At 40.6% G+C, this 72,089-nt stretch overlaps 1 protein-coding gene, 1 long non-coding RNA gene and 1 pseudogene across 2 annotated transcripts; all 3 read right to left on the bottom strand.

The window, feature by feature from the left end:
* Nucleotides 1-30,399: 30,399 nt before the first annotated feature.
* On the bottom strand, nucleotides 30,400-41,787 carry LOC147432488 (uncharacterized; annotated as a pseudogene).
* On the bottom strand, nucleotides 40,255-40,626 carry LOC147432489 (uncharacterized). The gene is made up of 2 exons (XR_015185560.1): nucleotides 40,453-40,626; nucleotides 40,255-40,383 (listed from the first exon to the last, which is right to left on the bottom strand). It is a non-coding gene; the product is annotated as an uncharacterized LOC147432489 (long non-coding RNA).
* A 2,748-nt stretch (nucleotides 41,788-44,535) lies between the features above and the next one.
* LOC147432487 (alpha-xylosidase 1-like) lies at nucleotides 44,536-49,449 on the bottom strand. The gene is made up of 4 exons (XM_086492414.1): nucleotides 49,126-49,449; nucleotides 47,627-48,261; nucleotides 46,595-46,825; nucleotides 44,536-46,229 (listed from the first exon to the last, which is right to left on the bottom strand). Exons 1-4 carry the CDS (start codon nucleotides 49,314-49,316, stop codon nucleotides 44,635-44,637), a joined length of 2,652 nt encoding a protein of 883 aa, XP_086348540.1. The 5' UTR covers nucleotides 49,317-49,449; the 3' UTR covers nucleotides 44,536-44,634.
* Nucleotides 49,450-72,089: the final 22,640 nt, after the last annotated feature.

The following is a 72,089-nucleotide window of genomic DNA, read 5'->3' as shown; positions in this document are numbered from 1 at the left end:
AAGTCACTTAGGAAAAAAGCTCAAATAAAGTTAAATGCATTTTATGTAGATGGCTAATTCAGCTTTACGATCAAACTTTGTTGGAGAAGTTGCCAATTGCTGTTGGAAGTTGGAGGGACCTCTCTTGTGAGGAGTGTATGTATCCACTATGGATGAGAGATTATGGTTTGATTGCTTGGGAAATTGAGTATTGCCCTTGGTGGCTAGATTACACTCGAGGCACCTACCCACGTGATGAAGGGAACTTATATAAAGGTTATTTTTGGCATTTATAAAAACTACAAAATTGTTAAAGTGCTCATACTATTTAGATAATGTTTGTGAGAAATATATTTTTGTTTGCTTTAGAGCACGTTCTTGAAAGAAATGAAAATGGTATTGAGGAGATTGGCTCAGCTTCCAAGAAAGCCACCTCTTCGAAAAGAGTAAACAATAGTACAATCTCCTCTATAAAGAAACGATTGGATTTTGTAAGATCCAAGAAGCCCAAGAAGTCTCCCAAAAAGAACCAAAAAGGCGCTCAAGGCTCCACAGGTAAACTTGCTTGTATAGATATCTAGCTGTCACTTTCTTTCTACTCAACAATTCTTGATGAAATATTTTATTTTTTGATTATGCAATGCCTTCCATAGATTGTGATGTGACCGTTATTGGGAACATGCTAGATGTTTACAAAATTTCTCTCGATGATGAGAAATAGTAAACACATGTGAAAAGAAAGACTAACTATGTGTGGTGTTTTTTGTGAATATTTGAAATACATGTATTTGATCGTATGCAGGATCTTGGATTTTCTTCATTCAGCCCATGTTGATGGGGAAAAGAGCAATGAAGTGACCTCTCTTTTGTTTGCAGATTTTCCAACAAACTTTAAAGTTGAATTTTTTTTGGAGAACGAGGTATGCATCCTTCAAAACCACAATGGACGGTCTATGATAGTTTTGGAACTTTAATTAAATTAACAATGCATATTATGCAGGTCCCTACATGGAATCAATTCTCTCGAAAATTAAGTAAGAAAGTGGCCGTAATAGCTTCAAAGTATGTGGCAGACAATGGGTGGTACATCACCCTAAGCTCCACTGATCACTTTGGCATTGTGTCTAGCCATGCCATCGAGATGGGATTCAAAATGATGCACACCATCCTTATTTTGATCCCCGATGGTTATGTGCGAAAGACCATTGAGATTGAGAGAGTAAGTAAATTTATTTGTTGATTGAAAAGCATGCTTGTAGTTTTCTTCAATTAGATCACATTCTAATTGTAATTTGTAGGTGGAAACACTATTGCTAGGATTGTTTTATCATAAGGGTCAACGTCCTATCTACGATCGACGAGATGGAGAGAGCGTGGACAACAACTCTTTCGATGCCAAGTCCGGAATACTGGTGGAGCGCACCGACGGAGAGTACATTGGAGGGCACGCTCTTAGAGGTGCCGCCGAGCGTAGCCTTGACTTATTTCGGTAAGAATATATGCTTCCTACTATGCGTTATTGGACTATGTTACATAAAGTAAAAATGCGCATATTTTTTGCCTTTTTTAGCTGGCTTGTGCGGACATTTATTGCGGAGCACACCTACATTGTTGATATTTTTTCTGGATGTGGTGGCTTAGGCAATGTTTGCGTTGAGTTGTCTAGACATTGTCTCTGCATAGATAGTGATCCAGAGGTCTTCCATCAACATCTTTCACGCTTCAAGGCTCCATGTGTACGTGCTATTTCAGCAGTTGATGTAGATAGCGATGAGGAGACTGATTGGCAACAATATGAGCCCGGATCACATTGCCCTTGATTGACATCAACATTGGTATTATCTATCGTTTTTTCTAGTTTGTGATTTTTATGGAACGACGTGTGACCATGGTGTTTGGGTGCCACTTTTTTGGTATTACTGAAGACATGTTGTTGGTGTTGATCGTCCTTATCAATTCAGCCATGATTTCATATTTATTATGCTAGATAGAAGTTTGTTGAGAGCTTTGGATTTACCAAAGTAATATACCAACACAAGTTTTTTTTCTTATGTAATTTCTTCTTCCTGTGAGCATTCGCTGCTGCACGGAAGCAAGTATGGAATGGGAATTTTTTTAGTTTGAATTTTCATGCCGTTATGCTGTTGAAATTTTGATTGCTTGTCAATATAATCATGCTTTTTGTTCATGTTTGAAAACATAATCATGGTTTCATGTATATAGAAAAGTTAGTCAAGCTTCACAGAAGCAAGTATGGAATGGGATTTTTTTTTTTGTATTTTTGCACCGTTATGCTGCCGAAATTTTGATTGCTTGTGAATATAATCATGCTTTTTGTTCATGTTTAGAAACATAAGCATGGTTTCAAGTATACACAAAAGTTAGGCAAGCTTCACGGAAGCAAGTATAGAATAGGAAAGCTTAACGAAAGTTAGGCAAGCTTTCACAGAAGCAAGTATAGAATGGTTTTTTTTTTATTTTTCACGTTGTTATGCTGTCAAAATTTCATTTGCTTGTCAGTATTTCTTTACACTGTCGGTCTAAGAATATATATAGTTTTATATATAATATTTATATTATATATATATATAATATTTATATTATATATATATATAATATTTATATTATATATATATATAATATTTATATTATATATATATAATATCTTTTTATTTATTTATTTATATGTGTGTGTTTATGTACGTAAGCAGTTCTTCAACTCGGTAAAGTGTTTTTAAGTACTTGTTTATACAATATATATAGTTATTTATATGTGTGTGTTTATGTACGTATGCATTTCTTCAACTCAGTAAAGTGTTCTTAATTACTATTTTATATGCAAGAGTCTATGCGTGTATCATTACTTTGAGGTCTTCGCCCAAACAAGTACAACCATCAATATTTTTTAGATTCCTAGTTTGAAATTGGCTTATTAGGCATTCATCCTTGTTTGCAACAACACCTACATGGACAGGAAAGTATATTCTACTAAAAGTAGGGTATATACTAAAGACATGCTCATCTTTTTCTTGCATTATATAAAAAACTCACATAGATTTTCTTTACGTTTGGCTTTCAAACAGCTTGTAGTTACATTTGACGGTTCAGTTTAGCTACAAGATATCAACAATACCCTAAATTATGACAGATCTTGAAGATGTGTTAGTAGACCAGGCCGATTAAAAGTATCACAGCTACTTCAATAATAATAAGTCAGACAGAGACATATGAATTATTCTCGCCAAGGCACTGAAGAGTGGAACACCATCATATAGTTAAAATAAGCATCATATAATTAAAATAATTTGTTTACATGATTAGGTATGGAATCAAACCTGCACACACACACAGTACAACTTGCATCACACTAGTACAATTTATCATGTGCTAGTGCATATTTATTTAACTATATATATTTAGTGCATAATTATTTAAATCTTGCCTCAATCTTCTACCACATTAGAGCCAGAGATGTCGACCAGGTTGATTGTGTGTTTGCAGACAAGCAAATGGTAAATCTCCGCCTGTAAAGCGGTCCTTCGAGAGCTGTCTATGTACCCCCATGTCTCTCACTTGCCCAGAGCTTCTCGCATTGTCTCAAAGCCATCATTGAGTTCCTGATCTCCAGTGTTGCGAGCGTGATTAAGGTGGTTGAACATCCGGATCACCTTGTTTGTGTCACGCTCTCTATGTGTAAACGTCTTCTTTTCTTCAAGGGGTGCGTTGGGGGAGAGTTTGTGAAGCTCTTCATGGATTTTTGCAACTACCTCATTACCAGTAGTTGCATATCCTATAGGCATTGTATAAGTACAGGGAAAATGAAAAAATCTCTCTTGATTAGCACCTCCGATTCACTTGTGCAGCATATGTTGCTTGCCTTGTAACATTTATATAGGCTAAAGCAGCATGCTCTCAAAAAGCATTGATAGTGATGGAAGAGTGGCATGTGTTAGTGACATGAGGGGTCCCACGCAGCATATGTTAACTGCTAATTTGGAGCGTGCAATAATATATGCATGATTTGTCAATATGAATATTATAATCGTCTACTACTCCACCACTAACTTTTAAAGTGGGGTGTGCAATAAAATATGCAAGATTTGTCACTACGATTATTATTCCCCTATAAGATTTATAAGCATCTAATAGTGCAATGAGTAGACACCACTAACTGCCTCTCTAAGGGCTCGGGAAACACTATGATTATTATTCTTCTATGAATACTATAGGCATATAATAGTCCAATGAGTAATCACCACTAACTGCCTCTCTAAGGGCTCGGAAAACATTATTTGTGGACCCGGCTTTGGAACCTTTTCACACGCATATGAACAGGCAAACTCTCTCTCTCTCTCTCTCTCTCTCTCTCTCTCTCTCTCTCTCTCTCTCTCTCTCTCTCTCTCTCACACACACACACACACACACACACGCACACACACACGTGAGTAGAAAACGTGCACACAACCTCCTTCACAACAAAACTACACTTTCATCTCAATTAAAATGTGGGATATTTATAAAATAAACCAACACATAAACAATTCTATACCAAGATACTAAATGAAATAATTTGAACCGGATTGAGAACCTTCTTGCCCAAACTTGAGCCGGACTTTTTTCATTTTGAACCTATCTTTCCTCTCTCCCCCTCATCTCCCACTCTCTCTCTCTCTCTCTCTCTCTCTCTCACACACACACACACACACACACACACACGTGAGTAGAAAACGTGCACACAACCTCCTTCTTCACAACAAAACTCCACTTTTACTTAACTCCACTTTCATCTCAATTAAAATGTGGGATATTTATAATACATCAAACCAACACATAAACAATTCTATACCAAGTTACTAAATGAAATAATTTGAATCGGCTTGAGAACCTTCTTGCCCAAACTTTAGCCGAACTTTTTTCATTTTGAACTTATCTTTCCTCTCTCCCCCTCATCTCCCACTCTTAGGCTCTCTCTCTCTCTCTCTCTCTCTCTCTCTCTCTCTCTCTCTCGTTGTCGGTACTCTCAGACCCCGATCCTATCTCTATTTCACAAGTATGTTTTTGTCTCTCCGTCTAATCCTTCTTCTCTCTCCTTCCCTCGGTACTTATTTAACATACCACAATGCCACCTTAGAGAGCATACATATGAGTGGAATCCATGCTTCTATAAACTCGAAAAAGCATCACCTGTAGCAAAAAAACACGAATTGATTAACTCGCAAATAAAATTAACCCCTTCTCCTTTATAGTGTGTATGCACTATAACTATGTAGGTAGTGAATATATATTTTTTGAAGGCATTAGGTTAAGGAAAAAAAAAAGTTAAGGAATACCATTAGGGAGAATCATAACTACTATAAGAATAAGGATGTCCAAAAAGCATATTAACATAGGTCAAACTTCCATCTCACTTTTCTTTGAATTGTCTCAATAGAGTTGAACTTTGTCTTACTAGTGAGGATGTTTGGCATGCCTTGATGTGATTTACACAGAGGAATCAGTCACCCCACTTCACCACTCATCCTATTTGGCATGTTCCATCAGCTCGAGTGCCTCGAGGCCAATCGTTGAGTCCCAAAGTCAAGTTTGAATCCATTGTAGGACCACTCCTCAACATGAGGCGTTGGAATTGATTTAGTCATGTGGAGTCCCCTCCCAATCATGTGGAGCCCCTTCCCACGCAAAAATCTTAAAAAAAAGTATCAATCTTTCCCTCCTTAAGGGGAGAGGTATGGTGTATCTGGATGCTTGGAACGATAGGCCATAGTGTAAACTTCAATGTTGCCACCCAATGATACTATAAAGAGCTGCTCTAGTAGCACCGCTTCAGTAGCAAGGGGGCACACTCATCTTGGATCCACTTGTGTGTACATCATCGGATTCACTCTACTAGCCAACCAAGCAAGACTAGGAAAATGGTTTTTTCCTTTTTGGCGAATAATAATGTTTTTTCTACTTCATATTGTCATTTTATACATCGAAACGAAAGACCGACGCAGGGGGGAGGGAGGATGGGCTTCAAAAATACACTTTCCCTAACTGGTCAAAATAAGGGAAAACTTGAACTTCTCTCGATTTTTAGGTCAAATTTTGAAGCTTTTGCTGATAATTACACTAAAACTTGTGTAAATTTCTCAGTCTTCTTCAAGGCAAGCTCAAAATCTAACCGGGATTATACAATTTTAGTTTGTTAAAAACACTAGACCCGCCCCACGGGGGGGGGGGAGGGCAAAGTTGAGTATAATGAACGCATGCCATGAAAGTAGCATGCCCGCCCCTTTGAAACCTTCGACTCTGCCTCGTCTGAACCTAGCTCCACGTGGCATTTATAATTTTGTTACATCGTTTGATTTGCAAACGTTAGCTTTTTAATGCTTTTCTTACGAGGGAGTTGATTTCTACCGTATCCACAAGCAACGCTTTGCAGTGGAGAGTCATGTTCTGCTATTGCCCCCATGGACGGAAGATTTGCAGGGATCAGGCCGCAAGTGATTCAGCAGTTTGGTATGAGTGTAACGATGTGCTGCACCTCGTCTTCCTCTTCTTGAGCCTCTCTGTTGTGCTGCAATGCCGTCTTTTCTGCAAAAGCTGGTACTTCTCTCTTCTCAACGTCGATCATTTGCCTTGCACTCTCGGCTGCGGCACTCATCATCCCATTGATGATGACATCTTTTGGCTATGCCCTGAAATCAACGAACCGTATGTGTGTCCTCTGTCCGATGTCAACACAAGTGCAGGTACTTGTTGGAAGGTCACCATATATGTGGAATTATGGGGAGGATTCTTATATTTGAAGACAAAACATTTGAGAAGATGCAAAATAGCGGCTTCTATGGATGGTCTTCTCTGTTTGCAAGTTGATAATACCTACCTTCCTTGGCTCACTTTGGTGGTGTGCAATCCGGTTACGGGTGCTCAAAAAGTTTTTCCAAAGCTCAAGCGGATCAATGTGGTGGAGATTGTTGGCATGCACTTCAATTTTATCTCCAAGACTTATATTGTATTTGTGATTGGCATGGAAATGGGAACCTATGATCAGTGTAGCCCTGTACATCTTCATTTCGACCCTGTCAATTTAAATTTACCTTTATACTATGTGGACAAACATTGAGGTAAAAACATCTTTTTGAATGCATGCCAGGTACCTGGTCTTTTACCATGCTGTTTGGTGGTGTTCCAAAACAATGTAACGCTACTGGTGAGATGATTTGATGCACACTTTTCCATTTCACATTTGAGAAAGTCTTCATCATGAAAATAGTCATCTAATTGACTAACCCATGCTAGCGTCTTTAGTGCCATCAAAATCCTTGAAAGTGAAGGCTTTTCTGCTAATTTTGTTTTTCTTGGGTGCCGGATGTTTTCGGCAGCCATGTCGAATACGAGCGTCAAAACATTTAGATTTGGAAAGCTTGCTTCAAAAATCTAAACGGATAATTGAAAACGGGTTTTTAACTTTTTGAAAACCGAGTCGAATTCACCAAATCTCTCAAAGCTCTTCAAAAACACTTCATTCTCAGTTGCTCGCCCGCATGTCTTCATAAATTTGTCAGCTTTAGCAATTTATCTCAAATTAAGCTTTGCACATAAGTTACTGATTAGGAAAATTTATGGAAGAAATTGCCGATTAATCTGCCAATTCAAGGATTCTCTCAAAATTGAAAATTCTGTGCCAATAACTCGAACCAAAGCTCTGGTACCACTGTTAAGAAGGGAGATGGGGAGAACGGTTTCTTGCTTCCAATTTCCAATCTTGTTGGCACCTTTGCTTGTCAACCTTTCGCCATCCCTTCCAATTACCAAGTAGTCACACACACCTAGACTATGAACACACACACACACACACACACACACACACACACACACACACAGAGAATAAATTGACAAGGGAAGAGTGTAAGAGAGTGTAAGAGATGTAGACATAATCATGGAGTACATAGAGTGACACATCATAGCATAAGAGAGAGGAAAGGAAAAATTAAGAGCATCTACACAAGAAAGGCTTAAAGATTACAAGCCCAAACTCCTGGGCACCTCTTGTGGAGTTTGGCATTTGATATTATTGTAGGTGCAAAAACTTGGAGGCCCCTCTTTTACACTTTAGTCCCACTTTAATTATAAGTGGAACACATTACTCATTTCATGACCAATTTATGGTGAGTTTTCAATTTCCTATTTACAAAGCAACTATAGTGGCTTATTGATAAAATATCTAAAATATTGTGCTAAAATAAAATGACTAAGATGATTATTATTTGCCAGTGCCTCCTCGTCAACTCCCAGAATTTCAATCTACAAATCATCATGCACTCATTATTATTAAAATCAAATAAACATCACATAATTACCCATTAAGCCAGCTATTTGTAAGCAAAATTACAAACAAACTTTGTGTAACAACTACAAAGAACATAGCTTATGCAAATTTTTAAATTTAGGTCTTGATTGAATAGCTAATATTCTTTGGGTCAACATGAATTCTCTTTCCCAAAACAACATGACACAATTATTAAGATAAGCTTTTCTCGGGATTCAAATTCAACTGGTTCTGTTTAAGTGAGTTAAGCATATGTGTTAAGCATTCTTTATGCTCTTTTTCAAAATTACTGAACACCAAAATATCGTCAAAGAAGACAATGAAATAATCATGGTGATTAATAAAAATCATGTTCAGCATGTCTGTAAACATGGTTATACATTTGTAAAACCAAAAGTCATAACAAGAAACTCGTAATGTGCATTTTTTGTTTTTAATGTAGATTTTTAGACATTTTTTAAAAAATTGACTTCATGATACCTAGACTTCAAAGCAACTATAGTGGCTTATTGATAAAATATCTAAAATATTGTGCTAAAATAAAATGACTAAGATGATTATTATTTGCCAGTGCCTCCTCGTCAACTCCCAGAATTTCAATCTACAAATCATCATGCACTCATTATTATTAAAATCAAGTAAACATCACATAATTACCCATTAAGCCAGCTATTTGTAAGCAAAATTACAAACAAACTTTGTGTAACAACTACAAAGAACATAGCTTATGCAAATTTTTAAATTTAGGTCTTGATTGAATAGCTAATATTCTTTGGGTCAACATGAATTCTCTTTCCCAAAACAACATGACACAATTATTAAGATAACCTTTTCTCGGGATTCAAATTCAACTGGTTCTGTTTAAGTGAGTTAAGCATATGTGTTAAGCATTCTTTATGCTCTTTTTCAAAATTACTGAACACCAAAATATCGTCAAAGAAGACAATGAAATAATCATGGTGATTAATAAAAATCATGTTCAGCATGTCTGTAAACATGGTTATACATTTGTAAAACCAAAAGTCATAACAAGAAACTCGTAATGTGCATTTTTTGTTTTTAATGTAGATTTTTAGACATTTTTTAAAAAATTGACTTCATGATACCTAGACTTCAAAGCAACTATAGTGGCTTATCGATAAAATATCTAAAATATTGTGCTAAAATAAAATGACTAAGATGATTATTATTTGCCAGTGCCTCCTCGTCAACTCCCAGAATTTCAATCTACAAATCATCATGCACTCATTATTATTAAAATCAAATAAACATCACATAATTACCCATTAAGCCAGCTATTTGTAAGCAAAATTACAAACAAACTTTGTGTAACAACTACAAAGAACATAGCTTATGCAAATTTTTAAATTTAGGTCTTGATTGAATAGCTAATATTCTTTGGGTCAACATGAATTCTCTTTCCCAAAACAACATGACACAATTATTAAGATAACCTTTTCTCGGGATTCAAATTCAACTGGTTCTATTTAAGTGAGTTAAGCATATGTGTTAAGCATTCTTTATGCTCTTTTTCAAAATTACTGAACGCCAAAATATCGTCAAAGAAGACAATGAAATAATCATGGTGATTAATAAAAATCATGTTCAGCATGTCTGTAAACATGGTTATACATTTGTAAAACCAAAAGTCATAACAAGAAACTCGTAATGTGCATTTTTTGTTTTTAATGTAGATTTTTAGACATTTTTTAAAAAATTGACTTCATGATACCTAGACTTCAAAGCAACTATAGTGGCTTATTGATAAAATATCTAAAATATTGTGCTAAAATAAAATGACTAAGATGATTATTATTTGCCAGTGCCTCCTCGTCAACTCCCAGAATTTCAATCTACAAATCATCATGCACTCATTATTATTAAAATCAAATAAACATCACATAATTACCCATTAAGCCAGCTATTTGTAAGCAAAATTACAAACAAACTTTGTGTAACAACTACAAAGAACATAGCTTATGCAAATTTTTAAATTTAGGTCTTGATTGAATAGCTAATATTCTTTGGGTCAACATGAATTCTCTTTCCCAAAACAACATGACACAATTATTAAGATAACCTTTTCTCGGGATTCAAATTCAACTGGTTCTATTTAAGTGAGTTAAGCATATGTGTTAAGCATTCTTTATGCTCTTTTTCAAAATTACTGAACGCCAAAATATCGTCAAAGAAGACAATGAAATAATCATGGTGATTAATAAAAATCATGTTCAGCATGTCTGTAAACATGGTTATACATTTGTAAAACCAAAAGTCATAACAAGAAACTCGTAATGTGCATTTTTTGTTTTTAATGTAGATTTTTAGACATTTTTTAAAGAATTGACTTCATGATACCTAGACTTCAAAGCAACTATAGTGGATTATTGATAAAATATCTAAAATATTGTGCTAAAATAAAATGACTAAGATGATTATTATTTGCCAGTGCCTCCTCGTCAACTCCCACAATTTCAATCTACAAATCATCATGCACTCATTATTATTAAAATCAAGTAAACATCACATAATTACCCATTAAGCCAGCTATTTGTAAGCAAAATTACAAACAAACTTTGTGTAACAACTACAAAGAACATAGCTTATGCAAATTTTTAAATTTAGGTCTTGATTGAATAGCTAATATTCTTTGGGTCAACATGAATTCTCTTTCCCAAAACAACATGACACAATTATTAAGATAACCTTTTCTCGGGATTCAAATTCAACTGGTTCTGTTTAAGTGAGTTAAGCATATGTGTTAAGCATTCTTTATGCTCTTTTTCAAAATTACTGAACACCAAAATATCGTCAAAGAAGACAATGAAATAATCATGGTGATTAATAAAAATCATGTTCAACATGTCTGTAAACATGGTTATACATTTGTAAAACCAAAAGTCATAACAAGAAACTCGTAATGTGCATTTTTTGTTTTTAATGTAGATTTTTAGACATTTTTTAAAAAATTGACTTCATGATACCTAGACTTCAAAGCAACTATAGTGGCTTATTGATAAAATATCTAAAATGTTGTGCTAAAATAAAATGACTAAGATGATTATTATTTGCCAGTGCCCCTCGTCAACTCCCAGAATTTCAATCTACAAATCATCATGCACTCATTATTATTAAAATCAAATAAACATCACATAATTACCCATTAAGCCAGCTATTTGTAAGCAAAATTACAAACAAACTTTGTGTAACAACTACAAAGAACATAGCTTATGCAAATTTTTAAATTTAGGTCTTGATTGAATAGCTAATATTCTTTGGGTCAACATGAATTCTCTTTCCCAAAACAACATGACACAATTATTAAGATAAGCTTTTCTCGGGATTCAAATTCAACTGGTTCTGTTTAAGTGAGTTAAGCATATGTGTTAAGCATTCTTTATGCTCTTTTTCAAAATTACTGAACACCAAAATATCGTCAAAGAAGACAATGAAATAATCATGGTGATTAATAAAAATCATGTTCAGCATGTCTCTAAACATGGTTATACATTTGTAAAACCAAAAGTCATAACAACAAACTCGTAATGTGCATTTTTTGTTTTTAATGTAGATTTTTAGACATTTTTTAAAAAATTGACTTCATGATACCTAGACTTCAAAGCAACTATAGTGGCTTATCGATAAAATATCTAAAATATTGTGCTAAAATAAAATGACTAAGATGATTATTATTTGCCAGTGCCTCCTCGTCAACTCCCAGAATTTCAATCTACAAATCATCATGCACTCATTATTATTAAAATCAAATAAACATCACATAATTTCCCATTAAGCCAGCTATTTGTAAGCAAAATTACAAACAAACTTTGTGTAACAACTACAAAGAACATAGCTTATGCAAATTTTTAAATTTAGGTCTTGATTGAATAGCTAATATTCTTTGGGTCAACATGAATTCTCTTTCCCAAAACAACATGACACAATTATTAAGATAAGCTTTTCTCGGGATTCAAATTCAACTGGTTCTGTTTAAGTGAGTTAAGCATATGTGTTAAGCATTCTTTATGCTCTTTTTCAAAATTACTGAACGCCAAAATATCGTCAAAGTAGACAATGAAATAATCATGGTGATTAATAAAAATCATGTTCAGCATGTCTGTAAACATGGTTATACATTTGTAAAACCAAAAGTCATAACAAGAAACTCGTAATGTGCATTTTTTGTTTTTAATGTAGATTTTTAGACATTTTTTTAAAAATTGACTTCATGATACCTAGACTTCAAAGCAACTATAGTGGCTTATTGATAAAATATCTAAAATATTGTGCTAAAATAAAATGACTAAGATGATTATTATTTGCCAGTGCCCCTCGTCAACTCCCAGAATTTCAATCTACAAATCATCATGCACTCATTATTATTAAAATCAAATAAACATCACATAATTACCCATTAAGCCAGCTATTTGTAAGCAAAATTACAAACAAACTTTGTGTAACAACTACAAAGAACATAGCTTATGCAAATTTTTAAATTTAGGTCTTGATTGAATAGCTAATATTCTTTGGGTCAACATGAATTCTCTTTCCCAAAACAACATGACACAATTATTAAGATAAGCTTTTCTCTGGATTCAAATTCAACTGGTTCTGTTTAAGTGAGTTAAGCATATGTGTTAAGCATTCTTTATGCTCTTTTTCAAAATTACTAAACGCCAAAATATCGTCAAAGAAGACAATGAAATAATCATGGTGATTAATAAAAATCATGTTCAGCATGTCTGTAAACATGGTTATACATTTGTAAAACCAAAAGTCATAACAAGAAACTCGTAATGTGCATTTTTTGTTTTTAATGTAGATTTTTAGACATTTTTTAAAAAATTGACTTCATGATACCTAGACTTAAGATCAATTATACTAAAAATATTTAACCCTTTTAATTTGTTTAGTATACCATATACTTTAACCATTTTGACTTAACGATATTTAAACATAAGATCGATTTTACTAAAAATGTTTTCCCTTTTCAGTTTGTTTAGCATATCACCTACTCTAGGAATAAGAAACCTATTCTTAATATTGATCTTGTTTAAAGCCGTATAGACTATACGCATACAAAAGATTCCATGTTTCTCCTTGACTAGAAGTACTGGAGATCCGACTACTAGGTTTTATGAGTCCCCATTCGAGCAAGTCTTTAATTTGATGGTTTCGTATTTCTTTTGGTTTTACTCAATAAGGTGATTGACAAGGAGGTTCACTACTTGGGCTTAAGTCTATCTTATGGTCTTTTGGGTGTGAAGGTGAAATTCCAAGATTCAAGTCGTGGGAAAATGGTGTATAAAATAGTCCTTCAAGTGTATGATAAATGCATCGTGTGAAGATTGGGGTGAAACTTTAGACTCAATAGACAATTCATTTACAAGCACTACATAAGTTCTACCATGTTTTTTCATAGCTCTTTTCCCTTATGTGTGAGAAATAAGTGAATTTCTTTTACGCTCAAGCGAGGGTTGAATTTAGAAAGTTGAGTCGTTATGTCTAAGAGTCAATATGTGTGTTTTGATGGGAGAATTGGTAGAACAATCGTCAAGTATGTCTCTCAAACGATATTTTTTTCATTTCTTTTTATAAGAATCAGCGAAGATGCTTTTGCAAAAGTTTGGATGGAAGCTACAAGGCACCGCTCAGGGAATATCTGTCTCAGTTTAATTTCATGCCGTTTTCAATTTCAAATATACCGATTGAGGCCAAGCGGAAAAGGAGAGATTCCGTCTCAAAATAGAGAAAAATAGTGTAAAAACCCAAAAACTAAACCTAATTTCATACAATTTCCTCTTCGCCTATTCGAGGAAAGGAATTTTGTGGATGCAAGATTTTCCTGTGGCGCAGGCGACGGTGGTGATGCCTGGAGAGAGTGAAGAAAAGACAGATGAGGCGAGGGCCTTACTGACGCTTGGAGTGAGAGGAAAAAAAGGATCTTTTTCTTTTGCAGGTCTGCGTTTGTGGCGCGCTGATTGAGCAGGTGGGAAGAGGCGGTAGGCAAGCCAATCAGGGGAGGAGGTGGAAGCGCCTGGATGACGTTCGTAAGGACAGCAGGTGCACAACTGCAAGCAACGGTGGTGCAGATGATTTTCCCAGAAGCAGGACATTGTGAGGCAGAAGAAGATGCACAAGAGCAGAGCATCGCGAGGGAGGGCAGGATACGCTGTTTCAAAATGCACGACGAGCAAAAATTTTGTGTGTGTGTGTGTGTGTGTGTGAGAAAGCGAGAGAGCGATGGACAAACACAGAGATGCAACGCGGCAATAATTTGTCTGAGCGGTGTCTGTGAGACGAACGAAGGGAGATGGCGATGGCGATGGCAACAAGCACGAGGGGAGGTTGATGGCGATAGGCCAATTCGATTTTCATTTAGAATTGCAAGATTCTCTTGGCATCACAATGAGTAATTAATTAATGCCAACAAAATGACCCAATAGGATATGCGTGCCCAATTTTGGAAGCAGGTCAAGCAAGGGGAATCTTGGGAGATCCCTTCGAAAGGTTTTGGTGAAAAAGCGGGTAGGAGGCGCGAGATAAAGCGGACAGGACACGTGTGTTGGGCGGTATATTAAGATTTCATTTCTCTCTCTCCTCTCTCTGTGTGTCGGTACAGGGGATGCAGGTGCGGGGAGGTTAGCTACAGAGGCATCAGGAAATTGACTGTGTTGGAGAGTCGGGCAAAAGCAAAGAAGATTGAAGCATAAGTAGCCTTTGAAGGCTTGCAATTGAAGGAAATCAACAGTCTTGGTCGACAGCACCTTGGCAGTGGGTTTGAGCTGGAAAGCTAGGGAAATTGAAGAGCTTTTGCAAGGTCGCAGCACATCCGGGGCCAGGCTCGAATGCAAGCCAAGCAAGCTAGGCTTTGAGAGCAATTGGGGCAGGGGACATGGGATGCCAGAGCGAAACGAAGAGAACCTGCAAGCGGGGGAACATCGGGTGCAGAACGGGAGGAAGAGACTCGGGTTCTCTTTCTCTCTCGATAGAACGGATGCAGGCGGGGGGAGGCTGAGTCCGCAGGGGATAAAAGAGATGGGATGCCAGAGACAGTGCAACGAAGGACGAGCAAGCTTGTACGTGCATCGATGGCGCTGTCCTGAACAAGATACGTGGACTTTAGGAGCATCTCAGTAGATTCCGATTAATTGCCACGTAGAACGAGTACATTAGCAAGTAATAGGATGGGACCCAATATGTCCCTTAATTGCAAGATCCTAAGTTCTCTCCATGCACACAACTATCACACATCTCTTCACCAGACAAAGACAACACGATCTATACACACACACACACACACACACAAAAACCTAATCAAGCTTGTAAAAGAAAAAGAAGAGAAGATTATGGTACACATAATAGCACAAGAGAAGAAGAGCAAGAATTTTACAAATAGATGGCCAAAGTTCTAGACCCGAAACTCCATGGCACACCATTTGGGATCGGGCTTTTAGTTTGTTTATTAAAACTATAATGCTAAAAATTAGAGGTCCTTTACGCTTTGAGTTTATTGCCTCCTACTGGCTCTACGTCCCATTTAAATGGAATCTATCGAGATGCCTCCGTGCCTCTCTCTCCTCTCTCTTCCATCTCTCTCGGCGAGATGGTGTGCCCTATGCCCTACCTGTGCAACGATGGCTATACGCTCTTACACTCGCCTCCTCTGCAAGTCAGACGAGCTCAAACGTTGTCTCTCTCACTCTACCGTCTGCAACAGTTGCGCAACTATGGCCACACCCTCTTGCAGCTCCAGACATCGCATCATCCGCATGCACGTTCTCTCACAGGAGCTCTCCCCCTGTCTCTGTCGCTCTGCCCTCTGCTGCACCCGCGCAGCCATGGCCACACGCTCCGTAACCACTGACAACTCGCTCTGGAGTCTGGACGCGCGAAATCAGATCTCTCTCTCTCTCTCTCTCTCTCTCTCTCTCTCTCTCTTTCCACGTGTCTGCCCCATTCCCTACTGCAGCTCCCCCTTTCTCTTTCCACGTGTTTGCTTGCGCTTTTTCACTTCAAAATTATGCAAAGCATCTCCCAAGATACTGCTTAATCCAGTTGCTTCCAAAATTGTGCACACCTACTGTGTGGTTCTCACCAATTATTGCATGAACCCCGGGCGGGGGGGGGGGGGGGGGGTTTAGGTTCTCCCTAGCTATGTAAAATTGAGCTATGTAGACTTAATGGAAAAATATCTAAAAACACGTGCTAAAATAAACAACCGAGAGGTTTTATTGGTTTTATTTATGAGTCATTCTCTTCAATTTCTAGTGTTCCAATCTACGCAACATCACTCACCCCACTAGAGAAAAATAAAGATAGCACAATAATTTCCGCTTAAGATCAAATCCATTGCATCAGCAAGCTTCGAGAGTGTCAAGGGAGCGTTGCCTCCGCTGCGAAGAGAGAGAGAGAGAGAGAGAGCTCCATCTCTCCAAAGCGGCCCTTCATCGCCCTTGTGAAATCTTCACACCCCCCCTGGCGAACCAAGGCACACGAGCGAGAGAGAGAGAGAGAGAGAGAGAGAGAGAAAAGAAAGAACTGCCAATTCTCATGCAGTGTGAGATTTCTCTCATCTTGTAATATGAGTGTCGTAGTTTAGAGACATGAGAGAGAACCGGTGTAGAATCTTCTCAAATTTTTTTTCAAAATGTGCAGAACATACTAGATAAAATCGTTGTTGTATTTTGTAGACTAGGGATTAAAGAGAGCCCCCCCCCCCCCCCCCCCCCAAAAAAAACAAAAAACCCAAAAACCAATCTCCAGGAAAAAAGGAAAAAGAAAAATTATGTCAAAACATCTTAAGTGAAGGGTGAATTTAAAAAATGAAAAGCACCCTAAGATAGAAAGTCAAAAGACTTTATATGGCCATATAAAAGAGAGGTGGTAGAGTGCATGTTAGTGAATTTATGCTTCTCTTCTCCTTCTCCTTTAGAGTGTTTTTGCACTATGTAGGTATAGGTAGTGAATATATATTTTATGAAGCCATTAGGTTAGAAAAAAAAAAGTTTAGGAATACAATTAGGAGTAGGCCCTGCCAATTTTTGATTTGAGGTTGATTAGTAAGAATCTAAAGGAGATGCTCCTCTGTCTTTGAAGAAAAAAAAGAGGTGAGAAAAGGTCGCTATAGGTGGATTAAAAAAATCTCTCTCTCTCTCTCTCTCTCTCTCACTCATTCATTTGTCTCGAGCAGTAGGAAACACATGAATGTCTGGAGTAGTAGCAAAGACGATGCCTTTGAGGGTGGAAAAGGGAGGCATGCCATGAGAAGGAGAGATAGAGGGAGAAATATTGTGTGTTAGCAGCTTAGGGGAGGAAGGAATTTTTTTTGCTTCTCAGGCGACACGTGAGGCCAACTCTCTCTCTTTCCACACTGAGGGACTTTCAAGCGAGCGACTCGACGCAAAGTTCTTTGACTATGGCGAAGCCACCGAAGGAGGTGGGATGATCGCTAGGGAGGAGCAGAAGTGCCAATGTAGATATTTCGTGTGGATAGCGCAGAAGATGCGTTCTCTCTCACAGGCGATCTGTAGTAACGGAGAGAGCAAAAGAGGATGGACACGCACGAACAAGGGTTACAATCCTTTTGCTTTGAAATTTGGCAAATTTTCTCGAATATTCATGGGAAATTAATAGAGTTTTAGAAACTTCCACCGAATAGGGAGTAGGTGACTTTTTGAGAAACCATTAATTAGTTTAGAGGGGGAAAAGAAAGGAAAGGGTAGGGGGAAAAAAAGGGAAAGGAGAATGGGGGGAGGGGGGGGGGGCCTGGGGTGTTATTGTTTTTCTTGAGTACTTAAGGGCACCTCCAAGGGTACCGTAGGCTTGTAGCCTAGTGGTTAAGGTTGAGCCTTTGTCCTCCTATGTGCTCACGTCAAATCCTACCCATTATGATTGATTTTAAATTGTGAGTTGAATGGAGATGCTAAATCTTTCCAAGATGCTAAAGCATCTTGGGAAGATTCTATGTAAGGGAAACTAAAAGTAGAGTTTTAGAAACTTCGATTGAGTAGGGAGTATTAGGGAGAATCATAACTAGTCTTCCAGAATAAGACTCGTAGGGATGTCCAAAAAGCGTATTAACATATCTCAATCATCCATCTCAATTTTCTTTGGATTGTCTCATTAGAGTTGAACTATCTTACTAGTGAGGATGTTTGGCATGCCTTGGCGTGATTTACAAGCTAGAATCGGTCACCCCACTTCACTACTCATCCTATTTGGCATGTTCCATCGGCTCGAGTCCCTCGAGGCTAGTCGTTGGGCCCCAAAGTCAAGTTTGAAGCCATTGTAGGACCACTCCTCAACATGAAGCGTTGGAATTGATTTGGTCATGTAGAGTCCCCTCCCAATCATGTGGAGCCCCTTCCCACCCAAAAATATTTTTAAAAAATGTCTTCTTCGCCCCCTTAAGGGGAGAGGTATGGTGTATCTAGATGCTTGGCACAACATGCCATAATGTAAACTTCAATGTTGCCACCCAATGATACTATAAAGAGGTGCTCTAGTAGCATGGCTTAAGTAGCAAGACTAGACCCGCCCCGCCGCGGGGGGGGGGGGGGGGACTCGTCACTATATGGCACGGTTCTAGGCCAGAGGGGATCTAGGGCCCAAATTCGGGGGCGCGAGGCGGCTTTAATCTCAGCCCGTCGAATCAAGCAGGGAACTGGGGGTGAACTCGGGGTGAACTAGTGGTGCACTCGGGGCAAAAATGATGCCCCGAGGTCACTCCTAGTTCACCCCCTTAGTTCACCCGCCTCGCGGGGTGTGTAGGTCGAATCTGGGACATCTCGGTTGTCACACGAATGCCCTACCACCACGCTAGCGCGCGTCGCTGTCCATGTTGGCATGGCACATGATCATACCCTAGTTTAGGCGCCCCTAGTTCACCCTTAGTTTACCCACCCCTAGCTTACCCGCCCCTAGTTCACCGTTAGTTCACCCTTAGTTCACCCCCAGTTCACCCACCCCTAGTTCATTGCGTGATCCGACAACCGAGATTAAAGCCGTCTCGCGCCCCCAAATTTGGGCCCTAGATCCCCCCTGGCCAGAGCCGTGCCATATAGTGAGAGGGGGGGGCGGGGGGAGATGAGTCTATTGAACGCATGCCATGAAAGTAGCACGCCCCTTTGAAACCTTTGACTCTGCCTTGTTTGAACCTAGCTCCATGTGGCATTTATAATTTTGTTACATCGTTTGATTCGCAAGTGATTTCTACCTCTTTGAGCAACGCTTTGCAGTGGAGAGTCATGTTTTGTTGGCCCCCATGGACGAAGGATCGGCCTGCAGGTGATTTAGCAGTTTGGTATGAGTGTAACGATGTGCTGCACCTCGTCTTTCGCTTCTTGAGCCTCTCTGCTGTGCTGCAATGTCGTCTTGTATGTAACCTATTACGTGAGTTCAACAGAAGGGTATATAAATCCCTTAAAACTTACAAAAATAAATTTACGAAAGGATATGTTTTTTATTCCCCTATTGGATAGAAATGGCCATGAATGTGAATAATAAGGGGCTCATTCACCTAGAGCAATCCTAGGATGGCAACAGTAAGTGCTGGAAAACTGTTGACTCTTTAGCCATCCAATTTCAACTGAATGGCTTTGAGATCTTACTTGTCTACAAGGTGATGAACGAGCTTGATAAGGTGGTGATGCATTTGTGAATCCAACTTTGAATGGGACGCTTGGAGATGGCCCGGGAGTAGCCTCTTTTGGAAACCACATTCTAAAGGAATTTACCATGCATTAATGCACAAGGCCAATTGGTGTAGCCCCCTCAACAAATTATGGAAGAGGCATTGGATGGAAAAACGGTGGAAGGGAGTCATGGAGAACATCTGGAAGCCAAGGTGGCCTCTCAGTATATGAATATATTTTTTTGGAAAGTGATGTGGGCTGCTCTACCGACGGGCGTAAAGATTCAAGAAAGAGGAATCAGGTCCGATCGTTGCTCGAGGTGCAGAATAGCTAGTGAAGACCTGGCCAACCTTTTCATGGGATTCCAGGCAATCAGTGGCATGGCTGGGAAAATATGCAAGTGGATTCAGAGGACATGGCAAATTAAGTTCTTCCAGACTGATCTGTTCTTTGGTAGTAACAGGTTGGGAAGTCCTGCTCTTCTTGTCTACTCTCAAATAATCAGTACTACTTCTGTCACCATATTTGGCAAGTAAGGAACCGCCACGTGTTTGAGGGGGATCTGGTTGTGGCAAGCTTTTGTGAAATTATACAAGAGAGCAGAGTGACGATCCACATGATCGGAGGCAAACAAGCATCAGAGGACTGGTCTAGAACAATATATGTCATGATTATATCTTGTAATAAGTAAAGCCTAGGAGTAGTTGTGGTTTCTCTGTCAAGCCAAAAACTTGTAATCCTTTGACCCTCAAGGCTCGGTATGAGCTCGAGGTTGGTGTATATTTCTGATGTTCTTAATACTATCCACTCACAATTGTGAGTTTTGCACACAAAAAAAGATTTATTAAAAAAATGGGGATGTCCAAAAAGCATATTAACATAGGTCAATCATCCATCTCACTTTTCTTTGGATTGTCTTATTAGAAGTTGAACTTTGTCTTACTAATGAGGATGTTTGGCATGCCTTGACGTGATTTACATTGTGGGATCGGTCACCCCACTTCACCACTCATCCTATCTGGTGAGGCGGTCTGGGGCGGGCAACAAGAAGAGCAACCTCTAGACACCCTTCAAGGCTCCCGTGCTGCTCAATGGGGCTGGGGCACAACACAACACAAACCAAAACAACAAACCCACAGCCAAATCCCAACTACACAAGGGGCACCACCTAGTTTAAGAGCGAACTAGGACGCAAAAGAGGAGAATCGTTAGAGCAACCAACAAACAAGCAAGGAATTTACACTAACCCTAACACCAATGGAACACTCTCACACACTAAAACACGAGAGAGAGAGAGAGACAGAGAGAGAGAGAGAGAGAGAGAGAGAGAGAGAGAGAGAGAGAGAGAGAGAGAGATAGTGCTCGGGTTGCTTTGAAACGTATCGGCAATGATCAAGCAAACACAACTATATATTTAAGAAAGAGAGAGAAAGGGGAGAGGGGGTGCTTGTTGCATTAATACCTTCTTACAAATCTGTCATGACAAATCAAAGTGAGATTAGTATTTGTTCAACATAGCTTGCGTAAATTTCACCACAACACATCACAAGAAAAGCCACCCCAATCACTGTCTTAAAGCCAGGGGAGTCCTCTCCACCCTGTCGCCCTCTTACAGTATGTGGGATTTATGGCTAGATTGATGACAACACCAGAGACAAGCTATCAAGAACTTAACAAAAAACGCCAAGACACTTACGCATCATTGTTGTCCATTACTTCACGTTGGAAGGGAGACAAAGTATCCAAGCTTAGTCCAAATCCACCCTCCTTGATTCAGCAAATGTTGGGCTTACACTAGTAGGAGAAATGATAGATTTCCTACTCTCAATTGAATGATCACTCTCTCTCTTACAATGGCATAGAGTTCCGTTGCTAATCCCCTATTACAACACATGCACATGCATAAGACAATGAGCTTCTACTCAAGAGCTCCTTCTAGAGAGGTTGAGCTTGGCTTCTCAAGCTATAGCATAGTGCTCTTGCTTATGGCTCCCCCTTTTGTGCTAGCTACACCCTCCTTTTATAGCAATTTTGAAGGCTAGGGTTACTCCTCTAACCATGGTTGGGTTAGATTTTCAGCAATTTATCTAATTTCTTTTGCTTGGAATTATCAAGAAGTTGATGGGGAAAGAGAGAGGAGAGAAATGGAGGTGATAGGACTTTTCATAGTGAGTTAGTGTTAGTAGAGTTAGTATTAATTTACAAATGGAATTGGATATTTACAATGGGAGTATCCATGTAGGATACAAATAAGGAAGAAAAACTCTTAAGAGGTAAGAAAAGGTGGATTTCTTACAAGGTTGATGCTCCAAGTGTCTTGAGTAGGGCCAATTTTGACGCTTGTTGACGGTCCACTAGCTTTGACGGTACATTTTTTCTCCACTCTTGACCTTCCTTGAGAGACAAGGTAATTGAAGCTGAGTAATCAACCACCATGATGCTGTCTTTTAAGAGAAGAGGCTGAATTTTGTGGTTTTTTTGATAGATATGGATAAATTGGAGGAGGAAAATGAGACTAGGTGGTTAATTTTGGAATGGAATTGTGTGTGGGAGGTATGAGTTCACCATGGTTTCTCTTATTCTTCAAGGTTGAGGAGAAGGTGAGTAGGGTGCAGAGAGGAGTGGTGAGAGAGGTGGGGATGATGAGTGGCGAAGTGTGTGTGAAAGAGGAAAATGATAAAGTGGAAGAGAGAATGTGGCTGCATAGCATGGGAAAACTGGGGTCCACTAATAAAATCATAGCTCACAGCTCGTAGCTTAAAAAAATATGAAAAAATTTGAGGCAAAAGTTCAGCCCACAAGCTACAACTTTTGTTTGTATCACCTTTTCAAATTCGGAGAGCAAGTGAACTTTAAAAATTCAGCAAAACCGATCGTTTTTTTCCACTGCACAAGGTCCTTGTGGGGTCCTTCTTTGGATGATTCTTTTGAATACCTCCAAGAGTGAGCCCTCCATAGTGCATGTATGCATGCCACCTACCCTTGACCTTATTTGGTAGGTTTATAATTGAAGATATTGTTGAGATTATGATATAAGTGAATAGTACAATTAAGAAAATCAAATATTGAGGGGTCTAAAAAATATGTACATGTCAAATATAAATAATATAAGTGGAAAAAATATAAAGGGGTCAAAAGAAATCTCTCTCATTATGAGGCTACCATAAAAAGATAAATATTTTTGGTGTTCTAATTTTTTAGAAAAAAACAAAATAGATGTAGGAAGGGAAAAATCACAATAGTGAAAAAATATACACATAAATAAAACTAGTTTTTTTGGATTTTTGTTGGGGTGGAGTTACACCAAATATAAGAGAAGCTTACATGAAAATATTTCTATATGGAATAAAGAATATGAAAAATGGTAAGAAAAATTACGGTAATGGTGAGGCAATGTACAGAGCATAAATAACATACACCTAGGTAGAAATATTAAAATAAATACCAAAATAATTATGAAAAAATATTTTATTTAGGCCCTATATACAAAGAAATATTTACATACGCATGGGCCATAATATACTTATATTTTTTTTTATTTTTTTGGCTCAACTAGCCCAATGACTAGCTAATTGAGGGTTTTTTAAGAAGATATGGGAAAAGTCCCGTGACTCGCGCACGCCTATGTACAGTGAAATGGTAGGGATAGCCACAGTGTTTGGGTGATTTGGTAGGGTGAGGTAACTCACTGTGGCAATTACAAAGAGCCGAAAAACGGCTATCACTGGCATGTTCCATCGGCTCGAGTCCCTCAAGGCCAGTCGTTGAGCCCCAAAGTCAAGTTTGAAGCCATTGTAGGACCACTCCTCAACATGAGGCGTTGGAATTGATTTAGTCATGTGGAGTCCCCTCCCAATCATGTGGGGCCCCTTCCCACCCAAAAATCTTAAAAAATGTGTTAATCTTTCCCCCCTTAAGGGGAGAGGTATGGCCTCAGGACTATATACACATGTCGACCGCGCCCCAGTTCCGCGTTGTCGATCCCATGAACGAGCTTCTTAAATGTGCATGTGTATATAGTCCTGAGGCTTGCTACTTAAGCCGTGGTACTAGAGCACCTCTTTAAAGTATCATTGGGTGGCAACATTGAAGTTTACACGATGGTCGTCAAGACTATATACGCATGCACATTTAAGAAGCTCGTTCATGGATCGACGGCGCGGAACTGGGGCGCGGTCGGCGAGACGATCTGGAAAGTCCGCGTGGCGGGGCCGGGCTCGGGGTAGGAGGTAAACCCGGGCGATAAATGGCGGGACGACATGGCGTCGGGCGGGTGACGTGGCCTCAGGCGACGAGGTGCCACGTGGATAAAGGGGCAGGTGGGTGATCGGGGCGGCTTTCCGTGCGCGGACAATGATTGTCAGTTAGGGCGCCGAAATGGATTGCTTCATGCAAGGTGGGGTGGCGGGGCAGTTTCATATTTGAATTGGGGAAGGTCGTGCAACAGAGCAGGTGTAGGGGTGGGGGTAAACCCGGTCTTCTGAACAGGGGGCACAGGCGGGTATTTTGTGTTGACGAAGATGCACGCCTCCGCCAGTAGAGGGGCAACGGTTGGGGGGCCTTGGGGGTGGGATCTGAATGGATTGCTTTTGCATCTACAAGGCAATGAGAGCTTCAGGGAGCTTGATGGTGCTTGGAACGAGTCCGAGGGGGGGGCGGTTGGCGCTTCGGATGGAAACTCAAGTGATATGGATGACGTGGAAGAGTTCTTTGAAGAGCATCAAAGTGGGTGTTTGGATGCATTTGCTTCTGCATCAACTAGGTACTTTGTGTTTGATAGACAAACATACGGGCTTATGATAGCTTCTATCGAAAGTGGCCAAACGATTACCATAAGTGCTCTCAAAGCCCATGACAAGCGAGGTGTGCTAGACTTGAAAAAATGGGCAAGAATGAGGGATTCACTCCACGTAATGGTTGACCAAGGTGGATCTTCACGTCTTGTTATTGGGAATGGAAAGTTGATTGCATGTATAGAAGATTGGGAAAGCATTGTTTTCGCATGCCACTCAAACGACCATTTATGCTTGCGGGCAACGATGGCATCCATTGCATGTACATGGTGCACAAGTATTAGACAGCATGGAATCCCACTTGCTTATGTGAAGGAGTTTTTGGACTTATGTGTTTGTGCATCGTTGCCCGGGTTGGGGGAATTGGAGAGCCATGACACCACTTCCACAGAAAATTGCCCGGGTTTACAAGACAGATAAAGAGTCCCAGCAAGGATGAAGGTGGTGTTGAGGAACATACAGCGTCGATGGATGAAAATGTGATCAACGCTATTGCCATCAAGCACAAGGCTAGATTGGTAGAGTGGCAATCATCGTCGTCGAGGGGCTTCATTCAACTTGTGTGTCATCGCAATGGGGAGGCACGAAGAAAGGGCCACAATCATCGAAGACTGCGCACATCAAGGAAGTGTGGATGCCCGTTTACTATCCTCATTCAACGCGTCTATGATATAAAGGAAAGTGTAAGGATAAGGGTTCATGTTGGGCACAAAGGTCATGTGCCGCGATCACGTGAGGATCTTTATCACTTGCTGGTGCATCCTACTCTGAGGAAATGATGCATGGAAGATTTGTTTGACGTTGGAACATGTCACCATGTCGCAAAGATGAGTGTCTCCAAGGAGCTATTCCACTTCAATATGGCATTGCCGATAGAGCAAGTGTCACATAGATTCTTCATGATACCAAAGGAAATTCAAATGATGGCATATCAGCTCTGATCCGAAGGTAAATAAAGCCCTGACTGTCTCCTTGCTGGGATAATCATAGGTTTGTATGGGCTTATCTGTCATGGTGCCTGGGTTTATTTTGGTGTAGTGCCTGGGTTTATTTATTATTTTTCCTGGGTTTATTTTTCATATTGACTGGGTTTATCTGTCAGATTCATTTAAGACTTGAGTTTAATTGATTGCTTTTGTTTAGGGAGGCTAGGAAGCGATGACTGGTCTTCAATGTACTAGGAGGCTCTAAAATTAAAAGAGCAAAACAAAGTTCTCTATTTTCAACCCTACAACCCGGATGCCTTCGATGAGATGGAAAGGCCATTCATACTCATTATTCAGGATGATTGGATGCTCCGCATGTGCTTGCGTTTCTCAACAAACAATTCTTGGGCAATAGACTCCACATTCAAAACAAATGTTTTTGGGATGCCACTATATGTAGCCGTATTGCCAAATCAAAATGGAATTGGTTTACCCTTGTGGTTTATGTTGTGCACACATGATGTAGGAACATCTCAAGAAAGCATTGCTTTGCAAGTGGCACTAAGGCTTGTGTTCCACAGAATGAATAACATTCGCCCTCGAGCATTGGTGATTGACAAGTGTATGACTTCATTATTGGCCATCAATAAAGTTGTTCATGCTGATCAATCTTGTTGGGAGGTGGACAAAGATGGGACAACTCAACAAGTTGCATGTACTGTCTTGCTATGTTGGTTCCATACCAAGAAAGCATGGGTGGAGCACTTGCTTCCACAAGTTTGTAATATAGTTTTGTATATATGTACGTGGGTTTATCTGTGTGTCACAGAGGTTTATCTGTTATTGCTTGGGTTTATCTGTTAGTGCCTAGGTTTAGGGTTTAGGGTTTATCAGTTAGTGCCTGGGTTTATCTGTCAGTGCCTTGGTTTTTCTGTGTGTGAGAGCTTATCTGTTTGTGCCTGGGTTTAGTGCTTGGGTTTATCTGTTAGTGCCTGGGTTTATCTGTCAGTGCCTAGGTTTATATGTTAGTGCCTTGGTTTTTCTGTGTGTGAGAGCTTATCTGTGTGTGCCTGGGCTGATATGGGTGAGATTATCTCGTATATGTTTCTTGATATGCCTGCCCACTTTTTTTGCAGGCTCCTAAGGAGATGCGTGAAACCCTATATGCATCAATGGAAAATCTAATGCAATGTGGTACAGAGGACAACTTCGAGGCTCAGTATGCCCAGTTGTTGATAGAATGTGAAGGCCACCCTAATATTGTAAGGTATATCTGGAATGGTTGGGCCGCAAAGACATGCATCTAGCGACAAATGTGGCCAAAATATGGTGGTTTATTTCCACATGGGCATGTGGACACTACCAATTTGGTTGAGAGACTATGGCAGTATGTGAAATACACGCTTCTAGATGCAAGGATCAATCGATCAGCCTTGGATCTATTGCATGCCTTGGTGGGTGACTCCAACACCGGGACACAAATGGGTGGCACTGCTATCGATCGAGTTCTTTCGTCAGAAGCAAGAGATTGGTATGATATTTTCTTTTCATATTAATCAAAGCAAAGGCAATGGGTTTTTCTATGACTGCCTAGTAGGATTATTCGTTTGCATGAAGACTTGCATTTGTGCCTGGGTTTATAGTATGGTATAGGTTTATATGGTTGCCCGGGTTTATCTGTGTCTGGATTGCTTCTGAAGCTAATCACTGTATATTTTGTGTAGTTGACTCTGGAAAGTACAACATTTATGGAAATGATCGGCTGCAGACCACAAGACTTGCACGAGGTGAAGAAATCTTAAGGAGATATGCAAATGACCCATCAACGATTCAAGTTATCGATGAAGCTGCACTCTTATTTAAGGTCTTGAGCATGTCATCCATAGGGACATGGTATCAAGTTAGTATACAGTCGGCATATTGTGACTGCCCAGATTGGTTTAGCAACTACAAGCATTTGTATGGAATGGGACTCATCTTAAGGGACTTCTTTTCTCATATTAGCCATATTCTACCCATCATTGACACAGCCCGAGAGCTAGTCATGGAGCACGATCCTGAACAGTTTGAGGATACTACCATCGATGTAGAGCCCACACGAGATGCAAATGGGCAAGGTCCTCCTCCAACACAAGTTTTGACCCAATGCATTGACGAGCTAAAAGCACTCTTGCACAACATTGAAGAGGGCATTCCATCATATAGTGACTCAAAGATCTTGTCATTGGTGGGGCAAGTGCGAGCAGCATATGTTGGCCTCTTTGCTCAAAGAGCACCCATGGAGATCGATTTGCCAAAGAAGGGAACTGTAACACAAGTACATGCACATGTAACTGCCACTCGACTAGGCATGGACAACCTAGGCCAGAAGGAGTAAATATGCAAATCATGGTGCCCACACGGCCTGCTAGGCAAACGGGTGCCTTGCGACATAAGCATCAAAGGGTCCATAAGCGAGTTCCTTTTGCTTCACAAAGGCGGGTTTACTGTCATCATTGTTGCACAAAGACTTTCTTGGTGGACGAGGGGGTCGATACATGCCACACTTGCAATGCATTGTTGCCTATGACTCCATGGCTAAGAGCTCAAGAAAATCTAGGAGCATTGATAGGCCGACAAGCCTTGTTGTTTCATGGGTCTAATGCTTATGAATGCCTTGTTCCGTTCGTGGTATGCGGACCAAACAATGACGATGAGCGTTTGTTTGATCTGAAGTTCAATGATGGGGAAACCATGCATGGAGTATTGGCATCAGCTCATCGAATTGTACTTTTGTAAAACTGAGCAGTAAACATCTTCCTCTTGTCTTGCTGTTTTGCCCAAGTTTATCTGTATCCCATGTTTGATTATTTGTACTAGTTTTGGACCTCTCAATCACCTACCATATCTTTTCACCTGAAACTGAGTAGTAAACATCTTCCTCTTGTCTTGCTGTTTTTCCCGAGTTTATCTGTATCCCATGTTTGGTTATTTGTACTATTCTTGGACCTCTCAATCACCTACCATACCTTTTCACCTGAAACTGAGAAGTAAACATCTTCCTCTTGTCTTTTTGTTTTGCACGGGTTTATCTATATCCCATGTTTGGTTATTTGTACTATTCTTAGACCTCTCAATCACCTACCATCTCTTTTCACTTGAATAAGGCAATTTTTAAACTTATTATTATGGTAGTAAAGGAGTGGACTATTCTTACTTTGTACAACTTGATAGGCTTTTTGTTTGTCTTCTTTCAATCAACCGTATACCTGTTTTGGGATTTTCTCAACCTATCGGCACTACTTCTTGTCTTGTGATGGAGAATTTTGACTCATTACCTTCCCTAAAATAAATTTCAATACCTCTACTTTATACACTTAATTCGATACCTATTTTAATTGACCATGGGCTACCTCTTTATGTGGCAGTTCATTCTCGATGCCCTCTTAGGATTGTATTTCTTGTGCAACTATTAGGTGTATAGTTTTTCTCAATTTTGATAGAGATTGCAGTGTCTATATAGTTAGATTTAAGTTATACAATAATAATTTTTTATGTTCAAACACAGAGAGAGAGAGAGAGAGAGAGAGAGAGACAGAGACAGAGAGACAGAGATTTGCACAGAGAGAGAGAGAGACTATCAACATAGTTTAGTTGTAGAAATGTACATGATGCAAGTGGAGAAGAGATTTGTCCTTCTAGTATGATTGTCTTATACTCTTGGCAGCATCTTCCTTTTCTCTTTCTACCATCATCATCGTGGATTTTCACTACGAGCACTAATACTACTACCACTACTAATAGCTTAGGCACAATGGCAATGGCAATGTCAATATTTTTTTTGAAACTTGTCCAAGGAAAACCAAATGCATGACTAACGCACCAAAACATAAAACACGATGAGGCCTCATAAAATATTGGATGATTTTTCGCGTGTGTGTGTGTGTGTGTGTGTGTGTGTGTGTGTGTGTGTGTGTGTAACGCACCAAAACATAAAACACGATGAGGCCTCATAAAATATTGGATGAGTTTTCGTGTGTGTGTGTGTGTGTGTGTGTGTGTGTGTGTGTGTGTGTGTGTGTGTGTGTGTGTGTGTGTGTGTGTGTGTGTGTGTGTGTGTGTGTGTGTGTGTGAGAGAGAGAGAGAGAGAGAGAGAGAGAGGCTTTCAAACCATATGGTGAAATTTGCCATGACACCAAACAACACAACTTGAATGACAGCTTGCAAATACAACCACAAAATCTACGCACTTCACAAGCTTTCACATCTACCATGGATGTCTACCCAAGGCACACTACTCAAACTATGAAGCAACTTAACTTCACAGCTTAAGCCAAGAGAGAGAAGGGAAAGCCAACACATTGCATGTTACATCTGATGAGTATGTGATGCAAGTTCATACAAACAACATTTTCTAAGTTTGCAGCACACTATACAAATAACATATAAAACCATGAATGGAACCACTATACAAATAACATGTCAACCCCGACAACATATCAACCCAAGAAATCCGTAAACCTAGACTTATTTGATAACCGATAAAGTAAACCCGGTACACATATCAACCCAGGCAATCCATAAACCTAGACTTAATTTAACCTGCGAACATGTAAACATGGATAACATGTCAACCCAAAAAATTTGTAACACAAACTTGTTTTAACCACCTAGCATAAGCCGAGGAGAGAATGAAAAGTTCACATTCCATGTTAGAGTTGATAAGTATGTGAAACAAAATCATACAAACGACATAGTCACTCAAAACAATCTCAAGCAAGGATGCTTGCAGGTGAAGATAAAATCTCTTGTGCCTCATCCTCGTCACTACTAACATCTTGGGCGCCATCCTGCTCACTTACACTCTCATTGTCCCCTTTGCCACTTCCACGGCCGTCATCCTCATCATCAGTCCCATCATCCTCACCGTCATCACCGCCACCACTTATGTCACCCCGACAATCGTCATCACCGCCACCACTTATGTCACTCCCACCACTTATGTCATCACCGCCACCATTTATGTCACCCCCACCATCGTCATCATCGGCACCACTTATGTCACTCCCACCACTTATGTCATCACCGCCACCACTTATGTCACTCCCACCATCATCATCATCGGCATCCCCATCACTACCATAATCGGGATCATCATCCCCACTCCCATCCTGGTTAGACTCGTCATCCTCATCTCCATCGTCATCACTCCCTCCGCTACTCCCCCCGCTGCTTTTATCCTCGTCACTACGAAAAATCAAGGTCCCCACTTTGATCTGGCGCTGCAATAAAACAGATTAATTTAAACTCAAACATAGCATAAACCCGGGCACTTACAAAAACACAAACCCGATTAAAATAGTAAAGTTGGCTTCTATGACCATAGAACTTACCCTAGATTCGTAGCCTTCCTCCACATGACTCTTGATCTCCTTTTTCATTGCCTCTTCCCTTTGATCGATCGTTTTCATGTGGTTGGCCACAAACTGCATGATAAAAGTATCTTTCTTCATGGCCGTTTGAGCCTTGCGCGGAAGAACGTCCCAAGTGAGGGTTGCCCTATTCTTTGCTCTCTCCTCAATCCTCTTGCGATTTACTGCAAACTTTTGATTCACATCCTTAAAGCGTTGTTGGGCCCGTACATGATCTTGTATACTTGACTTGGGCACGTCGTTGTTGACACTCCCTCGAGGCCGCCCTCCGAGCCTTTGAGGGATGAAGACATCCAGCCGATGTACTTTCTTTAAGTGTTGAATCATCCGTGATCGCTTCTCCATGAGAGTGTTCCGACTCGCACATGGTGGTTCAGCCCGACAAATCCTCACCAACTTACCCCCATTGATAACCTCAACAAGGCGTCTACATCCAATACATTACACAAGGCAAAGCAAGTCAGTGACAGATAAACCCGAGCAATAAAAAATACTAGACAGAGAGAGTTGCACACCATGCCGTGACAGATAAACCCGGGCAATAAGAATACTAAACACACACACACACACACACACACACACACACACACAGAGTTGCACACCATGCCGTGACAGATAAACCCGGGCAATAAGAATACTAAACACACACACACACACACACACACACAGAGTTGCACACCATGCCGTGACAAATAAACCCGGCAATAAGAATACTAGAGAGAGAGAGAGAGAGAGAGAGTTGTACACCATGCTGTGACAGATAAACCTAGGGACTTCTTACCACAGTTGTGGATGTAGTACAGCTTGCCCCTGATTGTTTTGCTCTCTTTACTTGAAGCATGGGCCGCTTTGAAGAGCCGACAAGAGCGAGAGCCTTATCCGCTGGCCCTTCATCCTCTTGCCCCTTCTCCACATGCTTTTTAGCCTTATTCTTCACATCATCCCTCTTTAGAGCAATCTTAACCTCCGGCACCTTCTCCAACTGCCCCTTGCCCGTGTGCCCTTTCACCTTGACCTAACCATTTTATTAAAGAAGAGGAAAACCATAAGATAAAAAGACACAATTCATTGGCTTCTTGCAGAACACTTGAGTGGCTTACCTCATCAACAACAAGTTTCCGCTCAATGGCCTCACGGACTTCCACCTCTTTCATCCTCTTCAACCTCTTCACATTTTGTTGCTCGGGGACCGCCGTACCTTCTTTCTCTTTCACATCGGCCTTGGCCTTTCTCTTTTTCACCTATGACAAAGCACTCAGACATAAACCCGGGTGCAAGGACCAAAAACACTTGCAAGGCACACTTTCATTGCAATAGTCTGCCTAGGGCCGTTTGTTGCATACCTGTGTCTTGGGTGGCTTGGAGCCTACTGTGCCACTCAACTTCTTTGCTTGACCACTCTTTTGAACCTTCAAGGGACTTGATCCTTCAAGCACAATCATATCCTGCACACATTGACACCCGTGAACACCTTACAACCGACACAATTCTCAAAAAAATTGCACAATACCCGGGCACTGACAAATAAACCCGGTCACAGCCCTACGTGTTTAGTTTGTTGGTCCTCCTTTGGAGCCTTAGGAGCCTTTGGATCCCCTGGTCGGGTGCCCGCTGTGCCGCTCACCTCCTTTGACTGGCCGCTTTTTTGAGCCTTCAATGCACCTGATCCTTTAACCAGATTCAAACCCTACACATGTTAAACACCTAGGAGCACTTAACAGCTAGCGATACTCGGGCACTGACAGATAAAACCAGGCATTTCTCCTACATGTTTTGTTGGTTGGATCTCCTTTGGGGCCTTTGGGGCCGAGACCTTCTTCAAACTAGCATCTTGGCATGGCTCTTGAGGTACATCCGATGACAAAGGAGCATCTTGACCCTGCACAAATCTTACATGTTTTGTTGGTTGGGCCTCCTTTGGGACCTTTGGGGCCTTCTTCAAAACAGAGCCTTGGCCTTGCTCTCGAGGTACATCCACCGACAAAGGAGCATCTTGGCCCGGTGGCATTGCAATCTTCAAAGGCATTGCAATCTTTGGGGCCTTTGGAGCCTTCTTTGAAGCAACACCTTGGCACGGCTCTCGAGGTACATCCGCCGACAGAGGAGCATCAATCTTCAAAGGCGTTGCCCTCTTCAAACCCTGCACATGTGAACACTTAACAGCAGGCACAAATTTCCCTTAAACCACACAAATCTTTGGGCAATGACAGATAAACCCGGGCATCTACAGAAAGAGTCCTACCTGTTTTGTGCGTTGGATCTCCTTTGGGGCCTTTGGGGCATTTGGAGCTTTCTTCGAAGCAGCACCTTGACACGCCTCTCGAGGTACATCCGTCGATAGAGGAGCATCTTGGTCCTGAGGCGTTGCAATCTTCAAACCCTGCAGACGTTGGAACAAGTAAACCCAAACGTCCACAGATAAACCCGGACATTCACAGGTAAACCCGGGAACTATCTTACTTGTTCTAGCTGTTGGGCCTTTAAAGCCCCCTTCTTCCCTTCCTTGGTCACAGCAGCAGCAAGCTTGCATGGCTCCAGTTCTACAACCGCCAATGGAGGAACATCGTCATTGTTTGGTCCTTTCCCCGCTTTCTTCTTCCTTTCCCCGGTCATAGTAGCAGTCTTGACCGGCGAAGGCTCCAAAAAAACATCCGGCTGAGACACTGCAAGAAGGAGCTCCCCCCCCACCTCTTTGACCTCCTCAGCCGGCGTTGGCCTCGCCCTCGACCGCGTGGCTCTCATCGCAGGCGGCTTTTTGGCTCCCCTCCCAGCCCTTCCAGCAGACTTCTTTGGCGAAGGTGTCATTAGGGGAATTTTGAGGTCACTTTTGTGCCTTGTAAGAATATGTAGAGAGAGAATATATACTTTATTTAAAAAATAGTGAAATGTTTGTAAAAAGGTGAGTTTGCGTCCTTTTTACCTCCGCGGAAACATGTCATTGTCAAATCTTTCTACGATCTTTAGTATTCTAAAAAATACTCCCTCCAAAACTAACGAAAACGTCAGTTCTGGCCCAAAATTCAAAATTTCACTTGCTGAAACAAACCTTTTCTGTGTCGTCTTCTTCCTCGTATCTGCAGAGCTTTTCTCTATAGTACTATCTCTAACAAATACTGTTAATAGACTTCCATGGAGAAGAGAAGCTTATACCATCTACACATTGAGCTAAATGAAGAGTATTGTCTAGTGCGCAAGAGAAACAAATGTGCAGAGGTGTCCTCGTCCATATTTGAAGCAATGCGGCAAGATTAAAAAAAACACATTGATCTCTGGACTGATGGAAGATTGTATCCAGTGGACCCAATGACAAAGAGCACTCCCCCATTATCAAATTGTTCATCTTTGATAAAATTTGTGGGTGATGGTCAAAGAGGGTTGCTAGGTTATACACAGATTCTTGCGGTAGAGAGAGATATTCTTAAGTTAGAAGATCATTTGGCCAAACAAATGATAAATACTCTTAAACAACAGCTTGAGGAATGTAAAGAGAGCAACGAAAAGCTACAAACTCAGCTCAAACAAGCTAGAAGAAAGAATACAATGTTAGGAAACAGACAAAGAGAAAAGAAGTCAAAGAACATTGAAGCCTTGAGACGTGGTGGAGGAGGTTGCAGCAGGAGAATCAGAGCAGCAAGGTATATATGCTTATTTTATATTGTTAAGTTGCTACTATTCTTTGTTAATATGCTTAGGTTACTTTTCTTTGTTAATATGCGTAGGTTACTTTTCTTTGTTAGGTTGTTAATCTTTTTGTTAGGTTGTTATTAAGACCCTATTACAGCTGTTCTTTATTAAATGATTTAATTTAGTTGATCACTGTTTGTTTATTTTGTTGGTGTCATTTGGACAAGATCAATAATCAGTTAATTTTGTACCTTTTGATTTAGGACTTTGCTACAACCAAACTCTGCATCAAACATGGAAATGGCAGCTAAACATTATTGTGATGGTTTACCTCCCAAGGTTGCCAGAAAGATTTTCACAGAGAAGAAGTTTAACAAGGCAAAGGAGCAGTGCATTGAGGGATTTTTGTAGAGCTCTTGCTTGGACAAGGAGGATGTGCAATATACTATGGATAAGGTAGGAATTAGCAGAGATGGTTATAGCAAGCTGTTTAGAAATGTGAACTCAATAAGGTTAAGATTGAAACAGACCTGAAGAGATCTTCAAATGGAAACAATGTGCCTAGAAAGGTCTTTGTTGGTGGTGTGAAGGCCAGAGCTTTCCTAGGGTTTCATGGCAAACTAGGAAAGGTAAATGCCAAGAAGGGTTCATCCAATGTGAAGTATAACTAGTGGAAAGCTCTCCACAATGCCATCAAAGATCGTGTTCTTGAAGGTACATCAAGAAATGAGGTCCCATAGGATGTGGGCAAGCACATAGGATGCCATTGTGGCAAAATAACCAGCTCTAGAACCAATAAGTCCAGGGAAGAATCCAAAAATTCTGATGGCTTCCTCCTTTTCCACCAATATTAACTTCTCTAACCCTGGAGGAAAACCCTGGAGGAAGCTGATATGAACCAACAACCTTTGCAAGTGCTTTAATTGCAAGCATTGGCAGCAATGGTTCTCTTGTAAACTTGTTATGGAATATAATGACAGTCTCTTTGTTGAGCTTCCCAATAAAGTGTCCCAAGCTCTGGTTCCTTCCTAAATTTAATGGTCTGGAACCCTTCCCCCTGCCAAGGAATTTGTCTTTGTCCAGTATTTCAATCTGCAAAAATATGTCTTGGTTAATTGTTTGGCACATTAATTAGACAAAGCAAAATGGTCATAAACATACCTTAGGAGACTCATCCTCCTCAAAAAAGGCAGGTTCCCATATATCAATGGATCTAGTTGCCCTTACTTCATAATCTCTGGTCTTTTCCTCTCCCATATGCTCTATTTTAAGCCTTTTTTGGATCTCATTGAACTCCTCTTCAAAACGTACACCCTGTTGCTCATATCTCAGAACAATGTCCTGCACAAGCTTTCCAACACTTGAGCTGTCAATAAAATTTTCTGCCTCTGTGTCCAAGACTGCTAAGGGGCAAGAAGAGTAATCAATGAATCCTATGTCATTACATCCCCACTCAGCCAAAACTTCCCTTAGATCAAAAAGATGCTGAATGTCATTCAGCAAAACATATTCCTTTTTGTTAACTTTGTATGTGAAAAATGTTGTTGTGCAATGCAAAGGATCAACATCTTCATCCTCAATGTCAACATTCTCCACTTTAGTGATGTTTTCTGCTTTAAATTTTGCAATGTCCAACATCTCAATGCTTTGTAGTTTCTCTTCCTCTTCATGGAACTCCATCTCCCTCTCCTCTTCCTCCTCTTCCTCCTGGTCCTCCTCAGCCTGAGAAATCTGCTTTGGAATCTGTTTTCCCTCTGGTGTTGGGAGTACACTGAAGAAAATGATAAGTCCAAGGTCATACTCTACCGACTGGCAATGCATATTACCATGAAATTTGCAAGGCTTTATGATCTTTTTCCAGTCTGGATGAAGGCTTGAACACTTCTTTGCAATACCTGTCCTTGCCAAGCTACCTGCTTTGCATATATCAAGAAAATGAACAAGATTATCAAGCCTGTGATCTTTGGTCAATGCTGTATATATCTCTATCAATTCACTAATTTGTGTGGAGAAGCCATCCACAAGTAGTTGAAGCTCAAAGGCATCATTAAAAATCTCTTTGACACTTTGAAATCTTGCAAGTTCATTAACTTTGTAAAGAAAAGACATCAGCCTCTCATCAGCGGTCTCTTGCATATCCTCTGTATCCATTAGGACAATCCACAAATGTCTGAGAAAGAGAAAAGAGAAGTCCATCAAGACATTAAGAAGTAGACATGACATTAAGAAATATATTTCTTCTATGACTAAAATATATCAATAAACTACCCTTCCTTAATAATGCAAAAAACTAATAATGGTTTACAAACAAGTATGCAAGTTGTAAATCTAAGCAAGCAAGAAAGAATTACAACAAATTGTGTCACTTGCTATGCGAGCTGTGAGGGTGAGGAGAGAGTTGGCACTCAATAAATTCGCTTATGGCGTGTCACTAGGTAAGCAGTCGACACCTTCAAAATTCGCGCACGGGGTGTCGCGGGGTGTCGCTTGGATGCTTTATTTCTAGCCTTGTGAAGGACAATGAGCGGAAAAGTGGGTTGGGTAGGTTGTTTATATGGCCAAAAATGCCGCCTCGGGGGGTGTGCCAAGCGGTTTCCGCCTCTAAGTTTGTGCCCAACGGTTAGTATGTGCCTAGGGAGTTGTGCACCTAGGGAGTTGCGCATAGCGCCCTATATAAGCCCGAGAAGCACTCAAATCGAGCACATTCTTGCCCAATTTTTCCCGATTCTTGCTGCGCTATTATCCGATTCTTGCGGCGCTTTCACAACCCAATTTTACCCACACTTGGAACAATTGTCACCCCGTGCGCGATCTTTGTATGTGTGAACTTTTTCCTCGCTTTGCTATTTCGCCTACGGGGTGTCACTCGGTCGCGAGCCGCTTGGAAGGTGAAAACTTCCAATGCTATGGTTATCCCGCACGGGGTGTCATAATAGGAAAAAAATGTTTGTTGTTTGTTACTAATGTTTGTTGTTTGTTGTGCAGCAATCATTCCTATTCCTTTTGAAGATGGCAAGGACCAAGAAGAACCATCGTCACCCCGTGCGCGATCTTTGTATGTGTGAACTTTTTCCTCGCTTTGCTATTTCGCCTACGGGGTGTCACTCAGTCGCGAGCCGCTTGGAAGGGGAAACTTTCAATGCTATGGTTATCCCGCACGGGGTGTCATAATAGGAAAAAAATGTTTGTTGTTTGTTACTAATGTTTGTTGTTTGTTGTGCAACAATCATTCCTATTCCTTTTGAAGATGGCAAGGACCAAGAAGACTGCAAGGAAAGTTGATGAGCCTCTATCCAAAGATGAAGAAGAGATTCCTAAGCCTAGCAAAGCTTCAGCTAGTACTTTACCAAACCAACCATCCACTTCTAAAGATCCTGGCAAACCAACCTCTGTTGGCACAAAGAAGACCAAATCTCAGAGGAAGGATTCTTCTCTACCCGACCCTAAAACAAGCAAAAGGAAAGATACACATCAGAGGAAAGCTTCCAAGCCTGTGCAGCTTAAGCCTCTCCTTACAAAGAGAAAGTTCAAGCAGGGGGTCAAATGTCTAAGAGAGATAAGGAAGGCCATAAAGGCCATCAATCTTGCAATTCCCAAACTGCCCTTCCAGAGACTGTGCAGACAAGTTGTAGAGGAGTATAAGATTTCCATGAGGTGGACTAGTACTGCATTGGCATGTATCCAGGAGGCTTCTGAGGACTTTATGATTGAGATTTTCCAAGATGCCTATATTTGTGCAGCTCATGTCCATAGGGTTACTCTGATGGACAAAGACATGATCACTCTTAGGAGGCTGACATACAAGTTTTCAAAATTTTGGAGCCTATCCCTATGCATGATATAAAGGCATTCAATATTCTCAACATTCCTCCATGGAGGAAGCCCAAGGAGCCTGAAGTAGGAGTTTTTGATATTACTGAAGAAGAGGAAAAGGAAAGGAAAAAGAGAGCCAAGTAAGACAAGGAAATTGCAGAGAGAAAGGAGCTTGACCTATTGGAACCTCAGCCAGTGCCCCTCTTGAGGAGTGTCAATCCTACCGGTTTTGTTGTCACTCTATTCAGTGGGGAGGATCCTAGGGAGGATTACAATTCACTTGACTCTGAGACCTTGGAAATTCTCAAGGACTGGACCAAGGAGATGAATTCTCCACTCCTTATCATATGCCTTAGGTTGTTTTTGTTTTCCTCTGTATTTTTGTTTATAGCAAGAACTCTTTATATAACAAGAACTCTTTACCAGGTTAATGATGCATTCATATGAGCCAGACCTTCAACAAAAGGTGGAGATTTTAGACCCTGCTATCTCCCAATTTCTCAGGACAGAGACAAACATTAGAGAGCTCACAAAGTGGTTGACTCATGTGGACTTGGAAATCTGTGAATTTTTCTTGATTCCTTATCATGAGAGGTAAGTTTTCTACCTACACCTTGTGAAGAGAATTTGCTAATTCACGTTAGAAGGCTAACTGAGGCTTGTTTTTATAGCTCACATTGGAGTTTAATTGCAATTGATATTGTGAAAAGAAAATGCTACTTTGTCAATTCTCTTGCTGGAGTACATGGTCAAGCAAAATTGTAAGTATAACAGCAGACACATTTTGTAAACCATAAGCACATACTTTTAGTAAAGCAGAACCTCATTATAAAGAATTTTGGATAGTGCTACTATAAGATTTATAGATGCTGAATGACATCCATTTTGTAGTGGTGAAGGTTGGAATTCTTTATGCTTTGTTCACTTCAATGGATTATCCTCAAAGATTTTTTCCCAAAAATACATGTAATGAATTGCAGGTTTCAATCCAACCTGAAAGCCATTCATGTGGATGGAGGGTATTGACAAATGCCAAGCTCCTCTTGGACTTCATATACTGCAATGACAATCAGGATATAGAAGTATAGCGTATTTCATATTTGCCAGCTGTATTTTTTCTCATTTTATTGTTCCTAAAACTTGCTTTCTATTGCCTTGTATAGATCAACAGAGAGTGCTATGGTTGACAAGAGCAAGGATTATCAAGTATATGATTGAAGCAAATGGAGAACTGCAAGAGGTATTTGAAGATGATGATGTTGAAGAGAAGGGGAAAGCAAAGCTGGAAGATGAAGAAGAGAGTGGTGAGCAGGAAAAGGCAAGTGAAGAGATGGATGATAAGAGAAAGAGGAAGCAGCCTTCAAGCCCTCCAGTCAAGCCTACTTCAAAAAGAAAATCTCCCAGGACAAAAGAGCCCACTTCAAAAAGAAAATCTCCTGCAAAAGCACCAACCCCATTAAGGAAGTCCCCTAGGGACAAGAAAACTCCTGCCAAAAAACTATTCTAGCTTATTGTAGCCCACTTGTATCAAGCTTCTCAGTTCTCTAATGTATCCAATTGTCTATTCTATAGCCCACTTGTAACCAATTGGCCCTTGTATGGACCCTTGTATGTAAGTGCAAATATTTGAAATTGAATACTTGTTTTAAGACTCTGTTACAAAATCAAATCATTGGATGTTTGAAAAAGTTGCATTTCAATAACAAAATAAAGATCCTTTTAAATCATGTGATACAAAATAAGATCCTTGTAGGTCATGTGATACAAAATAAGATCCTCGCAGGGCATGTGTTACAAAATTGCCTTGAAGGATGTTTAAGGCACCAAATGTACAATGCCATCCAAGATGTCCTTGCACTGTAGCCTGTTTTCATTCCTTTTTGATACCTACAAAAACAGTCAAAGTTAAATAAAGAACCAATAAGAGAACAAGAGACTTTTAGGCATAATAGTTACCTTTCTACCATTTACTTGAAAGCAGAATGTTGTGGGCAGTTCAATTTCATCATTTTGCAGGTCCAATCTCAATTGTTGTAAGCTACACATGCCTCTTATCTTTACAATTGACAGATGCTCATTGTTTACCCATATATCAATGTCTTCTATTGGGCTATCAATGAAGTCCTCCATGTCTTGATCAAGTGGAGTTAGCTGACCACCAACATAGTGCCATCTTCAGTAATAAAATGACATAATGAAGTTTTGTGTCCCTATCATGTATTTGCAAGCAATTGAGCCAGCTTGCACATAACAAGTGATTCCATTCACTGTTTTGGTGTTCCAACCCTCATCCACAAATTCAAGTACATTTGCTGAGTCTAAAGTCTTCACTGAAAACATTGTTCTAGATTTTCTGAGTCTAAAGTCTATAGAAACTACAATGGGCATGAATATAGAAATTCTACTCTGTCCATTTTGATCAGTCGTGTTGTAAGTGATAATGGCTTCAATGGAAGTTCTTGGTCGTTTTGATCGTGATGGAGATTCCATGGTGAAAAAAGAAATGAGCAGAGAAGTCTAGTCTGAGTTCAAGAGAAAAATAAGCAGAATGTGCAAAAAACGGTTCAAAACTGGAAAAGATCATGAGATATAATCCAAACGTTGTTTTATGATGGCAACGTGCAAAATGAAAACAATATAATATAAGAAGTACGTCTTTCTAAAAGCGACAGCTATTAAATGCCTTTGCACTTTTACTTGTTTACATTGCTATTTACCAACTCAAAGTTGCGTTAAAGATAGACTATTTGCTTTTTTTGTGAGTTTTCAAAAATAGAGGTTCCGTAACGGAAGCTCTTCAACCATTGGTTGAGACCACTCTCTCTCTACACACTAAAAGGCACAAAAATGACCTCAAAATTCCCCTAATGAGAGTAGGCGTCCCTCATTCCCTTCCTCCCTCCCTTCTTCGCCTTGCCCGCCATCTCTACGCAATCCTAGATAGAGCTCCCCCTTGCCCGCGATGCCCTTGAAACCCCCTGGACAGACCTGCGAGATGCCTTGAAACACCCCCTCAAACCCCAAAACAGAGATGGCAATGTTGAACGCTCATGTTGCAAGATGTACTACGAGGTGCAAAGTGAAAGCAACCCAGGAGACGCCACGGACGACCAGCAGGCTCCCCTCAGTGCCTGAGGTGAGGTGAGGTGACACACCCCACTTCAAAATCATGGCGGGGATCCCGTCGGATTTCCCCCTCCCCGTCATAATTAATGCCGCGTGGATTTCTGTCGCCATCTCACCCCCGCCTTGAGGCCACGTCACCCGCCCGGTGCCATGTCGTCCCGCCATTTGTCACCCGGGTTTACCTCCTACTCCGAGCCCGGCCCCGCCACGCGGACGATCCAGATTATCTCGCCGACCGTGCCCCAGTTCCACGCCGTCGATCCCATGAACGAGCTTCTTAAATGTGCATGTGTATATAGTCGTGAGGAGTAACCAGCCGGGGGGGGGGGGACTCATCTTAGATCCACTTGTGTGTACATCATCGGATTCACTCTACTAGCCAACCAAGCAAGACTAGGAAAATGGTTTTTTCCTTATTTCAGTTAGGGAAAATAAGGGCAAAAATTTGAAGCTTTTGCTGATAATTACACCCAAGACAAGCTCAAAATCTAACCGGAATTATACCATTTTAGTCGTCTAAAAAACGCTTTTCAAGGCTTTTCTTACGAGGGAGTTGATTTCTACCGTATCCACGAGCAACGCTTTGCAGTGGAGAGTCATGTTCTGCTATGGCCTCCATGGGCGGAAGATTTGCAGGGATCGGCCTGCAGGTGATTCAGCAGTTTGGTATGAGTGTAACGATGTGCTGCACCTCGTCTTCCGCTTCTTGAGCCTCTCTGCTGTGCTGCAATGCCGTCTTGTCTGCAAAAGCTGGTACTTCTCTCTCCGCGACGTCGATCAGCTGCGCCGCACTCTCGGCTGCGGCACTCATCATCCCATTGATGATGAAATCTTTTGGCTATGCCCTGAAATCAACGAAGCGCATGTGTGTCCTCTGCCCGATGTACTCAACACAAGTCCGGGTACTTGTTGGAAGGTCACCATAGATGTGGAATTATGGGGAGGATTCTTATATTTGAAGGCGAAACATTTGAGAAGATGCAAAATAGCGGCTTCTACGCATGGTCTTCTCTGTTTGCAAGTTGATAATACCTACGTTCCTTGGCTCACTTTGGTGGTGTGCAATCCGGTTACGCGTGCTCAAAAGGTCTTGCCAAAGCTCAAGCGGATCAATGTGGTGGAGTCTGTTGGCATGCACTTCAATTTTATCTCCAAGAGTTATACTGTATTTGTGATTGGCATGGAAATGGGAACCAGCTATGAAGAATATTTCCATGACAATGGAGATCCTGTCCGCACACCGTTCTACGTCTCACATGTCGAGATTTACCATTCCGAAGGTGGTTCTTGGGAGTACAGCTCTCATTTCATCACCGATACTGGGGTGAAGAAAGGACACATAACATGGTTGGAAGGTCAGTACCATTTGATGGTCATGAAGCCGGATCTCTTGCATACAGTCGAAGTGCTTGCCTATGACATGACAAGAAGGCAATGGACTCATTCCAATGTGCCAAATTTGAAATGTTGCAGTATGCCTTGTTCCTTTGCTTGGGGTAATTCTCTATTATGTATAACTCCCCAAACTCCTCTCACCCCCTCCCAATATTGGGAACTCCAATCGTCATCACCAATACAAGCTACAAGCATGCTCTCATCAAGAAGTGAAAGCAAAGTGATTGAAAATTCTTCGCAAGATTTTACGACCTCATTCTCTAGGACTCGCAAAAGGGATTGGCAGCTTCTGGATCTTAATATCAAGGAGCACCCCTCTACGAGCATGGAAATTATACAAAAAGCACCTTCTCTGTATGTTGCCGCTCACCTAAGCGAAATTTATGATGATCAAGCTGACATATGTATATATGATCCGTATGCTTTTGCTCCGGCAGAGAGCCCAATGACATCATCGCAAAGATACATCATTCATACTAAGAGAAAGACGAATGAGTCAAGTTTCTTATTTTCCCCATGTCCTTCTGCCAAGGTATAAAATTCCAGTGCGACTTACTAGCAATTCTCACAAAGGAGATGCAGCCGAAGATACAGAGATTTATGCAAAAAGCCAAATATGCGTAGAAGAGAGTTAACGGAATCAATGCAGGACGTTCTGGAGCTCATTTGTACTTTTCTTTGAAAAGCAATCTGCTGATATACTCACATAGCCATGAAACCAACCTTTTGGTTTACGAGCATTGTGTCGGAACGATAGTTAGACATTATTCATCTAGTTATGGAATATATGCTAGTTTGTCCAATTAAAAATTGCAATGAAAAACTGCAAATTTTTCTTTAGTGTAGTTTGGAAAAAGACCTCTAAATTTCAGTGGTCTAATTTTTTGTATTTGTATAGAAGAATGCTCTTTGAGAGCTAGCTTTGGAGCAGATGGAGGGTTTGCAAAGAGGGAGGTAAAGATGGCGACAAGAAAACCTGTTGGAAATTTTGGTGCAACCGAGAACCGAACAATGTAACATTGACCATGGGGAGTCTCAAGGAATGGAGAAACTTCTCAACATCTTAGTCTCCTACCATTGTTTGCCGCAAGAGTGCTTTCCAAGGGGCCAATTGTATTGAAACATTTTAACATTCATGTCTCCTCAAGCTGTTCTAGTTAAGAGTAACCATTTAACAGTTGTACCCAATACTTTGTAACTAAAGAGGGACTTGTTACCTATTGAGCTTTTGCCTAAAGTGAATATAACCACTTTAGCACCAGGCTTTCGTAAAGGACATCACTACCACCAACTAAAACATTGTCTTTAGGTTGAAACTTAAGATCTTTTGCTAGAGACATATCTGCTTGAAAGGAGGGAGAAGAAGAGAAACACGTATTCTCACAGCGTAGGAACGATCCCAAAATACTTTCAAGATCTTACCACAATTGAGTCTTCAACTAAAGACCTGGTCACACACACACACACACACAGAGAGAGAGAGAGAGAGAGAGAGAGAGAGAGAGAGAGAGAGAGAGAGAGAGCAATTTTCATAGAGGCACTTCATGGAATGAGTTGTGAAGTTCAATCCCCCATTTCTGTCACCAATGGACTTGGGTGAGGGATAGACTTCGCCAGTTACACTGTCCAGTGAAGCGTGAAAGGCCGTCCAATAGCAAGCCCCAGCCCAGATATCACAAGAGAAACTCGGCTCGCTTTGTTCACTTGCACGGTGTGCACAGCCTCCCTGCCATTTACTAGTAACCTCCTTGGCACCGAGGAAGTTCCCAAGACAACTATCTTTTGCAGCACCCACCCATTCTTCAAAGCAAAGCTTCCCTCTTTAACCACAGACTCCACCCCATAATTACGCTCATTTCTTCTGGCGTTAAACTTCACAAAAGTGGACTTCCCTGATTCTAAGCCCATCACTACATCCTCGCCATTGTCGAGGAAAAGAGCCCCCTCAGCCTTGCCTGCATCCTCTCCACCCTGTTTCATGGAGAAGGCAATTACAAGGGTGAATGGCGTCTTGCGTGCAGCTACCGTTGTCAAAGCCGCTTCTTGTAGAGGCAAGATCGAACCCTCATGAACGTGCACGTTGATTGTATCCATTGGGGCTGCTACTGTGTGATATGAGCCTTTATCTCCATTGGAGATCAATTGTGAGTAGTCAAAGAGATTGTACCACGTGCCTGCTGGAAAATAAGCCTTGACCTCGGTTGTGTTGGGTGTCAGCACTGGCGATACCAGTACAGATTGGCCCAATAGAAACTGTTTATCAATAGCATATATTGATGGGTCCTCATTGAAATGGAAAAAAAGAGGTCTAGCCATGGGAGCTCCAGTCTTGTGAGCCTCAAAAACAAGAGTATATAGGAAAGGCAAGAGCCGGTATCGAAGACTAAGAGCCTTTTTAGCTGAATCCGTGACTGAATCCCAAAGATAGAGCTCTTGCCTCTTTGAATTTTTTTCGGAGTGGTCTCTTGCGAAAGGGTAAAATGCACCCACTTGAATCCATCGATTGCAAAGCTCTTCCCAGGTGTCTCCGCTAAACCCACAAATGTCTGCTCCAACCATTGGAATTCCCACCAATCCCGAGTTTAAAACACCCACTATGGAATATGCCAAATCATTCCATGTTGCCCCATTATCTCCAGTCCAATGGGCAGTGTACGCTCCTGACCCGATGAATGTAGAACGAGAAAGGACAAAAGGCCTCTTCTTGAGTGACCGTCTCAAAGCTCTGTTGGTGACTATAGCCTCTGAAAATCCATAGAGATTGTGGGCATCATATTCTAAAATTCCTCCAAAATGGGTAGCACTTGTCGCTATAGTTTTGTTTCCTAAAGGCCTCTCTCCATTTGAGCTGTTGATCTTGTATGGGGGATCATCCCACTGTGTCATGTTTGCATCGCTGCAAACAAGGCAGCAAGTTGTTTGCTCCTCAAGATTTGGACATGAAGAATCTGTGGGTAATGTGCAGCTTATGCCAGTGCAAAAGTTAGATGCCTCATTCATGTCTATCCACAAGCCATCAAAAGGTACAATGTCATGGAAATCGTTGATTTCCTTAGTCCAGAAAGAGTCGGCATTCGGGTGTAAAAAATCTGGAAAGTGAACTGGTCCCGGCCACACTTGACCAAGATAGTTGTCACCATTTACATCCTTAATGAAAACATCCTTTTCAATGCCATGCTGGTAAGTGCTATAGTTTGCCTCATACTTGATGCCTGCAACACAAATACAAGCAGCCACTCAAATTCATACAAAGCTTTGTCTTTTCTAAAGGTCTTGAAGAAGACAAAAAACATCCAGAAATTTATTTTCTTAGGTCACGAAGAAAAAAATAAATTCAGAAAACTACTAAGAGCAAACTCATGCTAACTACGAAAAGAAAGCCTTTACCCAATCAATAACATGGTTTCCTCTCAAGAGCTCACTCTATAAAACCTCCCGTATCACATGTTTAGAAATTACCTACTTTGAAAATCCTTATCTGCAGGTTTCAATGAAAAAAAGAATCACTTTTTCTATGGACCTTATTAATGGGAACCCTTCAGTCTTTGCAAAAAAGACAGCTTGAAAGAAGCATTACCAGGATCAATAATAATTACATATTTCTGTCCGTCGGCATGAAGCTTGTCTACAAAGACCTTCACTTGATCCACAGGATAATTGATGGGATCGAATGTGAAGTCCTTGTACACATCCATGTAATCTATGTCGTTCCACATTACATCAAGCGGAATGTTTTTGGCTTTATAAGTTGCAACAACAGTTTCAACATCGGTAATGTTTTTGTACCCGTAGCGGCATTGATGAAAGCCTGAAATCTCATGAATCCAATAAGCAAAAATGTTAGCATCAAGCAATAAACCAAGCAAAAATGTTGATATAGAAAAATTCACCTTTGTAAGCTTAGATGGGGATGATGGATACATACTTTTCCCGGACGCATCCGATCAGGGAACGATGTATGATTGGAGTATTCAGACTTCCCAAGTGATATAAAAAATAGGGCCCTCTTTTGACTTATTATGTCCAGATCAATTATTTCCACCTACGCGAGAGCTTTAGTGCCTATGGTGAGCTCTAAAAGTAGCAAGATTCTGAAATGTCTATGGGGCAGCACTAAATTCTATGGTGTTGTGCTGCCTCTGGGTTTCACTGCATTCTATGGTGTTGTGCTTGTTCTACATGTCATAGGTAGACTGGTTTTTAGCATGCCATATGGAATCCTCATGGGGTCTGATCCATACTTATTCCGTACTTCCATACATGTCCGAGTCCGATGCATGGCAAAACTATGGATGGATACATGCATGCATGCATATGTCAATGGCTGTACATGTGTATTCATGTACGTAAAGCTGTTATAAAGTGTACGTTGAAAACAAGACTAAGCCAACTATTCAAGAACTGAAGAAGACGGAAGAAGACAGACAAGGTTTTTGATTGTGGTGGCAACTAAACTAGAAAACATTCAACCAAAGATTCAAGCCCTTTTGAAATATTCAGTTAGTAAAGAAAACAAAGCCTACGCCTTCAAAGTTTAAACCAAGTGCAGCCTGTAACGATCCTTCATGAAAGAGAAAAAAGCCTACAGGTTACAAAGAAGGATTGTTACCTAGTGACCAGTACGGCATTGGTGCCGGTCTGCCAATCAGTTTTGTAAACTGCTCCATAACTGAAAGAGGAGAAGGTCCAGCAAAAAAGTAGAAGTCTAGAACTCCCCCAATCACCTTGTAAGTCAGAAGCTCAGCCTCATATAAAACATCCATGCCATTGCTGTTTAAAAGAAGAACTCCATGCACATTGCCGTTGCTCCTTGCATCCATGTAGAATGGCAAGGAAGCATAAAGATTTATGTTTGGATTGACACTCCCTACATCTTCTGCCCATAAAGTGTACTTATTTCCAGGCACCAGCTTAAAACCAGCCGGGAGGGTACTTTCCCCAAACCCGTACAGTGAAGATGTGACCGGAACAGATGTCGATATTTCCAAATACTGGTCTTTGAACACCAAGCTGTCGAGATTTGACGATGGCGATGTGGAGTTGAAAAGAACTTCCCCTGTTGACGTGCGAGTGATGGAAAAGCCAAAGGGACTCTCTGTGTAAGAAAAACTAAACTCACTAGAAGTCGATTGAGCAAGTGAGAGATGTTGAGTGTGCTGGCGAGGTAACAGTGTATCTGGAACTTCCCATCGTGGTTCTGCCTTGTCTGTGATGTGGACATGGAAAATGTCCTTAGACACATACCTGTCAAAGGTGAATTCAAACCTCGAAGATGAAGGCCATGGCTAATAGACATCGCACAGTACTTCAAAAACAAGAAGCCACATAAAGCTAACAAATGAAGTTGTGTAGGCGTGCTTTCCCAAGTTGGACATACAATTTGTATCTAAGCACACATCCAGAACGTCACTATATACACGGACCAATTGTTACAAAAAGCTCTGAAGTATCTGTCTTGAGGATATCTAATGCCTGCTCACATACCCTCTCCTTTAGTACAGACATTTAGTGCAAGCTCCTATTGCACTTCAGTAAAGAATAAAGAGAATTATTCATGCCTCACGGCTCCTAGCAATCGACGTAATTTCCATATGACAGCTTTGAGAGACTGAAGCAACAAGCATGATTCTTAATTGCTAAGGGGCTTTTCTATTTCGTATAACTACTTCATATAAAAACTGCAACAAACTCAAATTTCCTGCACTACTCCACAGGTGCAGAGCTTCGTATCCTGAGCTTTCGCTCTGTCAGAGCCATGCTTCAAGGAAGACTAGAAGCCTTTGCATGGCCAAAAACAATCTGTATTGCCTCTCATAAATGCCATGTCCCACCGTTCTGTCTTAATGCAGATTCCATTCAATGTCTGCTATTCTTCTTGTTTACATTTTAAAGTAGACACCTCTGCACTTCATTGGGCACGGAAAGAGATCTTTCCACATCTACATCTAATTGGGGTTCCTGAAATAAATTTACCATACACTGTATAGACATCAGCTGATACAAGAAGCTGTCCTTCTAAATGTTCATACAAAGAATGAGAAAGCAACTGGTAAACTAAAATCCAATTTACCTGGGAGTTCAAATGAGAGAGGAGAAGTATGAGCTTACCCTGCATGGAGCTGAAGAAGAGGTATATCCGGGCCGAAGGTGGAAGAAGAAGGGGAGATAGCTTGCAATACTGCCTCTACTGATTTCCCTTGATGAGAGATGGAGGTAACCTTGTATCCCCCTGAGATCGACTCCGCAGCTCCTATAATGAAGAAAAGCAGCAAAAAAATGTACAGATAAGGGAACGCCATCGCCCACCTATTTTGCGTGTGTGTGTGTGTGTGTGTGTGTGTGTGTGTGAGAGAGAGAGAGAGAGAGAGAGAGAGAGAGACGAGTAGACGAAATTGAGGGGGACTCTTTGATCTGTAATTGAGGTGCTCTTCAACGACTCTATCTCATTGGCCACACAGGCTCTCACATTGTCGTTTGCCATTGCGACGATAATTGGCCTGAAAATGATGTGTTTGACAAAGGTACATGGTTTCCCACTCACGTTTGAACTATACATGCATGATGTTCCCAAGCCTAGCCCATTACATATCTACGAGTGGTCCACACGACAATCATCGACTCGTCTCTCTCCATCCGGTTTGTGGTTTAAGAGAGCTAGGGAATGGGAGCAGTGTGTTGCTTTAATCAACAAATTTGCACTTGTGCTTCTTAAATCGGTAGATCTTCACTTGCTAATTGGTGTTGCTTAGATCGACAAATCTACATTAGGATGATCATATACACACTATCTAAATTGACAAATTTGTGTTCATGTGACCAATGGATTAGGCAAGGTATAAAAGAGAAAAAATATTTACTACATATTTGACACTATAGGTAAGAACCAAAGTACTTACAAATTGTTGTTCATTAACCCACTAGGCATCTTAACTCATGTGAGTAGCTACATAACTTAATGTCAAATGATCTCAATAACAATCCCACTCAATGCAAGTATAGCCACAACCCTAAAAATTGTTGATTTGACAACTCATAAGATAATGCAAGTAAGTAAAAGAGCTTTGTCTTCTAAAAATATACGGCGTTTATCAAGCGAGTATATTAAACTCGAGAATTTTCCTATAAGAAGATGTTGTAAGAGATGGTGTATGATGTGGAGATCCTAAGGTACGATAAACATTAGGATGTTGTATTATATATAGCATGTGGACCTACCATAAAGAGAATTGAGTCATCAAAGAAAATTCAAATATTGTTGTTAGATGTATATTAATAAAATGCAGCATCTGATTGGTTCTTTATGAATGTTTTATTCTTGAAATACAAAAGAAACTAGAGCGAGGAGAGGACTACCTAATCGGTTCTCTCCAAGTGTGCTTAGTCTTGATGGTATGCATGCATTAAGCCAAAATAAAGATAGGTAGGCCACATTATGTTCTACATAGCCCTTTGTGAATCATTAAAAGCTAAACAAGCTATTAAAAATAAAGGCCAACAACAAAATCATTTGGTTAACATCACTTGAGATAGTCACTTGGATTAATTTAAAAAGCTTGAAGACTAAACAAAGTTTGAACTGTTAATTGCATGTCCTAATAAAAACCATTAACCAGCTTTAAATATAATGCTAAAGATTATAAATTGAGGGATGGATTTGGAAATGTCATGTTGCATACTTTTTAGAAAAGGATCGTAAAAATCATGCCATAATAAATCACAATCCAAAGGTAAAATGACAACATAAAACGATCAATAAGATCTTACCAAAATTGTTGCATAGGTATCTGAGATACTTGCTAGATTGTTTACCTTTCTTGGTAGACATTATTAGTGTCTAATTTTTGAAGTCTCGCTCAAGGCTTCTACTCTAAGATAGACGGGACTAGCACATGAAAATAACCACCCAACCATGCCCTATATAGGTCCTTGGCCCTGCTACTTATTTATTGCATGTCCATCCTGGCCCTTGGCATACCTAGTCTTACCCTAGGTCTGACATTATTGCCCCCTTGGAGAAGCGTTTTCATCTTCGAAAACAAAAGTGGTAATATCTTCATAAGGACACTAATGGTTTCAAAGTGGCATCCTTCATGGATCCACCTGTCCATTTGACTAGAACACGGTTCAGTAGGAGGTTCATTGAAATCAAAAAGAATATCTTGATTTTTCATATTGTTGTCGTTTTGCAACCAATTTGTGAGACCGGACTATATCCAACATAGTGTGTAAAGTCCGCTTATAACTTACTAGAGTATACTAAACGAGTTACCACAACTAAGAGGTGTCTAAAAGAATATCTCTTCTCACTTTCTCTGAAAGTAACATGATGACATAACTCATCAGGAAAGATAAAGTCCCCGACTTGTTATCATTCTTCATTAGTAAACAACCCCACCATAAATATTAATCGAGGTTGAGAACTTGACTTAAACATGAAGGGACTAAACTTTGTCACAACATGTTTTGCCTCATGGTAAGCAAACTCCAACTCGAGAGATAACCCTTCCAATTAAATTGCTTGGTGCTATCGTACATGCTTAGCATATCCTTTAGCACAAGATTAACACTTGTAATCTCTCTATCCTCTTTGGATGACTGGTAGTATTGAGATGTGTTTCCCCACTATTTATAGACAAACCTCCAAAATGATTGGTAAGCAACAATGGTATAAACAACCAACTTGGTTAACTTTAGAGATTGAAAAGGAAGACTAAATAAACCGTATAAAGTTTACTCAACTTATTTACCACCACCCAAACTGGTCCATGACCTCTGTTGGTGATTGATAGAAGTGTTACGAGACTGGGCACCCTCCTATTGTAGTGGTTAGCTGCAATTGGGATAGCTAGCGTAATGGTTAATTATGTGATGTCTATTTATTTTACTAATTGAGTTGATGATGATTTTGTAGAGTAGAATGTGGGGAGTTGATGAAGAGGCGACGGCAATTACTCTTGGCCATTTTATATTTGCACAGTATTTTAGAATATCATTTCAATAAGCCACTATGGCTCTGTAAATAGTTGTAGTGGGAACTCCCCTTATGGGTCATGTAAGAACTAATGAGCTTCACTCATTTACAAAAGTGAAGTGGTTGTAAAAGAGGGGCCTCAATTTTTGGCACCTTAAACTCAAAAAAATAATATATTAAATACCAACTCCACAAGAGAGGTAGGTGCGTGGAGTTTGGGGCTAGATTTAGGCCTTTCTCTTGCAGATTCTCTTCTCTACTCTCTTATGCTATGGTTATTTTGTTGTGTACTCTCTAATCTAGTCTCCATCTCTTACACATCTCTTACACTTTTTTACAAGCATGTCTATGTCAATTCTATGTTTACTCTGTGTGTGTGTGTGTGTGTGTGTGTGTGTGTGTGTGTGTGTGTGTGTGTGTGTGTGTGTGTGTGTGTGTGTGTGTGTGTGTGTGTGTGTGTGTGTGTCATAGTCTAAGTGTGAGTGTGTGTGCTTGGAAATTGGAAGAAGAGGTGGACAGGTTGATGGTGATGCTTGGGAGCTTGTGTTGAATAGTTTAAGCGGTCGATCTCTCCCTCTTCTCCCAACAGTGGTATCAGAGCGAGGCGATGCTCTTGGAAACGCGCTGACCATGGGGATGAAGATTTAAATTGGAATTGGAGCTTTTGAAATCCTCTTGGTGGAACAAAAATTCACAACCACGAAGATCCTATTGATCAATCATTCTAGCTAAGTTTAATTTTTTTTATATCTTTATGTAATTTATTCTGAAGATTAGTTTTAAGGATGTGTTTTATGCATCTAAATCGAGGACACCAATCAATAATTAGTCCCTCGTGCCAGTCTTGGTACCAAAGGGAAGAGCTCTCCAATAAGTCTATGCAAGAGGCTGACTCTATAATAGTAGGAATTAGGAAACAAAGTAGTGGTTGATGTCAAAGAAGACTCTAACTGTCAATTAAATGATATTAGTATATAGGGAATATTCATAAAGCAGTAGGTGGATTAAATTGGCAAACACAGTAATAGAGAGGCAAAATGGTAGAGAGAAACATAGGTGCCACTGTAATTTTTAAAAAAAAGGGAAAGGAATTTGGAAATGTTGCCGAGACAAGAACAGGTTTGTGTTGTCAATCAATTTATATTAACAAAGAAAAAGCTTATGAGGTACTTCATACACTATTGCACCATCGTTTTCTTCCTCTGCAATTGAGACCAAACTAGGCGACCACGAGGACCTCCAAGCTTCAATTTGATACACACTGCTGGTCCCAGCTACCCTCTTGCTAACTTTCGGCATCACCAAACTCATTGGGCCTATTGAGATTTGAGAACGAGGTCGCCTAAGCCTTAAAAGGCTTTTTGTCTTCCATGCTATCATTAGATTCACCTTTGGCTGGAGGGTACAAGCCGAAGTTAATTATCCAATCGTCACCCCACTCAGCTTCTCAAGGCCGCCACTAGCCAGCCCAAGGGCCGATTCCCTCCCTGATTCAGGCTTCGATTTGCTCCACCCATCCCCTACCTTCTACTAGCTGTCAACATCACCAGAATTGCTTCATCTTGCAATGAAAATGGTTGCGGCTCGCTCAAGCCTCATAGAGTCACAGACTCACAAGAAAGTTTTGCTTATGCACCATCGTCTGATACACTTCCTAGAGGCGGGTGCAAGCCAAAGCCCATATTCATCGTTCTCTCTTTGTGCTCACGGCATCGCCCAGGCCTCATAAGGCTTTTATGCTCTCAAGTACCTTCATAGCCTCCTTGTCACGTCGACTTCACGGATTGATCTCGCTGACGACCCCTGAATCTCATGCAAAAAGTGAATTCTACTCTAAAAAGAGCCATTAATATCCAGAGTACAATCACCCCCCGTACAATCTCCCCCCGTGCAAGAGTGACCATTTCCCTCTTGCACGTATTTGTTATATAGATTTCTTGAATGGTCAAATTGGTTACAAACTGGCCGGCCGGACATAATTGGCCAAAGCTCATAAAGAGCACTTGAATAATCAAATATACATAAAATGTAATATCCTTCTACATAATCCATTATCTGCTAATGCTTTTGCCACCTATCATCTGCAATATCAATTCTATAACATACCTCTCCGTTGGAAAGCAACTGTCCTCAATCTCAATGTCCATTCTAGAAATACTGTCGTGACAAAAAAATCATCTTATACCAAATCCAATCCAATTTCAATTACACAAGATAGGTCCAAATCCAAATCACTTTCATTATGTACCCGGGTAACAAAATCATACCAGTTGCAGTGGTGGCCAGCCACTACAGCATGATTTTGTGATCGGTGTTGCCTAAATCGGCGAATCTACACCCGACGTGCTGCCTAAATCGACAAATCTGCACTAATGCTGCCTAAATCGGCGAATCTGCATTTGAAAAAAGCGCGAATCTGTAGTTTGTTGTTGTGCTGCCTAAATCGGCGAATCTGCACTAGATGAGCATTGACACACTGCCTAAATCGGCGTATCTGTGTGCTTGTGACCAATGGACTAGATAAGACATAAAGGAGAAAATAAAAATACAAATATTTACTACGTTGTCGACATCACAGTGCAATATATCAACAAATGATTTACAAATGGTTGTGCACTATCCCAGAGCACCTTAGCTCTCATGAGTAGCTGCAGAGCTTACTGACAAAGCATCTCAACAAAATTATCTCACAAAAATTCCTTTGAATTCAAGCATAATCTTCGCAGTGTTTGAATATTCAGCTTAAATACAATGCAGAGAAAAGAGGAGTGGCGACGTAGTCGAGGTACATACCAGCAGGATCCATAGTGGCTACTTGATTATGCGTGTCAAGAAAGTTGTGTTGTCTCTTGGAATGGTATCAATAAACATAACTAGGAGCTTGGCACAATCTTGTATGACAGAGTTAGTATAATTAAGTAGGAGGTAGTAAGGTTTAGGTGAGGATAGATATTTGATCAATAACAAAGGAGGGGGTATCATAGAACTCGATAAAATATAGTGAGAAGATTAGTACAAAAGCCATAAGAATGAATTTGCAAAATAAAGTTAAAAGATGACTTATCTGATTTTCAGTCCTCGTATTATGGTCTGCATCGGTTTTTTGTGAATCTTGGAGGCTGTTTGAAGAAGTGACTAGTGTTCAAATCGTCAAATGCTTAAACAATTCCTTGAAAATAAAGGGCAACAACAAAATTCATCATTTAAGTAATATCATGCAAGATAGAACAAACCAAAGTACAGATACCATGAAGTTCAAGTTGTACAGATGGATGGCATATATGATGAGGTGGATTGTATCTGTGAGTAAGTTTTAAACCATTGTTTGTTATCGCAAGAAAATTAGAAGCTAGTAAAATTTCACCAGTGTTAATGAAACTACCTAAAATAGCAAACCTTCCATGCTTTCCTTCAAGTAACTTGGTAAAGTTTTACAAATTTTAGTGTGAATACGTGAAAATATTTGAATTTTTGACCTAACAAAGAACAAAAGGGCTTTATGTGTGCCGTTAGTTTCTTCAATTAGGAAAATTGTGTTTGGCAAGCCCTAACTCCATCAATAAACATTGCTATGATTAACCTAATACAAAGTTTGATTTCCACCACTGCTCTCGTAAAGAGAATTTCTCGAGAAGAAATTTCGTAGGAACGACTTCTTTGAATGGATACAATAAACACAACAAGGTTGAAAACTGCAACCCTGTAGGACTAGTAAGTTTTGCGGCTACGTAAGGCGCCATCGGGTGACTGATAGAGAGAGAGAATTAAGAGTGTGAGTGGTATACATTGACTGCCTGTTGACGAGGAGGAAGAGAGAGAGAAATGAATTGAAATGAAATGTTATATTAACAGTCTTTGAAATGCCAAAATTTCCTATGAGAACAATCGGATACAATTCTTGGGATCTACTCCAATGACAGGGTACAAAATTAAAATGAAGTAAAGTGAAAGACGTGACAAATTAAAAGCGAGTGTCATCATCGGCTATGCCCAACAATGTGTTGTCGGAGAAAGTATTACATTGACTGCTAAAGAACTTCATCAATGTTCGGCTCTGTAAGTAGTGGTGGGGGGAAAACAGAGAGAGCGAAATGAAATGAAATGTTATATTCTTCAGTCTTTGACAGCCCTACGGGAACAAACTGATACAATCATTACGGATCTAATACAATGTCTAGGTACAAAATAAAATGAAGTAAAGTAAAAGACTAAATGAAAACCCTAAATTCGTCAGACTGCAGTCGTCATCATCATCATCAATGCTCCGCATCGATCGTCATCTGAGAAAGTATTGTAGCCGTCGTTGTAGAGTTTCATGAATGTCCGCCTGTGGAAGTAGTCGTACTCGGCTAGGGGAGAGAGAGAGAGAGAAAACGAGAGTGAGAGGGAGATAGTGTGTGTGTAGGTGTGGCAAGCTGCTTTTTGGAGATCACGCGTGGCCAAAGAAGTCTGGCCATGTGCAAGGAAAGCAAGGCATACCAGCTGAGGAGCGTCCACAGAAAATACCTGCTGCTCTTTTATTTGTCTGGCGGCGCCACTATAGCAGACGCAGAGAGAGATAGACAAGGCATGGTGGCCACCTTCTGCAGGGGGCGTCAGTTGATGAGACAACCTCCCCCCTCTTGCATTCCTTCTTCTCAAACCCTCCTTGCAATATTGACATCCTTTTTGAGTGCCCTCAAAACCATCTCCCTGCCTGCTGTCCATGCTAGAGTCGTACTTAGTTTGGACTGTAAGTTGGCATTTCTGCAAGCCTTGGCCACATTGAGTATCAACAGGGTAATGCAAAAGGAACTATTGGAGCTCCTCTGAGATTCTGTAGAGCGGTTGGGGCAGCTGTAGCGAGGGAGAAGGAGCTGCATGCCATGGGAGCCAGTAGCGTTAGTGGAGGGACCTTGTCGAAAACATTAGAACGAGGAGGGGTTGGAAAGGGCACCATAGTTGAGAAAGAGGGAAAGAGAGAATTAGACGTTGTACAAGCTGCAGTCTTCGAGAGAGAGATAGAGGCTGAAACCGTTGTGGTTGGCGCAGTCACACGGGCAGTGAGTGGAGCCTTGGCAGGCAGTGCAATAGAAAGTGGTTTGTTGAGGGGTGTAGGCGTAGGGAATATAGTAGCTGCTGCTGTGTTGTCCGTGGACGTGTTAGAAGCCTCCAGGGCCTACTGCTACTCGGAACACGCCAGCTCATCGCGTTCCTCTTCTGTGGCTGAAGTCCTTGAAGACTTGACCCGGTGGCGGCAGTGGATCATCTGCATGTGTGCATGCTACCAATTGAGATAGAGAAAGAGACGCTAGCATCTGCTCCTGCGGAGACAGAAGCAGCTGAGTGTTGGTCGCATGGTGAGTGGGGCCGCATGGTGAGTTGGGGGGCTGGTTGAAGATGTGTGTGTGTTTGTGGGTGTGGCATACGATTAAAGAAAAGCGGCATCCACACAACCGTGTGCTTATGTGTATTGAACTACCGCTTAAGCATGGCGGCCAGAGCTTCAGCATGGCGGCCAGAGAGAGAGAGAGAGTCGGGTGGCTACCGAATGGAGAGAGAGAGAGAGAGAGAATCGGGGGGGAAAAAAAGCTGCGAGTGGTGGGGGGAGAGTTTGCCGCATGGCGGACTGCTCGTGGATGAGCGCTGCAGGCCACTCAACGTCAAGGTAGGCGTGTGGTTGTCGGTTTGCATGGCGTGTGGTGTAGAGGGGTTTGGTAAAAGAAATTAAAAAAATCACGTCTGTGTGTGGCTACGATAGGCGGAAGCCACCGTAAGGTAGTGAGGTTGCATGGAAGCGTCTGAGCGAGAGTGGGTGGTTTTTATGGCCAACACTACGAACACAGAGAGAGACGGAGAAGGTGTGTGTGGAGTGGGTTGGTCGGCAAGTCATTGTCGTTTAGAGTTGCTTGTTGGATGCTATAGTGCTTCGACCTTTGTGTGTTGCTACCATCCACACAAGCCTGTATGGCCGTTTTGGTCGTGATGATAGCTAGTAGCTCACGTTGATGAGTGGTGGTCTCCCCCAACCATTAGCAGACAGAGTCACCTATGAAGCACGCCATCCAATTTTACTGTTCTGTTTTTTTTTTTTGGTACCGCTTGGGGTTGTTTCCCACTAGGTTACATCGACCCCTTCTCGAGCAAGGGTTCTTGAATTAACAATTCGTCAAGTACACTCTCTCTGATTATTCTTTCTACTATGTTACTATACGTACATGTGCCTCTCAAATGAACAAAAATAATCCTATAATTTATCTTATCTTTCGTGCAATTCGAGGTGCAATTGTTCCCGTAAAACTTGTCTTACCTGCTATAATCTGTTTACCATAATTTGCTTCCTAATGACACTATCAACACTGACTGTGCCTCTAAGATTTACAGACATGATCTCCAAACAAATTGAGTTTTAATTACATGGAAATATTTGTCCTACAAATCTTATGCCTAGTATTCTTTTGTGCAAGACGTACACTTAAGGCATAAGTAGTAAATATGATGGGTAATGAAGCGAAACGTGAAACAACTTCTCAAGAAAAATAATGCAGATCTAGGTCATAATTTGCACTTATCTTTGCATATATGTTTCTACGTCACGTGTGCGTTGAAAGGAGAGTTTCCAAAGCTCTGATACCACTACTACAGACGGGAGTGCGGAGAACCCTGCAAAATGCCAAAAACAATATACTACAAGCCATAAAACGGAAAAATCTCCATACCTGGTGAATCCACGAGCACATAATTGACGATATACGCGAACAGAGAGAGATAGAGAGCGGGAGAGAGTGAAAGAACGCGTGTAGGCGCACCTCCTAGAGCGGAGTGCTACGCCGGTACGGCGAGAGAGAAGAGAGGAGAGGAGAGAAGAAGACACAATCACTGGGTACAATCTCCCCCCGTGCAAGAGTGACCATTTCCCTCTTGCACGTATTTGTTATATAGATTTCTTGAATGGTCAAATTGGTTACAAACTGGCCGGCCGGACATAATTGGCCAAAGCTCATAAAGAGCACTTGAATAATCAAATATACATAAAATGTAATATCCTTCTGCATAATCCATTATCTGCTAATGCTTTTTCCACCTATCATCTGGAATATCAATTCTATAACAATTCTAACTTGAAAATTTTTTTAAAGACGTGCTTTGAAGTTTTCAAGGGTTATTTCTCTCCCTACACCCTTGGAAGCTATCAACTCGATAAGCTACCATATTGGGTTCGTTTTGGTCATATGACATGTCGAGTGTGTGTCTTTGAATATGATTGTTCACTTTTGTAAGTTCTCTCTCTTCTATAGCTTTAGAAAAAAAAAATCTCACTATCATTCATAGTAATAATCATTTTGCTATCATTTATGGATTGTTACTTGACAATTGTAGTTATTCATTGATGATTGCATGCTACATATTTTGCAATCTTCATGCTACTAATCAAAGCACAAAGGCCACTTTTAATCCTAATAATGACAAATCACAAATGCAATCACTTGTTAGTACAAATTCTCTCACAATTTGTGAGGTTCAAACACCAGCTTTACAATAGTTTACATTATTTTCAAAAAGTTGAATGCCAATTCATTAAGTTGCTTAAATGACATCGTTACTTTATTTACTACTAGTATGCTAACTCTATTTCTACACAGAAACATGTTTCATAACAAAATACACCACTTTCTTATAATAGCATTTACTTATTTGATGGAAAAGTAAACTTTAAAAAGTTGATATGTTATTGAATATCTTGTAGCTTTAGGCTTACTAGCCCTAGCAGGTACTAAATTCTTGGTAAAGTTTTCTTTTCAGATAATCACACTTGTGGCCACCTTATGTGCCACCTTCTATGGTTGTAATGCAGGATATGTTGTGCATGAGGACTCTTAAGATCTTGTGCATTCTTCGTGTCCTCAGCTCATGTTTGGATACTCACTATATTTTGGGTCATGGTATTTATTGAAACAAGAAGCCTAACCTTGTAATGTATTTTAATAGTTAACTACCTGCACATTGGCACATTCACAATGCCTTTCATATTAGTCTCTTACGACCGTTTCAAAGGACCCCTACCTACACACCACATTTATGAAGACCCACCTTCACTTGTAGACCAAGAAGAGCAACTCATCCCTGATAAAATAGTTGATCATGAGACCACCACTACATGCACTGGAATGGTTTACAACCGTTGCCTTTTGACTTTCAAGGGCCACCCTAGAGAGGATGCCAAATGGATGCCTGAAAAGTTTTTTCGTAACTTTCCCGACCTTCTCCACACTTTCCATCACTCACGGTCCAGTTGATTTCTCTATTGAGCAACTGAGGACAGTTGCTATCCCTGGTGGGAGGGATGTTACGAGACTGGGTACCCTCCTGTTGTAGTGGTTAGTTGCAATTGGGATAGCTGGCGTAATGGTTAATTATGTGCTGTCTATTTATTTTACTAATTGAGTTGATGATGATTTTGTAGATTGGAATGCGGGGAGTTGATGAAGAGGTGACGACAATTAATCTTGGCCATTTTATATTTGCACAGTATTTTAGAATATCATTTCAATAAGCCACTATGGCTCTGTAAATAGTTGTAGTGGGAACTCCCCTTATGGGTCATGCAAGAACTAATGAGCTTCACTCATTTACAAAAGTGAAGTGGTTGTAAAAGAGGGGCCTCAATTTTTGGCACCTTAAACTCAAAAAAATAATATATTAAATACCAACTCCACAAGAGAGGTGCCGTGGAGTTTGGGGCTAGATTTAGGCCTTTTTCTTGCAGATTCTCTTCTCTACTCTCTTATGCTATGGTTATTTTGCTGTGTACTCTCTAATCTAGGCTCCATCTCTTACACATCTCTTACACTTTCTTACAAGCATGTCTATGTTTACTGTGTGTGTGTGTGTGTGTGTGTGTGTGTGTGTGTGTGTGTGTGTGTGTGTGTGTGTGTGTGTGTGTGTGTGATAGTCTAGGTGTGAGTGTGTGTGCTTGGAAATTGGTGGTGATGCTTGGGAGCTTGTGTTGAATAGTTTAAGTTGTCGATCTCTCCCTCTTCTCCCAACAAGAAGCTACGAATGTCATGAATGGGCATGCCACTCCAAATCAGTCTTTGCTAAACACTAGGGCCCATAACACCTAGTGTGCATGTATGAGCCATGCATTTATCAAAGACAAATCAGAACCCGCATATCCATGACCATACTTGCCAATCCTTATCACTAATGCTATGCTCAGAGCTCACATGGAAAGAACTAAATACTTTCCATGTGAAAGTCATGCTAACATATTTGGACCATAGCAGAATGTGAAAATCAATCCAATCTAGGTATCCAATGAACTTGCTCATTACCGAACATAGCTTGCTACATGTGTAAACAACTATGTGTTTAAGTTGCTCAATGATACTTGTAGCCTTAACAAGTCTTACTAGGTATTCCATAATTTTTGGCCACAAATTTTTTCTTGATACGATGTGCTCAAAATGGTTAAAAAAACGGATTCTACCAGCACATAGGGACTCTGTCACGACACATAATTGAAATAATGGTGCTAGTGTTAGTCCGAAAGACTCATATCTTCCACATGTGGAATATGTCTCATATAAAGACCAGTGTCTGAAAAAATGACACCCCCATCAAGTACAATGTGTACTTTTGTGTGGAGGTGACTATAGACACTCATCAACATGAGTGAGAGAGACCTTCATGAACCTTGATATCCCTTGCTTTGAGGATCTCTTAATCTATTCATGCCGTTCCATGAATTAATTCCTTGATAGTGAGTCCATGCCTACTTGCTATCCACAAAAAGCATCAATGATATTGGTTGCACCTTTGCATAGAGCCAATGATGTAAAGTGTTCGTCGTTGTATATATATACAACGATCACAAGCTAGTCTACCAGCCTCAGTTCTTCTTGAACAGAGTAGCTGATGTTATAGTGGAAGCGTAAACAAGGATTCAGCGGAATAAATCCCACTGTACTGGCATGCCATGTACGCATATTAGAAAAATAGTGTGATAAGCCCTTGATTGTGATACGCCCTTGGCTTTAATGGCGGTCTTAACAGTTTGAGACAATGCCATACGTGCCTTGAACAATTGCACTAGCATGGATACATCATAATTCATCGTTGCCAAATGTAAAGTGTGAGCTTATATCCTCTTATTGCCAAACTTGTGTGCCATTATCAATGATCCTAAGTCAATGGATAGTAATTTGACACGGAATAGAAGCCTTGCTTCGTAGTTTTTCTATCAAAGCACTTTGCTTTGCATAGTAGAGAAATATTTTTCAAATGAGAAGTTAAAGACAAAAAAACAAGTAGAACTTGAAATGGTCTAACCTTGTCACCCCTCTGAGAGAAGTTTCCTTCGTTTGAATCTAGCTCGTAGCCATTTATGCTGAGAAGTGTAGAGATGTTGGATGTATCATGTATGCCCTCGTGGCTTGGTTCATATCAACCTCCAACAACAAAATCAAATAGACATGTTTCCAAGTTTCCCAAAGTTTGTATGCTAATAGCATATTCCAAACTTTGGAAGCTTCTATGGAATAAGCCTATAATTGAAGTCTTGCTTAGCATACATCAAAAGATAAGACAAGAGGGAGCCCATGCTCATAGCTAATAGATGCACCTACTGACAAACAAATGTCAATGTGAAAGAAAATCAACCAAGTCGAGTTTTCATAGAGAATCAGTCTTCCCAAATCATGTAGCTGATTGAGAATCATGAGATTGACCAATATTAAAAGAGATAGCTCCTGAAGTGTAGCTATCAAATGTCATCGAACTGCCATCAACCTTTGCTTGTCAAGTTGGCCTTGTTAAAAAAAACTATGGTCTTCAAACCAATCTTAGTCTTTGCTAACAATGTATTTGGAAAAACTTTGATGCTTATGGAAAGCTTCACAAGCCTTGCTTGTTTTTTGAGTGCTTAAATTGCATAACTATGAAAACCTTTTGTGGCAGCACCCACGTCTATAGCATGCCATAGCTATCAAGCACATTCTCAAAAAAAGTAAAAATCAATTGTGTACCTTGTGAAGTACTCATGCCGACTTGCCTTGCCATCGCAAGAATCAAATGAACTTCAATCAAGAAAATTGATAAATTCTTTGTCGGATACCTTTGCTTGGTTCATACAATAAAACTATTGTTTTTCAATAGATTTCTTACTTCCTACTCTCGAGGGCCTTGCCCAATTTGCAACCCAAGTCAAAGCTTGTGAGCTCTATAGCTGCTACTCGCATGCCTTGCATGGCCTTGATGGTCTTCATCACCCTCCCATGGCCTTGCTGTAGCCATACTTGAGGTCTTGCTTGAACTTTGAAACAAGTTTAAAGCCATGAAATTTTACGTACCCGAAAGATCCTTCGTGCGGACGATTGGCTGCAATTTTTTGTAGCTTGGTGTATACTGTTGGTGGTTGTCGATTCCTAACCGTAGCCTATGTCGATTCCCATGGCAATTCTCTAGTCTCGTAAGGCTATGACCTTGCTTTGGATCTTCTTCCCCTACTTGCATCATGGGACAAAACCTCATGGATTTGAAGGGGGGGGGTGTTGCCTCATTAAAAAATAAAAGAAAATATTGAAACAATGATCTATAGCGATTGCAAGCATACTATGCAGAAGAAGATCCGCTTGCACGTCGCCCTGTGGTGGTCCTTTGCAGGCAGCCAAGTCACGAAAAATATTCACCATGTAGAGGTGCTCCTCCTCGGCCCCATTCAATGCTACAAATTTTTTAACCTGCCATAGCCTCCTTCTCCCCACAGGGATTGATTCCCATGGCTCTCTCTACTGCCATCGAGTCCTCCTATGTAAGAGACCTCTTCCATGGAACTTGAGAGAGAGAGAGAGAGAGAGAGAGAGAGAGAGAGAGAGAGAGAGGGGGGGGGGGGGGGGGGGGGGGGGGGGAAGCAATAAAGAGAGAGTGAGAGAGAGACCACCGAGAAAGGCAATGCTTCTTCCCATCCTCCACGGTTGCGTGCTTCCCCGAGCTGTGATACCATACTAGCACACAACCATGCAATATATAGACCTCTAGCCCTGTTATTTATAAGACCCCCTTTACGGCATGTCCTTCCTAGCCCTTGGCCTACACAGTCTTATCCTAGGCCTAACATCTATATATCTCATTGATTGTTAATATTTTGAGTAGATTTTAAATCCTAAAAGATTCAACTAGTTGTTAATTGTTGTAGATTGCAATCCATACATATTTGTTCATAAACCAAAAAAGATAGAGATAGTGACAGAGCACAACAATTTGTGTGCATACGTAGTAAAGCCCTACAAGCACAATAGCCCATGGTTGCCTTGTACATTGTGTGTGTGTGTGTGTGTGTGTGTGTGTGTGTGTGTGTGTGTGTGTGTGTGTGTCCTAGGGCGTCCACTAAGAAATATGTAAGATAGCACGCACTATGAAAATCTCTAATTTTTTAACGGTCTTTTACCGCGTTTTGTAGAGAGAAGGTCCAAAATCAGCTGAAGATGGAAGAGAGAGGAGGGCAGGGGGCGGGAGGGGGGGGGGCGAGGGTGCTTGCATTTGAACTATTACCGCAAATATTTTCGCAACTATTATCACAAAATTTACCTCTAATATTGTTGCTACTATTACTGCGTTTATTCTTGGAGCACAATTTGGTGCCTAAACATTCAAATTTTGGCTTAAACATCTCCCCCCCCCCCCCCCCCCCCTTCAAATTTTGGTGTTTCCCTCTTTTCAATAAAAAATAAAGAACATTATATGAAATTTTCAAATTTTAAAAAAAGAGATATGAAAACATGGAACAATAGTTAGCTATGTAGGATTACACTTGGTTACAGCTAAAGTAATTACTATCACTTGATTAACATAATTTAGCATGTTTCACAGCATTAGAGGGAGGAAGAGGGGGGAGAGAGAGATGAATGGATGACATGACCAAAAAATTTCATAACTTAAAGTACAAAATATTTATGAATCATCTTCAAAAAGATCCCTACAAGAAGCATCATCCAATTCTAAACCCATGGCTCCTAAATCAATAAAGAGAGAAACATAGTTGTCATTTGTGGATTCATCATCTTCAATTTGTCATCCTCTATCTCATCATCTTCATCAATGACAATCATCCTCGCTAAGACTTGCGGCCGTCGGACTTGATTGATCGACCTCCCTTTCTCTATCTCCCCCTCATCCAAAGTAGGAGGTGGAAGAGGGTCGAAGATGGTCTCCACTTTATTAGTGAAAAAAATGGTTCTCCCCCAAGGTGTTACTAGAATTACGAAGCAAAGTTTTGGTTGGTGGATTGTTGGGATATAGATGACCTATAGAAGAGAAGCTCAAAGTGAGTAACATTGGTATAATTAATGCTACAAGCAAATAAGAATAAGAAAGGTAGTCACTCACCTGCTCACAATTGCGTGACAAAACTAAATTGTCATACCTTCCTGTGTGATGCACACTAGAGTCCACTATGTAGAGGCCATTCTCATGTCGTCTAGACACATTTGCAAACCACTTGCATTCGAAGATGAAGGTATGAAAGGTTCTAAAATCAACCTTTAGTATCCTTTCAATAGTTCCATAGTACCTGGCTTTATTACCATCTGTGTGAAAGTTGCCCGTGATGCCACAGTCCATGGTGGTCCTACGCTCATCAATGCGGTGTGTACAAAAGTGATGACCCTTTGACCACATAGAGTTAAAGGAAAGGCACTACAAAATAGGAAAATATCTTTATCTATTACAAAGATAAAATCAAGAAAAAACTATACAATATGGTTTAGGTATATGAGTACTCTATCTTTGGTACTCAGCCTCGTGCATACTCCCAATCTTTGTTGGTGATGTCTTCTCCGCGCGCTTTTGCTTCGGTCGTTCTCTCATGAATCCACTCCGGACTAATGAGATCTGGGAAATATACAAGTTTTTAATACTCTTTGTACTCAATGGTATTCTTCAATTGACTCCTCTATGGCAGCGGAGCAGTGTCAACGTATCTTTTTGCGCACATGGGTGAGATCATCAATTCTTTTCAATCAAGATCATGCCCACATCATGTGGCGTATGCACCCCATTAGTGGTTCATTCTACACTCATCGTACAAACCACCTTAATGTTCACATAGTGTTCATTGTTACCACGCTTTTGTAATTCCTGTGAGTGATAGGGATTGAGCATCTCTAGAGGTCTCTTATGTACACAAAATACAACCCATATTCTTCAAAAATGTGTGTGCACATGCGTGTGCGTGCGCGCGCGTGCACACACACACACACACACACACACACAGAGTCAAAGCCTTAGGTAGAAACATCGATGGAAGAAGGGCTATTGGCGTAGAGAAGTTATATGAGAGAAAATGAACATGTGGAAGCAAGAGGGTGCATTCACCAACTTGCATTGTGATTCCACATCATAGCTTATGTGCAAGCATCTGTCAGTGTAGTTTTTGGTGTGGCTATATTGTTAGATCCTAAGATAAAATTATGTGTCATGTGTGGAATCTAAAATTTCCTTCATCTCTTAATTCCCATGCTATAGCAACATATTGTTACCAAATCTTGGCTATCCACCACAGCTAGCTTCACAATTGTGTGTTGATCTAGAGTGTTGCACCCTCTTTTCCTACAAGATGCTCGTGCAACTTAAAAGGTCAAGATTGCATTGATGGGTTTGTACATGCTAATTCTGGACAAAAAATGCAGTCAGTTGTCAACACCAAGCAATTTATGTTGTGCAATCTCATCAATTTGCAACCTAAGGATCTCATTTGAAAGGGTCATTGTGTAGGCAAGACAAAACCCTGGCTACAGACAAAGAATTTTCAATAAATGTTTCATTGCTAATGCTACATATCACCTATGTTAAGCTAAGGAGGCATATATACTGGTAGGTACAGATTCCCCGTTGCTTTAAGGTGGTACATGTGGATTGCCGCCCTATTTTCAAGGAGCAAATGAACCTTGAATTGCTTAATTATGTGAGCATAATAAATGAGAGCTAGGTTGAAGATTATCAAGGAATGATTGTTCTCGCACACAACTTTGTTGCTTTATGCATATAGACCATGGTATATATATAGACCAACTTTCTAGACCAGAGATAGGTCCATCCAACAGTAAAATCGATAAAATAGGTAAGAAAAAAAGTTAACGCTAACATTGGGGGGAGAAACAACAAATAGCTCACAACAAGGAGTCCTCACTTCTAACAAATTTGGAGCTCCAACTGAAACCATAATTTCTATTTGATGCTACGTCCACCTATTGTGATCGGAGCATGTTTTCCTCTAGACTTGCCCAAGTCCAGCTTCTTCGAGTATAGTGGCAGATGGTCAAGACTTTGCCAAATGAGTAACTACCAAGGCATGTGCCTTTTGGATATCCACATTAATGGGCACATTTTATACTCTTAAGAAAGGTTCTGGTGTAGATAAATGATCCTCTATTGTTTACCAGCTTAACCTAAGTGCACTTTAAGCTATGACAAGGTGTTTTTGCCATTTGATTGGTTGCACGCCATAACAAGGACTTCAAATGCCCATAACTCCTACGCGATGTTTATGGACATGATTTTTGGCTTGGGATAATTTTTGAACCATGACCAGGATATAGGAAATTTGCAGACACCTCAAGGCTAACATAGATGAAGACCTCTTGAATTTATTGTGGAGTTGAACTTCACATTGATGCAACATGATCAAGAAGTTGGTTTTCCTACTCTATAGCAAAATGTGCACCAATGCAATTTTTGAAATGTTTTAGATAATTTTAAAGGTATCCTAGCCCTCTCTCTCTCTCTCTCTCTCTCTCTCTCTCTCTCTCTCTCTCTCTCTCTCTCGCATGGAACCTCACCTTCTCTCAGGGTCAACATTTAGCTTGCAAGTGCTTCACAATGGTAGGATACTTCCTAGTCTATATACAAAGGTCAAATGCATTTGTGTAGGCAACTACACAAATGCACTACTCTAATAGTGGGTACTATTGGAGTAGTGTGGATGGATACTTTTATAATTGAGAGCTAACTTAGTCAAGTGTTAGTGAATGTACACAGAAGGAATATACACATAAATAAAATTGTAAAATCCTTTGCCTCTTTTTTGGAAAGCAGGATGGAAGAGGGGAGGAAAAGCAATCCCTTTTGGAAAGGCAAGCAAGCTTTCTATGGAAAGATTTTTCATTGGCGAGTGAGAATCGCAATAGCAGTTCACAAATACTTGCCTATTGAAGGTGTAGGTGTAAGGCATCAAGACGTATGCTGAGTCTAGAAAAAACCTCTCTCTCTCTCTCTCTCTCTCTCTCTCTCTCTCTCTCTCTCTCTCTCTCTCTCTCTCTCTCTCTCTCTCTCTCTCTCTCTCTCTCTCTCTACGCACATTGTCCACCTGTGTTTCCAGGGTTGTAACGGAAAATGCCTCCTTGCGATACATGGTCGGGGGGGAGGCACCACCTCTTAATAGTCGACAACCATCAATTATCTCTTAAAGGTAAATGATTTACCAAAAAGAAAAAAGTGAGACTGTAGGTACACTTGCACAAGCGCATTTGCAGGTGGGTGTATGTTGCCTCTTGCATGGCATTGCTATGACATCCATTGCATCATAACTACACCCTCATTAGAAGTGGCACCTTGATGATTGCTGCCCTTCAATAGCTACTTCTTGCTGCACATGGTTGTTTTATTGTTGTTATTGTTTGCGGGTATTCTTGATGGACAATTGTGGTCCATTGCTATAGGTCCATGCTCAACCCTAATCCTTCAATGTGTTCGGTCACGTTCATTGATGCTATCATGTCTACCATCATCATTTGTTCTATGTCTTTCAACTTAGCCCACATTCAAGCTTTTTTTTTTCAAATTTCTGATTCGGGAGAATTTGAAGGTCTCTTGGGGTCATGTCCCACGACCAAAGAGAATTAAAAGAAAAAATTGTTTATTCTCCCTATTTCTACTTTTCCTTTCTTTTATGAGAGGTTGAATATTCTTTCCTCCTCTTCTTCAGCTTCTTCAACTCTACAAGCTATGCTAAATTTTCTCCTAGCTCTTCTCCTAAGTGGTCTTTTGGGGCTGTTCTTTACTTTGAGAGGAGGAAATGGAAAACAAATATAGTGCTTCTTCAACTCTACTTCTTTACTTTGAGAGGAGGAAATGGAAAACAAATATAGTGCTTCTTCAACTCTGTTTCTTTTCCTTTTTCTTTCTTCTTATTAATCACAATATTTTTCTTCTTCTCCTTCGTCTCATCTATACTACTGTAATGGGGGGAGGGATTCCGAGCCCCCTCTCTGCCACGCCTCAGCACCTCCTCTGTCCGGAAGGTTTTTGCTCTACTTAGAATTTTCCATAACACATGCGACCTCATATGCATCCTACTACAATATCAATTTCTCGCTCTTTACTTATGTATGTATCTCTTGCTCTAATAAAGTATTTTCCATAACCACATGTGACCTCGTATGCATCCTACTACAATATAAATGAGTCACGTCAATATTAACAAGTACTAAGTACTCATTACTCTATTAATGATATTTGCTCACTATATACAATTTCTTGACTGTTACTAACCTATTTGTGTAGTTTCTCTCATAACAAATTGATGAGTATCTTGGGATAACAAGAAATATGCAACATTGAGAAGGGATAAAACAGTAAAATCAAATAGAATAAAATAGATTTATGAAAGTGCACTTAGCTTTGGTACATTGTCGAATGGTGAATCATGCACCTTGATTGGATACCAAGATTTGGATATTTGAAATTTCTTGTTACCAAGAGCTTGGTCATAGCTCTAATACCACTACAAACAGATGGGAGCACAAAATCCCTACAAAAATGCACAAAATAGCATGCTATAAGCCATAGAATCAACAAATTTGCATACTGATGAATTGATCATATATACTATTGAGTCCGTGCACAATTTGAAAGAGATAGAGAGTGAGAGAGCACGTGAGTGTGTGAATGTGCATCTCCTAGTTCAAATTGCTACACATATCATGGGAGAGGAGAGAGGATAGGAGAGAAGAGCAGAGACACGTAGCACTAGGTACAATATCCCCTCATGCAAGAGTGAGCATTTCTCCCTTGCACGTATTTATTTATAGATATCAATAAATGCTCAAAATGATCACAACCATCCAAGCTTGGACAAAAATAACCATTCCTCATAAAGAGATCTCAATTAATTTCATCTTTTTCTTCTTCAATTTTGTCTTCCAACTCTGCTACCAACACCATCTCAATGCTGCTTCTACCATGATTTGATGTTGTAGTCTCTTCATAAGCTTTATTGAATGCAAAGCTAAATAACACAAATGCAAGATGAACTAATGCTTCTTAAATTCCTCCCCTTGAAAGTAATTCTCCCCTTTGCTCTCTCATTGTGCCTTTGAATGTTAGTGAACTTCTTGATGTGAAGCTGCTCAAGTAAGAGAAAATCCTCAAAAAACCTTTGCCGAATCTTTTTCTTTGTTTTCCAGTGGGCACTCTCCCTTAATAGAGGTTAAAACCCCTCCAAAATATCTCCCTTGTGATTATGCCGTGGAAATGAGACCTTGAAGAAAAAAAAGGAGCTTGGGACTTCAGAGCGAGGCTTGCCTTCATTATCATTGTCAGTGAATCTTGAGCTGCTCACGTGCAATAGCTGAGAAAAGGTTGTGGCCCCTCCTTTGAAGATATACCAAAATATAGGGTGCACTAGAACTCTTGCTTTTAATGCATTGCCCATAATGAAAGACTGTCGTAAATGGAGCCTGTGAGTGGATGCTCACCACCAAGGTTTGTTGGTTCACGCTTGCCTAGTGATGCTGAGAATGGCTTGCACAATTGCTAACAAGAAATTGCAGATTGCAAGTTTGTCCTTGCTTGGTGTAGCTTGAGAATTAGAGGATTGATTGAGCAGGCTGAGTGTGCCAATTTCAATATAAGCTAAGATTAACATTCCAAAACTGCAACAAACTCCAGTGAATCTAGTGGAAGATTTGCAATCTCAAAACAAAATTGAGGGTCTTTGAGCTTGCAAACTAGCTAGCCTAGTGAGTGCATTGATTCCAGGCTATGTTACATCAGCAACCTTTCGACTCCTTTCTTGGTTCTACAACTTGTCTTCTCTTTGAAGTGTATGGGCAGACAGTAAGTCGCAAGGTCACTTTAAGAGGCTTTAAAACAAAAAATTAATGCACACAATAAAAAACACACTAATCAAAAGATTAAGAAATGCTCAACTCATGAGCTTGTTGAAAAGCCTTAATGCAATCAACCAACACTTATTGAGATCCTAATCAACTATGAGGGTAGTGGCTCAAGAGAGCACACACTAGCTAATTAAGTGCTAATTAGAAATTGAAAAAGTATAATAATAGAGAGAGGAGAGATTAAACTCAAATGCACCCTAATAACCAAAGCTTTGATACCAGTTGTTGGGTTTAGGGTGGATGAGAGAGCGAAGCGTTCATGATGATGGTATGATAATTACAATACTTAACTGCAAGAGATTGGACTAGAGCATAGACTCAAAAATAAGCTAGAGTATGATGCAAATTAACTTGAAAGATGAGTACAAGACAACTCAACTTATAGCCATGAGCTAGGCTTTAGAATGACATAGTCGATGAGGTCAGTGATAACCATCCTAGACTAGAGTTTAGGACAAATCACAATTCCCAACACAACCTAGCTTATGTTGCCAAACCTCTCAGCTCTAATTAGCTGCATTACACTTGATTGGTGCTGGTTTGAATTTGTCAACACAAACTTCGATAGGGTATTGTGACCCTATGGGCGCAGTAGCATCGAATGTGCCAAGGACCTGCAGGCCACCATGCAGTCGCCATGCATATTTGGAGTTACCAAAGCACAACCACACATGCCCACAATCTCTATCTCTCTCGACTTTCACGCACCCACCCCGACAACATACACTAGTAACTGAAGACCGCCACAACTACCATCCAAATCTCTCTATCTCTCTCTCTCTCTCTCTCTCTCTCTCTCTCTCTCTCTCTCTCTCTCTCTCTCTCTCTCTCTCTCTCTCTCTCTCTCTCTCTCTCTCTCTCTCTCTACCTCACATGTAGTCGTCCTCTTGGATGTTCTCCATCTACACTCGCCCACTTTTTTTTCATGTTATGCATGGCATCAACAC

Source organism: Adiantum capillus-veneris, chromosome 20, assembly GCF_014529385.1.
Source record: "Adiantum capillus-veneris isolate H3 chromosome 20, ASM1452938v2, whole genome shotgun sequence".
In the NCBI taxonomy this organism is placed as follows: Eukaryota; Viridiplantae; Streptophyta; class Polypodiopsida; order Polypodiales; family Pteridaceae; genus Adiantum; species Adiantum capillus-veneris.
The sequence above is the reverse complement of the archived record's forward strand: the minus strand, read 5'-3'. Positions and strand labels throughout refer to the sequence as shown.

Bases quoted from the DNA above. Each gene is read 5' to 3' on its own strand.
- LOC147432487 (XM_086492414.1), bottom strand. From the start codon at position 49,316: ATGGCGTTCCCTTATCTGTACATTTTTTTGCTGCTTTTCTTCATTATA. The intron at 48,262-49,125 runs GTAAGCTCATAC...CACCTTTGACAG, and splicing joins CTTCTTCAGCTCCATGCAGG to GTATGTGTCTAAGGACATTT. The intron at 46,230-46,594 runs GTAATGCTTCTT...TTTGTGTTGCAG, and splicing joins TGTAATTATTATTGATCCTG to GCATCAAGTATGAGGCAAAC.